This window comes from Nomascus leucogenys, chromosome 11 (assembly GCF_006542625.1).
Source record: "Nomascus leucogenys isolate Asia chromosome 11, Asia_NLE_v1, whole genome shotgun sequence".
Classification (NCBI taxonomy): domain Eukaryota; kingdom Metazoa; phylum Chordata; class Mammalia; order Primates; family Hylobatidae; genus Nomascus; species Nomascus leucogenys.
The window spans coordinates 1,188,089-1,260,177 of NC_044391.1; the positions used below are offsets into that span (position 1 = coordinate 1,188,089).

Genomic DNA, 72,089 nt, shown 5'->3' on the forward strand with positions numbered 1-72,089 from the left:
CTAGGTGGTCTAGTTCTAGAATCTGTGTACTGAACCACTAAGCTATGCTATTCTCTTCGATATGGCAGCCTCAGGTTAGTCAGACCTGTTGCATGAAGGCTCACAGCTCTACTAGTGAGCATTCTAGCAAGCAAGGTGGAAGCTGCCTGGTCTTGCATGATTTGGCCTCAGAAGTCACCTAGTGTAACTTGCACTGTAATCTCTTGGTCAAAGCAGTGATGAGCCCACTCAAAACTAGGATTGTGGGAATAGTGTCAAAGCATCAAAGAATTTGCAGCCATGCTTGAATCCATCACCCTGGGCAAAATACCAGAAACAATAACCACAATATACGATACCCAGAATGGTGTGTTGGTTTTTATTTGCTGAAATGACTTTATGGTTTCCTATATTTGGTCCTCATTTATCTACAGCAGGAAATGGAAGGAAATAGAGTCTTTCCTTTAGGCAGTTCTCTGTTCTAACTGGTATTCTTCTAACGCCTCCCTTAACTCTGACAACCTTCTAAATGGCATCGGACGAGACTTCCACGGACTCAAGTTTCATTGATGTAGTTGTACCCAAACAGAAAATGTTCTGTTGCCTGTATTCAAAACACATTGCTAAGCCAATTTTCTCTAAATTCTCCTGAATTTCCTCCCCTGGGAGGATTTTACAACTGCCAAGTTTGAATATTAAACCTTTAGGTACTTTTGAGTAATACTCAGCGGAGAGAAAAGAAAAAAAATATTTTAATAAGGTGATGTTGGAGAGAGAGAGAGAAAGTGTGTGTGTGTGTGTGTGTGTGTGTGTGTTACTCAGAGAAAAATGTAGGTATTTCTATTTTAACTGTAAACTACTGAACTAATTTAGCTCAATCTTTTGAACACAAGTTCAATTTATGAGGCCAGTGACTATCAAAAAATTTAAGCTGAAAAATAATGGGAAAACCACTCAACTCACCAAAATTCTGTTTTTCATTAAAATGTGAGTTTGTGACAAATGTGGCTTTGTAAAAAATAGCTCTTGTGAATGCTACTATTGATGTACTCAGTGACATTTCTTTATGATGTTTTCCCGAGGGAGCAATTTGATTGGTATAGAGAAAAATTTCAAAAGAAGGTTTCCTTCTGTGTCATGATCTAAGACACGAATTTCACGTGCAGACAAACAAATATTGGAGTGATCAGGCTGGTTGGTCTGTTGGGTTTTTATAGCCAAGGTTAATTCTAATTACATGACTGGCTGCAAATTTGTCCTTTCCTCTCCCACCAATACAGAAGCAGACAAAAGATGGCTGTTGGAACACAACAGTTCACAGTAAGATTCTCTGCCACAACCTCTAAATGTGCAGACAAAAATGTTAAAGGGGCTAGCAATTAAATTATTTTTATTAAGGATGGGTCAACATGAAATCAAATCACCCAATTAGTTCAGCAAGAACTTGAATAAACCCAGTCATCAGGAATATCCTACGTGGAATATCTGAATGATGGATGGAGTTGAAGGAGTTGACTTAATTAGAAAGCTTTTTCAGCCTTCCTAGGGCAACCAAACTTCTTTTAAAGTCTACACGTGCAATAAAGTAAGCTTAATGTAGCTTGGACTTAAGCTTAGACAGCATAAGAAAAGGGCTCCAACCACCATCTCTGGGACTGAACCACCAAGATGTGATTCCCATTTCTACTCCTTGGAGCTGGATGGCTTTGGATAAATTCTGTAACCCGCCTGTTCCTTTTGTCCTTCCTCTATAAAATGGGAATAATAAACATGTCTACTTTACAGTATTGTGAAGAGGACCAAATGAGTTAATTTTTGCTTAATCAGCACAGTATGTGCTCCATAAATGTGGTTATCATGTATGCTATAATCGGCTTCAGCTATTCTTAACAAGTCATCAACATAATTTCTCTAGCTACCACACGTGAGCAGTCCTACCCCCAGTATAATCATCTAGTGGCCTTGGGGAAGTCACTTATTGCCAGTGAACTTTGTGGGATTAAAAGACTATTCTCGCATGGTAACCTCTGCTTTTAAATCAAAGTAGCTAAAGCACATGGAATGTTGCCCGGTAAATAAATAGTAGATATGCACAGTCTGGAGCAGAATGGTAGAATAAAACATACTAATAAAAAATACTAATAATATTTTTAGTAATTTATTATTTTACTAATAATAGTGGTGGAATAAAACATACTAATAAAAAACAAAAATATAAGAAAAAAGGGAGAGAAAAAAAAATACCACTAGGGTTCAAATAAAGGAAAGGGCCCACTACTCAAATCAACATCTTTAAAAAGACGCAAGCTTGGAGATATTAGAGGCTCTGACCTCTTCCCCACCACCTCCTAAATGCACCCCTTGCCTCTATTCTACCCCTGTAACAGAGATTAGAGATTGTGAGTGAATGCCTATCTTCAATGGGAAGAAATGTGCACTTGGAGGGTATGAGGGCAATCTGGTGACTATGTGAAGTATCTTCATTATAAATCCTAACAAATGGAAGAGAGAAGATTAGAATATGTAATACAAGAAAATGTTACCTGAATAAAAGCATTTGAACTAGCCAGTTTATTGAATGTGTTATATAATATGTTCTAGAACAAATGAATACATGACAGCAAACACAGATATATCTTACGAAAATTGCAACTTCAAAGATCAAGATAATTTTCTTAGGAATACAAGTAGAAAAAGAAAATTGAGTATGAGGATCAAAATTAAGCTGGCCATGGACTTAGCTACAGTAACATCTATCACCAGTGGTGATATAGCAATGTCTTCAAGTTATTTGGGATGGAGGTGGGTAGGTAAGGTAGGGGTTCATGTAAAAATTCTAAACTAGGTCAAGAGGGCACACTTATTTGATGCCAACTGAATTATATGCAAACATTCACAAATTATAGCTTTTATGATTAAATTGCTTAATATTTTTAAATCACTTAGTGTGTGGCATATAGAAAGCATTATGTAACTGTTCGTTAATTCATTAAATAAGAAAAAGATGAATCTCATGAAGTCCATAAGCTCTTCTTAAAATCTACCTTAACAAGGGAAGCCCTGATAAGACTATAAATGTATGCGCTAAACCTATTTACATACAGAATTAAAATTAAATCAACGTGGGGCCAGGCACAGGGTCTCACACCTGTAATCCCAGCACTTTGGGAGGCTGATGCGGGGGATGCTTGAGCCCAGGAGTTTGAGACCATCCTGGGCAACATGGTGAAACCCCATCTCTACAAAAAATTTAAAAAACTAGCCAGGCATGGTGATGCATGCCTGTAGTCATAGCTACCCAGGAGGCTGAGGAGGGAGGATCACTTGAGCCCAAGGGGTTGAGGCTGCAGTGAGCTGTAATTCTGCCACTGCATTCCAGCCTGAGGACAGAGTGAGACCTTGTGTCAAAAATAAAATAAAATGGTAAAAAAAACTAAAAAATAATCATTGTGAGAAATATTATTTCAGAATGTATATGTTCTAATTCTCAAAAATGCCAAAATAATAATAGAGCAACAGGATATCAGGAAGTAAGGGTGCAGAGCTGGGAAGACATGTCAGTGTACTAATTTCCCCACTTTTGCGTGGAGAGTGAGTAGATTATATCTAAAGTAGACAAATCATGAAATAGAGCGTCCTCTTATCCATGTGTTCAACTAGTGTTTTTGAAGACCACCATGTGCCAGGCACTGTTTTAAGTGGTATGGATGTAACTACGGCAATTCTTCGTTTAATATCCTTGGTAGGTTCTTAGAAATGGTGACTTTAAGCCAAATGAGGTATGGCAGGTTCTGTAATAACATGGTTCCATTCAAAGTCATTTTATTATAATTTTATGAGAAAAAATGTTTTTCTTATACCTCTCTTCACTTACGATTGCAGTTTCCAATAACCTATTGACATGGTAAGTAAGGAAGGACTTTCTGTACAAACAAGACATGCAAGATCCCTGCTCCTTCACACTTTTTCCTGTAGTAGAAAAAGACTAGCCAATGCAACTAGTTAAGATAAAAAGAAATGGATGGACAGGTCAATGAAAGATTCTCAAACATAAGTGGGATAATATATGACAAATGTCATTTCAAAGTAGTAATAATAGATAGATAATTCAATAAATGTGATGGGAAACTGGCAAACGAAAATAAATTTCAGATGAGTCACAGATTTAAAGATAAATGATTAATCCATTAAAATAGTGTGAGAAAGCATTGGTAAATGTATAATCTTGGAGAATGAAAATACCTTTTAATTTAAGGCAGACAGCACAGAAATCACAAAGCTAAAGATGAGTACATTTAATTATATGAACATTTGAATTTTCTGTACAAAAAATATATAATAAGATCATAAGACAGTCAATAGACGGAAAAATATTTGTAACACATTTCTGAGACAGGACACATTCTTTAATAGATAAAATTCCTAAAAAAATAATTTTAAAAAGTAGATGTGATAACAGTAATATAACTTTTTTTGTTTGCTTGCTTTTTAAGTCAATGAGGAAAAGGCAAACAAGCCAGAAAAATGGGCAAAGAATCTGGTAAAAGCAAACTGAAATATAATGGCTAGTAAGTAGAAGGTAAGATTTTCAGCCCCATTCATAATTTTAAAAAATGCAAGTTAAAATAAGGCAGAATTGGCCAGGCATGGTGGCTCATGCCTGTAATCCCAGCACTTTGGAAGGCTGAGGTGGACAGATCACGAGGTCAGGAGATCGAGACCATCCTGGCTAACACAGTGAAACCCCGTCTCTACTAAAAATACAAAAAAATTAGCCAAATGTGGTGGCGGGCGCCTGTAGTCCCAGTTACTTGGGAGGCTGAGGCAGGAGAATGGCGTGAACCTGGAAGGCGGAGCTTGCAGTGAGCCCAGATCGTGCCACTGCACTCCAGCCTGGGTGACAAAAGGAGACTCCATCTCAAAAAAAATAAAAAATAAGGCAGAATTGTTACCTTACCATTTTACTAACATTTGATGGTGACTAAAGCTGATGTGAATTCCATTGAGGATAGAGTAAATCAGCACATAATTTTGTGCAATGCAATTCATGTACAATCTTTAAATTTTTTTTTAATGCACATTTTCTGACCCAGAAAATCTATTGTTAGAAATGTCCCCTCTGGGTATATTAGTAAAATTGTTTATAAATGTATTAATTAAAACATTCTTATAAGAGCAGAAAGAAAAAAAACTGGAAATAGCTAAATGTCCATCAGGAGGAGAAATTAAATTATGGCAATAATACTGCCCTTAAAAACAATGAAGTGGATCTGTATGAATAGATCTCCAAGATTTATTTATCTATTTATTTATTTATTTATTTATTTGAGACAGAGTCTTGCTTTGTCGCCCAGGCTGGAGTGCAGTAGCACGATCTCAGCTCACTACAACCTCCACCTCCTGGGTTCAAGTGATTCCAAGGCCTGAGCCTCCCAAGTAGCTGAGACTACAGGCGTGTGCCACCACGCCCGGCTAAGTTTTTGTATTTTAGTGGAGATGGGGTTTCACCATGTTGGCCAGGATGGTCTCAATCTCCTGACCTTGTGATCTGCTCGCCTCGGCCTCCCAAAGTGCTGGGATTACAGGCATGAGCCACCGTGCCTGGCCAAGATATATTTATTTTAAAAAAATAAAAAAACTAGGAAGATGTGGATATTAGTGACTGTGATGTCAGACCTTCGTGCAAAGGTTTATACACAAATATACACACATGTACATCTGTGCATTTGCCTTGATTCTCCTGTTTAAATAGGCACGTTAGCCCTGTTTACCTTTAGAAACAAAGTCTTTTATTAGTATTTATTATTTTATTTTAATTTTGTATATTTTGCCATTTAAAAAAATTTTTAACATGTGTATATCATTATTTTTTAAGTTAACAGAGGTCATCTGGGTAAGAGAACTATGGGTCATTATATTTTTCTTTCTTTACTTTTCTCAGTTAAAAATACTTTGGCTAACTATGGTTACTCACAGCTGTAATCCCAGCACTTTGGGAAGCTGATGCAGGAGGATTGCTTGAGCCCAGGAGTTCAAGGCTTCAGTGAGCTATGATCATGCCACTGCACTCCAGCCTGGGCAACCAAGTGAGACTCTGTCTTAAAAAAATACTTTAAAATATTATTTAAAATAAAATATGATGTCATTATTGTTTAATTTTTAATAGTTTATAAACTTCTCATGTTAAAATGAGAGTGAATTCCCTAAAATATTCAGCTGTTTTGTAAACTGGGAGCAACATATTTGGTTTACTATGTGAGACATGTCTTGGGGGCTAAAGAAGACTAGCATTTGCCATTTATCTTGGGGGTGGGGTCCAGTTGCATTCTCCTCCTTCCCTGATGGCAGCCCGGCCCACATAGTAAGACAGTGGCCTTCTTCTCCTAGATCTCCTTCTCGGACTCTGAACCTGCTTCTCCAAAGCAATGCCTTTCAAGTTTATTAAAAACAGAAATGTCAGCAAGTATTTTCTCCCATTATATAGGTTGCCTTTTCATTTTGTTGATCCTTTTTTTTCTGAGCAGAAGCTTAGTGGTTTGCTGTAGTCCTACTTGTTTATTTTTGCTTTTGTTGCCTATGCTTTCAGTGTCATATCAAAAAAATTATTGCCAAGACCAATGTCAATGAGCTTACCCCCCTGTGTTTTCCTCTAGGAGTTTCATGGTTTCAGACCTTACATTTAAGTCCTAATCTTATGGTATATGGTATAAGACAAGGATCCAATTTTATTCTTTTGTGTGTGTATGTTTGATTTCCCAACACCATTTATTGAAGATAATTTCCTCTCCCCATTGTTTATTCTTGGTGCCTTTGTCAAAGATCAGTTAACTATATGTGTGTGGATTTATTTCTGTGCTCTTTATTCTGTTCCATTGGTCTATGTGTCTGTTTTTATGTCAGTACCATATTGTTTTGATTACCATAGCTTTGCAATATAGTTTGAAGTAAGAGAATATGCTGCTCCCAGCTGTGTTCTTTTTTCTCAAAATTGCTTTGGCTATCCAGGTCTTTTGTTGTTCCATACGAATGTTAAGATTTTTTTCTATTTCTTTGAAAAATGACATTGGAATTTTGATAGATTACATTGAATATGTACATGGCTTTAGGTAGTATAAACTTTTTAACAATATTAATTCTTCCAATCCATAAACACAGGATAGCTTTACATTTAATGTTTTCTTCAATTTATTTCATCAATGTTTTACAGTTTAAAGTGTACGTATCTTTCACCTCCTTGGTTAAATTTCTTGCAGCATTTTTCACAACAGCCAAGATATGGAAACAAACTAAACACCCATCCAGGGATAAGTGGGTAAAGAAATTATGGTACATATAAGCAATGAAATATTACTCAGCCTTTAAAAAGAAGATCATGTCATTTGTGACAACATGGATGAAACTGGAGGATGTTATGTTAAGTGAAATAAGCTAGACACATAAAGACATATACTGTATGATCTCACTTATATGTGGAACCCAAAAAAATTAAACTCATGAAAGCAGAGAGTAGATTGATGGTTGCCAGGGATTGAGGGGTTGAAGAAGGTAATGGGAAGATGTTGGTCAAAGGTTACAAACTTTCAAATATAAGATGAACAAGTTCTGGGGATCTCATGGACAGCAGGAATGGTGATGGGTGTGTTAATATGACAGTGGTAATCACTATAAAATGTATATGCATATCAGGTCATCATGGTGTACACCTTAAATATATTTAAACTTTGTCAATTAAATACTAAATATATACAATATAAGTAAATATTTTTTAAAACAAGAAAAATCCCAGATATGCCTGGAGGCTTTCCTATTAGGGTGGACTTGGTGGGGAGACCATAGTGCTCAGAAAATAGTGTGGAGCACAGGAAGAAAAGTAATTCAGAATACAATTCTGAAAGTGTTCATTAAAGCACACTCAATGTAGAATTAATTAGTTGTTCATTTTATGGTTAATCCACCTCACTCAGGTTATTTCAAAAAGAGATAGACAATTAGAGAAAAGCTGTTCACATTCAGTTCCTTTTGTGGCTTAATTGAAGTAGAAGCCAAATCAGCAAAACAGGGAAATCGCCCAGTTTTGACTTTTAACTACTGATTGATATGGTTTGACTCTGTGTCTGGACCCAAGTTGTAAACCCCACATGTTGAGGGGGAGAGCTGGTGGGAGGTGATTGGATCATGGGGACAGTTTCACCCACGCTGTTCTTGTGATATTGAGTGAGTTCTCACGATATCTGGTTCTTTGATAAATGTGTGGTGCTTCCCCCCACAACCTCTCCTGCTGCCTTGTGAAGAATGTGCTTGCTTCTCCTTTGCCTTCCACCATGACTGTAAGTTTCCTGAGGCCTCCCCATCCGTGCAGAACTGTGAGTCAATTAAACCTCCTTTATAAATTACCCAGTCTCAGGCAGTTCTTGATAGCAGTGTGAGAACAGACTAATACACTGATGTAGGACGTGAAACAAGAGTCATTTGATCTAAAAGTTGCTTCCTATCTAAAAGTGCTTCATTTGTTTATTGCTGAAAATGAAAGAGGACATGTGGGAATGCAATTCAGACATCTCCTGGTAGCTCCATAATGAAAATCACTTAAAATATATGACCGAGGTAAATTTTGGCAAATACAACTATACTTAAAATAGCCAAATAGTTCTAGTTCTGTCTGATTCTATGTTTGGCACTTTGGGACACTGTATTTGCTCTCTAACTAAAGTGAGGTAAATCCAAATTTACTCTGAACTAGATAAGAACACTCAAATAATCAGAGATCTTTTCTCCCTATAACGCTTTCATGAGAAATGAACAAATAAGTAGATTTGATTTCTCTTTTTCTCTCCCTCCCTCACTCCCTCCTTCCCGCCCTGTCTTACTCCTTCCTTCCTTGATTTCTTCCTTCCTTCTTTGCAACAACCACTCCATAGTGTCTCAAATGGTAGAACAAATATAATACAATTTCTATATTTTTCCTGATTAACAGCTGGTACAAAGATAATACTTGGCCATAAATATGTCTCTGAGGTTTTCATTATAGGAAGCTAACCAAACTTAAAATTTCCAAAAAAAAAAACTAAATTGTATTCAGGGATATTTTATTATAATTGTGTATAAGGTACATATAAGTAAAACATAAAATTTAATTTGCATTTCACCTGTAAGCTGTTATGTATTTCATCAGCATTCATTCCTCAGTATATTAAAGTAACTAACTTCCCTGGAGCTCCATCTTTTCTGCCTACTTAGTAGTTTAGTTGTGTAATAAGACATTGAAACAGTAAGCTGCTGAATCAATACCAAGTCAGCAAAAGTCAGCTACAAGAAAAGCAGATCTATTGCCAACATTAATTTTTAAGGCATTTAATGAAATTGTAGCCGTTTTCCCCAATGGTCTTATAACTTATTCTACTCTGGATCAGACCAAATACTGCCCATTTGTTAGCCACTTTATACATGCAAATTGGTCTTTTATTAATGAATCATTTAAACCAAAAAAAATGGCTCCCTAATAACCTAAAAATGATTAGCCTCACTTTGTAAAAAGACAGCTTACCTATTTGATATACACCTACTGGCATGAATGATCTTAACGGACTAATTTTCAGGATATAATAATAATTGACAATTGTGGGAACTGACAATTTGGATTCTGAAACCTAAATGAGTTTTTTTTTTCAAGAATTTTCTCAATCTCCATGCATTTATAAGTAGAACATGTTCCTGCTTCTGTATTTTCTACGCTATCATTTCAACTCCTTTTTCATTCCTTATAGACCGTTAAGTTCCACCAGATCTTACCATTTCAATCTCTTACAGCCTTCTCCTTCACCCCATGCTTCTGCTGAGTGCAAGTACTCTCTATCTCTTGCTTAAACAATTGTAACAGCCTTTTAATTTATCCTTCTGCCTGTAATCTGGCTGTATTCCAAGCCATCATGCCCCTTTCTACCGAAGAGATTTTTCTCAAAAGCAAAGTAGAGCCTACAAGGAAAAGTCCAAATTCCTTTGCCCGGCAAAATATTGGCACCCCTTTCTCCTCTTCTGTGCAGTCATACTAAGCTGCTGATCATTTCTTTAATGCATCTTGATGTTTCATGCTTTTCTGCCTTTACCCCTGCTGTTCGTTCTGCCTGGAATTCCCCACCCCCCCACCTTGTCTATCTGCCCAACACCTGCTCAGTTTTCATGATCCAACTCAAGTGCTATGTCCTCCCAGGAAACATTTTCTGACCTTCAGCTGTAGGTGGTAACTCTATTCTTGGTTCAATTTCTGTACCTTGTATAAACTTCTGTTTGGTTGATTTGTATACATCACCATATTCATCTTTGTAGCTCCGGAAACAGCAGTGCTTGGAAAAGTGAAAGTCATTGAATGAATAAATGAAGCAAGTGCAGGAGGAAACAGGTCTCCAAAGCCAACAATTTTATTTCATTTGTGGCAAAGTGCCATTCAATTTAAATTCAAAGCCATTTTGACAGGCACTACCTCAGTCCAACAGAAACTCCAGTGTTCATTTTGGGTTCCTCCAGAAGCTCACTGGATGACAAGAGTTCAAGTACAAGTAAGTTAGAGGGAGGTGAAAACACAATTAGGGGAATGGGAAGGTGAGGTAGGGAAGGGAAGGCAGCCTATGAAGGATGCATTCTTAAGCCAGTTATCACTGTGGCTGACTGAGTCAGTTCAGATCATGCACCTCAGAATTACCCCTCCTAGAGGCAGATGGGGTATTCATATGCTAACTCCCATTGGTCATTGATCGAGGGTTGCTCCTGGGACATATTAATTCCCTAGAGCATCTGGCCAGCAGCACGTGGGCAGAATAAACTGCACCAAATGGGAAAAGCCCTTAGTTGGCAATCAGGTGTGCACTGGGGTGGTCAGGGCTGAGGGGGCTGCGGTAGATCTTGACATGGTAGCTACATCTGGTCTTTGGTGCCATTGAGTGGTCATTGTAAATATAAAAGGATAAAATGTGATATTTCTCATAATCTCTCAGCTTACATACACCTCAGACTATTTGCTCAGTTCAAGATTAATTAGGGAAAGGAGCAGAACCTTTTGTTTCCCATTACATTGAGACAATTTGTGAAATATGTCCAGGGTGAGAATATCCACTAAAAAACACTGTCGAAGTGATTCTCTTGGGTTGGTATTGTTCAATCTGAGTATGTTGTAATCATAATTCTAAAGTCATTGTGCTCAAACCCTTTTTGCCTTTGCCAAATTATCTCACCTGAATTAACAGGTAACCAAGATGAAAATAATTTACAATTTACAATTGGTCCCATCAAGGACCTACAGAGAGACGCACATGACTGACAGCTCAGATATAACTATGCCAGGCTGCTGGGCTTTGTGTGGCCCAACAAGCTGTGAAAGGCGCAGAAATATGCAAATCAGTAGATGATGAATCCCTAGGTATTAATTAGAACTTACAAATATATTATTCTCCTGGAATATTTTGTCTTGTAAAGAAGCAATGACCACACAGAAATTCTCCAGCAAAGCCAGTATATAAACTCTTCGTTGATTTTGTTGAAGTTCTCTAGATAACTTCAACTATTTAGTGAACTATTTGGAGACACTTTTCACCTACTGATAATGCCTTCTTTTTACTTTCTTTTTTGACTTGCATCACCTCCTCTGCTCTTGAATGTATTGCTTACTTATTGGAGATAAATATAAATCTGGGGAAATCACTCATAAAGAAGTAACTCCAACAGTTGTGTCAATAACCAAAGTTTCATTTGTCAACTGGTTATTTTTTTTTTCTGTGATACAATCAGATCTTTTCTGAATCCTGCACTTATTTTAAAAACTTGAGGGCACTTTGAATTAAACCAACAATTATTTTTACTTTTTTTAATAAACATTTCCGACCTCAAGCAGCTTACAATCAAGGAAAGGACCTATTTTATATGTACTTAGCCCCCTAGTAACTCTTAATTATTCAAATAAATGTTTTTGAAAATAATAAAGATAAAATATTTCAATGTACCAGTAAGTTAAATCAAACTTAAAAGCATTTATAAAAGTTTACTGAGATGTATCACTCTGATAGGCACTACCAATTCACACAAAGAAAGTTTAAGAAATTAAGACAATTACAAATAAATGCGGCGGGGGAAAGGAAGCTCAAGGCCACCATGAGATAGATAACAAATAGTGTTAAAAGTTGCATAGACAAAGTATGGAATGGGATTTCAGAGAAGAGAAAGAGCTGAGATCTGGGAATGTCAGATCCAGCTTTATGGAGTGACCACAGGTCCTGTGTGCCTGGGACAGTTCTTGTTGACCCCTGTTATTCCAGTGTATTCACATCTTCACATTTCACTCTTAAAAAAACCTATCTGTTTGTATGACAGATTATTGGGTCTCTTCATTCACAAAGCAAAATGGAAAGAAACAATAGGATTGGGACTGCTATGGAAAATGGTAGTGGCCCCAAGGGTAATAAAGGACATGAGTAGAAGTCACCAGGGTGCATATGAACGTCATGCGCAGGAGACAGAAAGAGCCTGTACTTGCTGTATTAGAAGTTCCTCTTGGGAGATAAATGAGATGAAGATACCTGGGTATGGAGGAGCAACATTGTGGGGGGGTATTCCTGAAGATCAGCTCAGACAGAAACAAGATCTTATTTTCCTATTTTCTAGTCACTAGAAATGCACTTGCCCATTCATGTTATTTTCTATTAGCTTTCCATTCAAAGTCCTACACATATACAATAACTGTTGTCCTGGATTGAAGAGAAAAGAATTTTCCAGGTATCTGTCATCTCCACAGAAATTCTTTGTCTTTGCAGTGCTTAGGTTTCCACTCCTGTCCTCTTTGAGAGTGAGCTCTGAAGAAGCTGTGTTCAGGAAGGGGAACATCACACACCGGGGCCTGTCGTGGGGTGGGGGCAGGGAGGAGGGATAGCATTAGGAGATACCTAATGTACATGATGAATTAATGGGTGCAGCACACCAACATGGCACATGTATACATATGTAACAAACCTGCATATTGTGCACATGTACCCTAGAACTTAAAGTATAATAAAAAAAAAAAGAAGAAGAAGTTGCGTTCTGGGTTGGAAGTGACGAGCTTCCAACAGATCACTGTTAAGTTCAAATGAAGAAGAACCCTCCAGCAAATGGTTACAGGTAAGACCTTAGGTCCGCCTCATTGACAAAGAGTCACCTCTGCATAGCTAGCTCTGTCCCAGGAACGGAGGGCCAGAAACCAGGAAACAGAAAGGCTGGGAGGCTCAGGTGATTTGCTGGGATGAAAGTTATCTTGAGAATAAGTTAATAAATAGGAAAAGTCTCAGGCATTTCCATATTTGAGCAAACATCTTCTAGGCAATAACTGGGCTTCTACCACAAGGGCTGATTTCAAAGATCCATTTGAGGATGAAGACTCCTTGCTTTCATATTGAAGAAACTGAGAACATTTGCCAGGTGAGCTCAAAGGGCCATATAGTGAGGAGTTGATCAAATTTATTGTTCAGGTAGAAACTTGAGTTCTTCTAAGTCAACTAGTTCCTACAAGTGTCAGTCATGTTCGTTCAATTTTTTAAAGTCTCTCTTTTGACCCTAGCTTCCCTCATTATTTGAATTTTTTTAAACAGCCAAATTACATATTCCCCAAAGTTACTCCCTACTCTGACTCAGCTTCCTTTCCTTCCACTCCCACATCAACCCCACTAGCCTTGCTCCACTTCATTCTTCTTCTATATCTGCAATCTAGAAACCTCACCAAGGAGCTGCAAACTCTTCATCTATTTGTTCCACACTCCTCACCATCATTTAAGACTACAGAGGAGCTTCTTCTTCTGAGAACTCCTCTCTTATGACTTCTAAGACAAATCACCATTGTCTGCTTTTTATTTTTCTGAACATCTTCTATGCACTTCCTTGGCAATTTTTCCTCCTCAAATGGTTAAGCCTTAGCTCAGAAATCTACAACTCAATTCCCTAATCCTTCTCCTGAACTCCAGGCCAGTGCCTAATTATCACTCCAGAAGAACTCTATGAGGATATTTAACCAGAATTTTCTAGGTACTTCCAGAAAGAATCATCCCTGAGTCTCTCATCAGGCTTTTGCTCATACTCCCCCATGTTAAGGGCCCCACTAGTCTTTGTTTTTGTTTTTTTCACCTGGCTCCAAACCCTACAGATACTGTTGATTCTTTCCCTCTGCAAAACTCTCCTACCTATCCACAAGCCACAATCTGCGCATCCCATCTCCATTATAGCTTTCACTTTGGCTTATTTTTCATGTGGACATTAGACCCCCGTTACCACTTCTGTGCATAGTTACAAAAGCTAGGAACTGGTTCTCTTACCTACAGTCTCTCACTGTACTTTCTACATTGCACTATTACACTCTACCAAATATGAGATTTGTTTTTGTAACTTGCATCTCCAACATGCCATTCCTTTAGTAAAAACATTTCACTTTGGAGTAGGAGGCAAGAGTCCTAAGATCCTGTAGTCTGCCACTTTTCAAATCTTACGAGGTTGGATATTCATTTTGTACCCGGAGATCCACAACATAAGGAGATCTACTCTTTTTCTTCCTCCGTGCCTGAGAGGCCGACTTCTATAGGCTGCAGTAACCAAGAGTCTGAGCATTTGGTGTGCAAGCTCTGAATACTCTCCTCCTCTTGAGTATGAGAAGTATCTACGAATATTATGAGATGTTACCCCTCTTATTGGGTTATGTTGTAAGGTAACAGTGAAGGGATTTTTGCAGATGTAATTAAGATTCCTAATCAGTTGACTTCGAGTTCATCAAAAGACAGCTTATCCTGGATAGGCTTAATATAATTATGTGACTTTTTAAAAGTAGGGTCTAGTAGTCAGAAAGATAGTCTCCTGCTGGCTTTGATGAAAAGAGCAACCAAGAATGAGTTCTACAGCTGCAAGGAAGTGAATTCTGCCAACAACCACCAGAGCATGGAAGAGCACCCTGAGGCTTATATGAAACTGCAGCCCCTGTCAAAACTGATTACAGACTTAGAAGACCCTGAGAAGAGAACTAAGTTCTTTCTGCATTCCTGACCCACAAAAACTCCAAGATAATAAAATGGGCATCAAGCCACAAAGTTTATGGTCATTTATCACACAGCAATAGGTAACTAATACACTTGCTCTTCTGGTCAAATTAGGCCAGTGAGAGATGTCCACAGATGTTCAGAGAGTAAGAGAAAAGGAAGGTCGAGATATTTATTTGCACTGCCAGCTCCCCGGCTCCTGTCAATGGCTTGCCTTCAACTGTGGCTTTCTCTGGGCTCTAGCAACTGCCCCTTCTGTGTTCCTGCTTTGGCTGCCCAGTGTGGGGCCACACTACTTCATGATCCCTTACCACTTTCTCTCAATTCTGCCCACAGTTTTGTATAATGTTCCTTTGTTCAACTCTTTTCAACTGCCCCTTTAGGATATGCCATCATTTCCCTACTGGGGCTCAGTCTAAAGAATAGTCTTAATTTCTAGTATAGTCTTATCCCTATCCAACCCCACCTCCAAATTTGAACTACCTCTTTGTACTCCTCAAAACAACATCCTACATTTTTTTCACCTGATGTCTTGGCTTCGAGTTGTTACCACTGTATAGAATTGAGAGACCATAAGCATAGTGGGGCAAAAAGCCCCAAACTCCCAAAATATGAGTCTAGTGTAAGCTATGCCGTTTGCTAGCCATGTGGCTTTGGAAAAATGACTTAACCTTTCTAAGCACAGTTTCTTCACCTGTAAAATAAGGGTAGTGACATTCTCTGAGCTAGGTTTTCGTTCCACATTTCAGAAGTGAGTTGCTCTTCATTAAACCTGAAGCAATTGTTCTCAGCTCTCTTAAAGTTGTTATCTCATATGCCATATATTTTATATTTATTTACCTGTAAACGTTGCATTTCTTCCATTGAATTTTAAATAAATTATATGCAGAGACTATGTATCTTTGTATTAACTGGAACCTAATAACATAGTGCCATGGGCTTTGTAGCTGCTCAATAAATATTTGTAGACTGTATGTAAAAGGAAATACTATAGTTGACTCTTCACAGTCTAATTAACAGAAAGTCAAAACATTTTAATATCATTGACAAGGTATGCAAATGTATTAGTATACGATAATTAAATAATATGTAGTGGATATTTAAAACAATCGTACTTGGCCAGTTTGGCCTGGCTTTGGCTTTGCATATAAATTACCCCACTCCACTCATCCTTCCTATTATGTCTAATCAAATGCAAAATAGGTAAACGTTTGAATGACTAAATGCTGCTCTTTTGCTGTGGCTCCCGGTTCCCATGAAAGAATTTCATGGAGGTAAAGTAATCAGAACTGGTATTGGGTGTTGCACTAGTAACAAAGTGTTACTCATGCTAAAAAGCCAACAGGCTTCTCAGGGGACCCTTATTTTGAAGACTATAATCATTTTCCAGAAGCATGTGTTCATTCAACCCATATTTTTGAAATCTACCAAGTGCAAAAGAAAATCACATAAGACAAACTCACATCTTTCGAGAACCAGAACCGATGGCCTTAATTTGCATGTCTATAGTAATACAAATTTGCAACTTTTTGTTGTCTTCACACATATCTTCTCATTTATTCTTCACAACCTCCATGAGAAGTCAACTGTTAGTCTCTACAGAGTATTCATGAGGGAGCTGAGGCTATGAGGATTTGTTACTGCCTTAGATCAGAGGTCCCCAACCCCTGGGCCATGAATGGTACTGGTCCATGGCCTGTTAGGAACCCCCAGGGGCAGGCAAGGGAGCATTACTGCCTGAGCTCCGCCTCCTGTCAGATCAGCAGCAGCATTCGATTCTCATAGGAGCTCAAACCCTATTGTGAACTGTGCGTATGAGGGATCTAGGTTGCCTGCTCCTTATGAGAATCTAACTAATGCCTGATGATCTGACGTGGAACAGTTTCATCGTGAAACCATCCTCCCTAACCTGGTCTGTAGAAAAATTTTCCTCCACAAAACTGGTCCCTGGTGCCAAAATGGTTGGGGACCTCTGCTTTAGACTGACTGACCCAAGTGGTGACCTTTCTGATGAAATATCCACTGTTTGGCAATATAATAAAAGCTGGGAGAAGAGAAGGAGAAGGAGGAGAAAGAGAAGGAGAAGAAAGGCATCCAAAGTCCTATTTCTTAAAACCAGGCCATATTACAGACAGAAGGCCAAAGAATACATTTGAAGATACATAGAGTGAGTGGCAATCAGAAACTAAGTTCACACATGTTATCTATTTGACCTTCATCATGTCAGGCTGAAGCAAGCAAACATATATTTATTTACCCCAATTAACAGATGAGATGACCATTTTAAAGTCAGTCAATCCATGACAGAACCAGGAATTAGAACCGAGGTCACCCAACTACATCTTAGGCTGTGATCAACATAGTTTACAGACATAACTTAAGGTGTACATCTTAAACTGTGTGACAGTCTAATCAACGCACAAAATTCATTCTTTTTAAGAAGATGTAGTTGGTACTTGCTGAAAGCAGTGATCCTGATTTGGCCAACTTGGCCTAGTTTCTGATATAAATCACTCCACTTCTCCCATCCTTTCTACCATGTCTAATCAAACACCAAAAAAGAAAACATTTGATTGACTAAATGCTTCTTTTTTTGCCTTGGCTCCAAGTTCGTGTAAAAAAAACTTCATCCAGGTAAAGTAAGTAGGGCTGGTTATGGGTGTCACACTTGTAACAAAGCGATATGTATGCTAAAAAGCAAAGAGGGTTTCTCAGGGCAGTTGCCACAGGTTTCCATGGAATGACAATTACAAGGTAGATGGACCATGTAATGCCTGCTGTGAACTTTACAATACATGAGGATCACTATTTTAATGTTAATTTGCATAATGTTTGGCCTAGCAAGAACAATGCTGAATGCTAATAGCTACAGAATGCAATAAAATGGAATATCATGTGAGCTGAAGTGCTAAAATTGCTAAAGTATGACTGTAAGCACTTAATTTCACCCCGAGTCTTGTCCACACACAATCAAATGCAAATTTCCACTATCTCCTGAGAAACTGCCAAGAGATGACTGAAATGGAATAGCAACAACCTCCTTTATGTGGAATCATTATCTGGTCATCTTTGTTTTTTTACATAACTTTTCTGTACCCTCTGACGCATTTGAATTTGCAACTTCTGCTATCCCTTTCTTAAACACCTCCCCACTCCCACCTCTGCCCCTTCCACATTTGCTGGCAGATGCACTAAATCTGATAAACTCAGCAAGAATGAATCTCACCCTCTGAACTGAAAAACTTTGAATGGACCTTTGAAAAAGGTAGAATTGACAATGGTTAGCAGCAAGTGATATTTTCAAGGCAAACAGACACTCTCCCAAAGTATTAAATAACCCAGCATTCTAAGTCGCAGGTGGAAGGTAGCCATTAGTGAAGAGAGGAAAAAAAAAATAGCTCGTCTATATTTAGATTTATCACTTCTGACTATTGCTCTTCCCTGGAAAACGGGTAGGTACAGTCATCCTATACTTCGATCCCAAATCAGTCGTTGGAGACTATCTATCTATTTATTTATTTATTTATTTATTTATTTATGGACTTCTTTCTTTCAAGCGTTCGAACTCATTTCCACCACAAGAGGGCAGCCATCTCTAAAAAAAAAAATAGGGCCAAAATTTATGTAAGTTGTGCCTGGGACAAGCATTCAGTAGTTCCTCAGAAATCACACACCCTACATAAAAGAGATTCTGCAATGGGCAACACCAACATGAAACAGTGTTCAGAAGTACCCATTTTCCCTCAGATTCCAAACTGACAAGGTTCCCACTTATCAAGTTATGAGGTTCTAAAGCCGCACGACATCCTTGATGCCATCACAGGATATTTATTTTTTATTTTTTCTTCGGGTGCATCCCTCTTTAAAAGCTACTTAAATCTCATTGAAGTTTTGTTTTGTTTTGTTTTTGAAATCTAAGCAATGAGAGAAACAATTGTTAATTTCTCAACTAAACTTGATAGGAAAGGAAATAATTTCAGAAGCCCTGTGTCTATGAGTAGGTTATGTTTTATTGCCTACCTGTTTGCGGTCCAATGACTCTGAGTAACAATCAACTTCTATAGCACCTTTTTTTTTTGTTGTTGTTGTTGTTTTTCAGGAAATAAAGTAGCATGTTCCTGAATAATTCCCCCCACCCCCTTTCATTTTCCTGGTAGTCAGGCTTCCTCCAAAATACCTTATTTGACCTTTATACCTTTAGAAACAGCAAGTGCCTAATTCGCCTCTGTGGGTTGCTAATCCGATTTACGTGAGCGGAACCTAGTATTATTTTAGCTCCCCTACCGAAAAAATAATACACATGGATAATAGTTTTATTACCAGCTCCTGCTTCTGACTTTTCTCTCTCTGTTTGGAAGGCCCGATAGCTCTGGGAAAGCAAAACCTGGCCTTCTCCAAAAATTGTCTGCCCTTGGTTTTGGGGATCATTTGGGCAAGTCCGAGGTGCTGTGCATGGGGGCTCCTGGAATCCTGGGAAGGGCAGAAAGCCTTGGCCCCAGACTCATCGTGCAGCAGCTCTGAGGAATATTTCGGCTGAGGAGTGACTTGAGTGAATATTCAGCTGAGGAGTGACTTGGCCACGTGTCACAGCCCTACTTCTTGGGGGCCTGGTGGAAGAGGGTGGAGTAGAAGGTTCCAAGGTCCCAAACTGGAATTGTCTTGTATGCTTGGTTCACACAGTGCGTTATTTTACCTTCCTCTGAGCTGCTAATCGCCTGCCTCTGAGCTGGGTAAGATAAATATCACAAGGCACAAAGTGATTGTACCATAAAAAGAAATCAAATCCCTCCCATCCATGCGTCAGGCTGCCACACACAGTCTGTGTTACACACATGTCACGTAAAGCAGGATGACATCCATGTCACATACATAGACATATATTTACCGAAATGTGGGCCTTCGGTTGCATATATTCTCACACATGAATATATTTATAGAAATATATGCACATATTTTTGTATATTGGATATATTTATATAGCTATAAATTTACATGCGTATGGATATGAAAATAAATGCATACAAATATTTATGTAAAAGGAAATTTGTACGTATGTATTTACATATGTAAATACATACTTCTCTATGTATTAATGTTTAAAAACACTCAATCTCCAGCCTGCTGTTTTCTTTTAATTTTCCTCCTATTCCGGGGAAACAGAAGCGTGGCTCCCACGTCTATGCTATGCCCAAATGCGCTGTAATTGAGGTGTTTTGTTTTGTTTTGTTTTTTGAAATCGTATATTACCGAAAAACTTCAAACTGAAAGTTGAATAACGGGCCCAGCGGGGAAATAAGAGGCCAGACCCTGACCCTGCATTTGTCCTGGATTTCGCCTCCAGAGTCCCCGCGAGGGTCCGGCGCGCCGGCTGATCTCTCCTTTGAGAGCAGGGAGTGGAGGCGCGAGCGTCCCCCTTGGCGGCCGCGCGCCCCCGCCCTCCGCCCTCCGCCCCACCCCGCCGCGGCTGCCCGGGCGCGCCGTCCACACCCCTGCGCGCAGCTCCCGCCCGCTCGGGGATCCCCGGCGAGCCGCGCCGCGAAGGGGGAGGTGTTCGGCCGCGGCCGGGAGGGAGCCGGCAGGCGGCGTCCCCTTTAAAAGCCGCGAGCGCCGCGCCACGGCGCCGCCGCCGCCGTCGTCGCCGCCGGAGTCCTCGCCCCGCCGCGCTGCGCCCGGCTCGCGCTGCGCTAGTCGCTCCGCTTCCCACACCCCGCCGGGGACTGGCAGCCGCCGCCACACATCTGCCGCCACAGCCTCCGCCGGCTACCCGAACGTTCTCGGGGCCAGCGCCGAGTGGATCACCGGGGACCGCGAGGCACCCGCGCGCCGCAGACCCCGCGCGGGCTGGAGCACCCGGCAGAGCGCGCCACAGCGCCGTGGCCTCTGCTGCCCGGAGTGGCTGCGCCAGAGCCGCGGACGGGCGCGCAGAGCGCCGGGGACTCCGGAGCCGATCCCTAGCGCCGCGATGCCGACCACCTACTACTGCAGGAGATCGGGGGCCTGGGGCGCGCCGGCCGAGGTGTGATCGGACCCCAGGCTGGCCACAAAGGGCACTTGGCCCCAGGGCTAGGAGAGCGAGGGGAGAGCACAGCCACCCGCCTCGGCGGCCCGGGACTCGGCTCGACTCGCCGGAGAATGCGCCCGAGGACGACGGGGCGCCAGAGCCGCGGTGCTTTCAACTGGCGAGCGCGAATGGGGGTGCACTGGAGTAAGGCAGAGTGATGCGGGGGGGCAACTCGCCTGGCACCGAGATCGCCGCCGTGCCCTTCCCCGGACCCGGCGTCGCCCAGGATGGCTGCCCCGAGCCATGGGCCGCGGCGGAGCTAGCGCGGAGCGCCCGACCCTCGACCCCCGAGTCCCGGAGCCGGCCGCGCGCGGGGCCACGCGTCCCTCGGGCGCTGGTTCCTAAGGAGGACTACAGCACCAGCTTCTCCTTTCTCCCTTCCTTCCCCTGCCCCGCACTCCTCCCCCTGCTCGCTGTTGTTGTGTGTCAGCACTTGGCTGGGGACTTCTTGAACTTGCAGGGAGAATAACTGGCGCACCCCACTTTGCGCCGGTGCCTTTACCCCAGCGGAGCCTGCTTCGCCACCTCCGAGCCCCACCGCCCCTCCACTCCTCGGCCTTGCCCGACACTGAGACGCTGTTCCCAGCGTGAAAAGAGAGACTGCGCGGCCGGCACCCGGGAGAAGGAGGAGGCAAAGAAAAGGAACGGACATTCGGTCCTTGCGCCAGGTCCTTTGACCAGAGTTTTTCCATGTGGACGCTCTTTCAATGGACGTGTCCCCGCGTGCTTCTTAGACGGACTGCGGTCTCCTAAAGGTAGAGGACGCGGGCCGGGGGCCGGGGTGGGTGGTGGGTGGGAGGGGGATTTGGGCAGCCACTGCGGCAGAGCCCTTCCTTACGTCCAGGCCAGAAGTAAACAGACCCCTCTCCAGTCCACGTGCAACGGAGCCCTGCAGGGGTGCCCCCTTCCAGCTGCCCCGGGCGACCATAAGCCTCACCCTCCCGGCCCGCACTCTTCCACCCCTCTTTCTTCCCCTCTCCCTGGAATACTTTTGGAGCTGTTAACACTTAGATGAGGTGTTTTATTTATTTATTTTTTAATTTAAAAAAAAATTTTTGGGGGGTCAAAGAAATCCCTTTGAGAGGGTAGCCCCTGGGTTTCACCCGTTAGCTGAGAACCTGTCCGCCCTGCCATGGTGATCTGCCTTCTTAAAGTGTTTCCGGGAGACTTGGTTTCTTTGCTCAGACCCATGTCCCATTTAGAAAAGTACTAGGAGTTTGGGGTTCTCCCTACTTGTTTCCAGAAATGCGAGGGGTCAGTACTGAAGGATCACTTGGTACTGTGTTTTTAACAGCTGACACGTGCATTAATAGATGTTCACCATTTACGTAATCCCAGGAAGATACATATGTATCTTGAGTGTACTATGGGGATGCGGGATGGAGTTGCCTCTCCAGACACCCCTGAGGGTAGGGGTCTGGGACGCAAGTTGTAAGTGGCTTCAGAAGTTGTGGCCTTGAGGTTACAGGGTCTGGAAGCTATAAGGGTGTGTGTGGTGTGTGTGTGTGGTGTGTGTGTGTCAGGAAGTTCTATACAGTGCCTCTAAGGAAGTCACATGCACCATTTATATGTGTTTATATGCCAGAGAGCGCTCAGCACTCTGCATTCGGGTTTGTATAGGGGACGCAGGGTGTCAGATCAAGCGGTGGTTTTCCCAGGTTCCCGGCATTGGCTGTCAGCGCTGTTGTCACACACAAAAAAGTGACAGTCATTGGCGCTGGTTTGGTTGGGGGGGAGGGCAAACCCCAAATCTGATGTCAGACGAGTTACGCGTTGGATGGGAGCGATAAATCATCTGGTTCTGGAACTTGGGACCCTTCATTATCCCAAACATTTGAGCTTCGGGCAGTCTTACCTAGACTCGTGAGTGTGCCAAGCCAGGAGGGCATCCTGGAGGAGGCACGCCAGCCAAATGGGAGCCCGGGCCGCGGGGGCGCGAGGGGGGAGGACTGGGCGGGGAACTCGGGTGACTCACGTCGGTCCTGTCCGCAGGTCGACCATGGTGGCCGGGACCCGCTGTCTTCTAGCGTTGCTGCTTCCCCAGGTCCTCCTGGGCGGCGCGGCTGGCCTCGTTCCGGAGCTGGGCCGCAGGAAGTTCGCGGCGTCGTCGTCGGGCCGCCCCTCATCCCAGCCCTCTGACGAGGTCCTGAGCGAGTTCGAGTTGCGGCTGCTCAGCATGTTCGGCCTGAAACAGAGACCCACCCCCAGCAGGGACGCCGTGGTGCCCCCCTACATGCTGGAGCTGTATCGCAGGCACTCGGGTCAGCCGGGCTCACCCGCCCCGGACCACCGGTTGGAGAGGGCGGCCAGCCGAGCCAACACTGTGCGCAGCTTCCACCATGAAGGTGAGGCGTGGAGCAGGGCGTGGGGGCGGGGAGTCACCCTGCAAAGCCCTCCACCGTGGGCAGACTGCAGCCGTCCCTGTAGAGGCAGCTTGGCCAGGGCACCAGCGGACGTTTCCACTCTTGCTCCTGTACTGTCGTTTCTGAATCTGATTTTAACTCACTGCTTGTGTGGTGGGGGAGCCAGGGATTCCCCTTTAGTAACTCCGCACCCTCTTCCTGGCTTGCAGCCAGAAGAGCTACTCCTCCCGGAAGAATTGGAGAGAAATCAAGTGATGGGGAAGATGAGGGCAAAAGGCATGCCCCTAGTCAGCTAAACGTGCAAGAATTCCACAGAGGGAAAAGGAGAAAAAGGGAGGCAGACTGAGATTTCTTTAAGTCTGTTTGGAAGCTTTTGCTCTATAAATCTGCTGCTTAAGCCAAGGTTTTAGGGTAGACAGAGCCAAGGGCAGAGTTTTCAGAGATAGTATTGAAAAATCAAAGCCCAGGGCCCCAAAGTCTTTCTAATTTATAGTTGATCTGGGCCTGGTTTGGAAGATTTTGAATCCCAATCTAATCCCCGTGGGAGATCAATTCTACAATCAATCTTATTGTTTCCACAATGACTTTCTTGTCCTGTGCTTAAATCTGACATAGGCTCTGAGTAGAGACAAGGCAAGCCTTCAGATGAAAGCGTTTGTAGCAGCTGCCTGTTTTTTTTCATGTGCACTGAAATGTGGATTTTTTTTTCTTTTATGATACTACATGTGGTTTTTCTAAGGTGGGATATTTCTGCTTGTTTCATCAGAAGGGCATTTAGTGGACTGGAAATGTCTTACAGCAGCTATTGAGATCTGCTGTACCTAAGTTCTTAGAGCAATTAGTCAAAAATATGTTCCACTTCAATTCCTTTTCTACACTTTTAAATGCTTCTTTGGCTTAATACATTTAAAATAGAGTATGGGTTTCTTCAATTCCTAGAAAAGAGTACAAAATTGTATATCACAGAGCAACCACTTGAAGGATATTTGAGGAGTTGGGAGTAAAGTTCTCTTTCTTGCCTTTCCCTGCTTAGGTGGTAAATTTCAAGTGGGAAATTTACACTGATAATAGACTAATCAGAAATGGCACAGCCAGATGTTTTCTCCCAGTGTGAAGGGTGACTTATACTTGTGAGAATATCTGTTGGTAATGGAAATAAGTCCCAAAGGCAGGCCACATAGCAGAAGATACGTTATCATCATTGAGGCAGTTACACATTACGACGGGGACACTGAATTGATCATCAGTTCAATTACAAGCATGTTTCTAAGTGAGGTGCTCTCTGCTAGCAGAAATCAGATTCGAAAGGCAGTAAGATCTCACTCCACTCTTTCAGAATTCATCCAATAAAAGCAGAAATCACCTGTTGTCATATGTAAAATTTGTGTGTATGTGTACATTCTGCCATCTTAACCCTGAAATGATTATAGATCCAGCTAATCATTCCCAGGTAATGCTGATTAGAATACTTTTTTTTTTGTATAGAAATGTAATAAGAACAACTGTTTTAGACGCCTCTTCTGGAAATTTAGCATGGAAGCTCTTAACTTTATTTTTAAGGCCAGGAAGATGCTGTGTCTCTGTTACCACCTAAAAGGAAGATCATTTAAGTTAGTTAACACCTAAAACATTACATTGTGTGAGGATTTTATCAGTGATGTCTGCATATTCTCATCATTCATCTAGAAGTGGTTTGATCAAAACTAAACAGGCTACGCATTATTCAACTGTGTTATTTTAACTTAAAAAGCATGCTCGAGTTTATAAAATCAGAATTTATATCTTTGTGAGTGTAAATGTTACCTGATAAACAGTACAGAAGTTACCAACTTGATTAAAATCAACTTGTATAACTTCAGGTCTTAATGCAGTTAGATAATGGAGAAAAGCTATGTAATTTTGCCCCAAATTTCAACAAATCCATTTCTTGTCTTATTATGACTAATATATCATCCTTAATCTGGATGGATATAGCACTTTTTTCAAGACTAGTCATTGTTGTATACACCCAGGATTTGCTTTTGATAAACATCCTTGTGCCATGCATGCCACAAAAAAAATTTTTGGTAAACCATGTGATGAAGATTGCTGGCTCAAGAACAGAATTCAGTTTCTACAGCATTAATGAGCATTTATTTGAAAAAAGACCATAAAGACCCAATCATAAGAATTACCTGTTGGGTTTTGTTTGTGGGTATGAGCGAATGGTTTGGTGGAATTACTCGACGAGATATCATGATAGCATTCTTTCAACCAATATGAGTATAATGCGACCATATCATAGGGGATCTGAGACAGAATTATCAGTTGTATTTTTCCTATTGAATTTTGTCTAGTCCTTTCTCCAATGGCTTTTATTTGGGAGAATATCAGCTTTGCTAAAATGTTACTGTTTTCAAGATCATTAAAACGTGCTTCAGCTACATAGGCCTTTGGCAACTGCCATTGAACATAGAAAAGTCAGTTCGGCAAGTGGAAAGAGTGTTTTGTGTATTGCCGTACGTAGTTGGAAACACATTGAAACTGGTTGACTGCGCTGGCCCTCCAAAAAGTCTTTATGCGTTTTTGTCAGATGGGAATAGAGAAAGACCAGGTGCTTGTTCTCCTCACTCTGAAGGACGCAATCTTCTTTCTACATGAAATAACTGGATTATTTGCCTCTATGACTGAAGCTTTCAAATAGAGATTAACCCTCTTTTCCACAAATGTCATTATTATGAAAATACCCATATAATAGAAAAGTTCAAGAAAACTATTGCCCTGCATTAGAGACTTTGTGGCACAAATTCCCGGTGCAAACAACAGATTTGGACACATAGATCCACCAAAACCAATACTTACCTGGTATGGTTCCCTAGTGGCCCCAGGTATTTCATTGTCATTACAGAGGCCACATTAAGTAGGAAAGTTACTCTATTTGGAGATGGGTGTTGAGATTGAGGCTTTGGTGTCCAATGATAATTCCACCTCTTTTTCAGTGGAATGGAAATTTAGGTTCCCCTAAATTTCTCTTGATCCCTTTGCAGTGAACTATTTTGTCTTCTTAGACTTGCCCTTTGTGTATTTTCACTGAGACAGTAAGAGAATACTTCATCATTCCAAAGGTGTTGGTGTTAAGGGTGGGCAGAGGCCAAATCAGGGTTGTTGATGACAACCATGCTCTCTATACTTTTATTTGCCATTCTCTTGTTGTATTTTTTTAAAATGGACTATTTTTAACCTTTCGTATTTGATATTTTTTTCTCCTTGATCAGTTGTCTGTTATTTTATTATCTGGAAAATCTTATCTTATACTCAGCCTCTTTCATTTTGTGTTAGGGCAGTGACTTCCAGCCTTACTGATTTGCCAGCACATCCCCAGGTTTTGTTGTTGTTGTTGTTGCTGTTTTACTGGAGATTTTTTAGCCCAAAGTGTGTTTTAAAATCCTCAAAGCATAATGGTAACTTACTTTTTTGATAAAACTTACCATACTTTATTTAGAACAAAAGGGCAGCCACAAAATAGCAGTGGCTCCATATAAAATAGACACGTTCCAGTGGGCCCCGTCACTTTTCTGCTCATTTCTGTCTGTTCTGTCCATCATGCCTAAGTCATATATTTCTGTTCATTTAGTTGGGACAGAACTCACCCAATGTTATCATTGTACTCAATATAAATGTGCCCCTAATGGTTTTGACTTTTGCTTAAGTTTTTGAGTCCTCGTGTATGTTAGGTAGTGCCATCTAGTAGCCAGAAATTTGGGAACTGGCCGGGCATGGTGGCTAATACCTGTAATCCCAGCACTTTGGGAGGCTTAGGTGGGTGAATCACTTGAGGTCAGGAGTTCCAGACCAGCCTGGCCAACATGGCGAAACCACATCTCTACTAAAATATAAAAAAAATAGCCAGGTATGACGGCCCATGCCTGTAATCCGAGCTAACTGGGAGGCTGAGGTGGGAGGACTGCTTGAACCTGGGAGGTGGAGGCTGCTGTGAACCGAGACTGTGCCACTGCACTCCAGCCTGGGCAACAGAGTGAGACTCTGTCTCACAAAAACAAAAAACAAAACAAAACAAAAGACAAGAAACCTGAGAACTGCAGTAGATTCAATTACATATATCTACTTTTAATTTGCTAGCTCTGTGACCTTAGGAAAGTTTCGTAACCTCTCTGAACTCCAACTGTTTCATTTACAAAATGGAGACAATGATAGTTTTCCTCTAATTAGTTTGTTGTGAGATAATTCATATAAAGCTGATAGTGCCACATTACACTCAAAAAAAGCATTCAGCTATCATTATCATTATGACTTTTATTAATGTTATAGCCTTCCCTTCTCTAGGGAAAAGGAGGCCAGAGTGGACCTAGGCTGACAGAATTCGGCTCAGTCTTTTGAATTATTTTAAGGTAGAGGAATGATTGATACAGTATAGATTGTTAAATTAGGACTTCACTTTTGGAGAAAAGGTCAAATATCATTGTTGTCTTATTTTTCTTCACTTTCCCACATTTTTGCAGCCATAGCTCCATCCATTTGGTTAAGAACTGAGGAGCTCACAAACTCGGGTCAAAGATAGGTCGTAATCCTCAAATCCCTTAAGAACTTCAGCTTATTCAGGAAAGGATATTTACAGAAAACTAGCAATTGTGTAAGTGTCCAAAAAAGCATACATTACTTGAGGATCCATATATTTTTGGCATCCTCAGGGTTGCTGTGATAATTTATAGAAGGTTTGTTTATTTAATTTACTTTATTTCAAATAGGTTTTAATTTTTGTACCCTTAAGAAAAGATTCGTACTCTTCCCTGGCAGATTAAAGAAAATGAGCGTATATTCCCTAACCTTGGCCGGTTACTTTCCTGGGTTTGAGGGTTTCTGTGAACGTCTAACTTACCTCTGTGACCTGTTTCTGCAACCAGGGGTGTTGCAATGGATGCTTTTGTATCGAGGATGGGATCTTTCAAGAAACAGATGCACTGAGGTGCAGTGTGAAGGTCAGAGAAAGATCTTCGTATCACCTATTATTATTTGCTCGTTTATTTTTTCTCCTTTCTTAAGGCCACTAAGTGATTCTCCTTTGCTAAGGCTACCTACTTCCACTGAGACCTTGAACCACACGAAATTGTTGTTGTTGTGTTTCTGGTCAAATACTGGCAATTTTATATGATTCAATCTTGTCATTTCATTTTTTGGGAGGTTATTATTCTATTTCATACCTTTGTTTATACCCATCTTCTTTACTTCATTTACCTGTCCCTCATCTTGCCTTGTAGCTTGTCCCTTCACTGTCATCGTCTGGCCATGTGGGTGTGTACGTGTGTGTGAGAGAGAGAATGCGTGAGAATGTATGTTTCTTTATGGATTGGGATTTAGGGTTTTTCTTGCAATTGTGATTTCTCTGGGCACTTTTGTTAATATAGCTAGTTGGCGAGTGCTCTAGATAATTTTCCTTGCTTCCCCCTCTTTGAAAGGAAAGAGGATGTTCTTATATGTATTCTTATCAGATAAGCCAGCAGCTCAGGTGCTGGTCTGGCCTTGGTGACATTGGGGTCTGAGGTTGCTGACTTTTACCTTCTCTGCTGAAAAATTAACTTCAGCAGAAACATCTGAATTGCAAGGAGAAGGAGAGAAAAACAGGCTAAACACAGTCCTTGGTACTCGTTGGGAGCCACTGAGAAGAGCTCAGGTTCAAATGGTCAGAAGGTAATTTTAATGATTGTGTCTGGCCTAAAGTACCATTAGCTTCCAGTGGAGTTTAGAATGTGGATGGATCCTGAAAGGTATTCCCTGGAGGTTTGGATTAATAGGCACAAGGGAGCCCTAAAGGACTCTATTGGCCTGATAGTCCCCATATCCACGTAGAAGAGCTTTAGAAGAAGAACCTTCTGGTCTGAAACGCTGGCTGGGCCCACCCAGAGCTGGCCCATTCAACTCTTACTCCTTTGCCACCACTAATGGTTCTTCTACTAATTTTTATATTATTTAATAAAAAGGCACTTTAAAAATGCACTCCTCTGGCAATGTACACTGGAATATGAAAAACATGCTGCGAAACCTTGACACTCCAAGTGTGGTCTTACAGTTCCCAGAATCCCCTCCTTGAGGAGCTGCTAGAAATGCTGAATCTCAAGCATCTCCCCAGACCTACTGAATCAGAGCCTGCATCTGAAGCTTTACGGTGTACAAGCTGTTTTATGTGAAGGCTGAAGTTTGAAAAGCACTGCATTAAAGCATTAGTTTGGTATAAACTGCCCTGATTGAACTTGGTGTGTCCACTTAGCTTGCATAATGACTGTTGCTTTGATGATGAAGGCTTCCACAGGTAGATGCTTTGAGTGAGTGATCTGACGTGATTCTCCTTTGCTAAGGCATCTAGATTCAGTGCACAACTTGTAGCTGTTTGTCTTTAGGGGAAATACAACTGTAAAATTAATAAAAACATAGTCTCTTCTTATGATAACACGGAACGATGGCAAAATAGATTTTGTTAGCACTTGGGTAGGAATTCTGAATGAGGCAGGCAAATTCTGTTGGCAGTGAAATGATAGGATGTGGTAAAGTTAGAATAAAATAAATTTAAATGTCTCAAACTCTCATGGTATATACTACCAGTTTAATAATAATGTTGTACCTTTGATGATTTGCAGACTGCAAGCATTCAAGGTGCTGTGTTATATATTACTTGCTTGGAGAACAATACTTCTTAAAAATTGAAATTCAGAAATTTTAAATCAGACAAAGCTTTTGTGCATGGCCCACTTAAATGGCTATTTTGAAATAATGATAGTGGGTATAGAAGGATTATTCTGTAATAGGATGAGACTGTTCCTTTTGTCATGGAGATCATGATCATATTTTGGTAAGTTTTTGTAATTTTTTTGGTTTTTGTGTCCATCCTGCAGCTTATTACTGGGTAGGTACATGGTTTTTTAACATGGTTTACCTTTCAAAACTATAAAGGCATTGCAAACAGAAGACAGGTCATTTATTTTTCTTCCAAAAGCATCTAAAATGAGATTTTGATATTTGAGGTCATAAAGAGGTGAGAGAACAGACAACAGTTGGGAAAGCTATTTCTCTTGAAATTGTTTGGCCTTAATTACTACAGTGTCCTAGTACCACCCATACGTTTCCAAAGAAGTAGATCCCTGTAAATGCCTTTGTCTCTGGACTTTTGAGTAAAATAGTAGGGTGTGCTTTGCAAAATGTCATCGTTGATGTTGAGTTTCAGAGTCTTTAATTAGGAAGCTGAAATCTGTATATCGAGATTTGTAAATCATCTAAATTGCAGAGTAATGTTTTAGAATACTGCTTAAGGGATTGACATTAAAGCCTTTTTAAAAAAAGAAATGCAATAATTTCCTCAAATCCTCACTCATTAGACCTCTACTAACTATAGTGCTGACTTTTTTTTTTTTTTACCCTAAAGTCTGGAATTCCAAAGAAATGCTTCACCATTTCCCCCATTATTATAGCCACCTGGAAGCAGTATTCATGTATTAGATCAAAAACACAACAAAGAATTATGAAAGGTTGTTTCCTGGTATGCAATGCATGATGACATGAACTTACAGAACAGAGAGAAGGGAGGCTCCATTTTTATTTAAAGAGGAAATTTTTATTTTCTGGTTACCTACTTTTACATGGGTTAAATCAAATCCCACGATGAGGTTTAAAAATTCTCATAGGTAATCAAATGTCATTACTTGGCTTACTGAAAGACTTTTATTTTTTCTTCCCTGTTTTTCTCTATCAAATTAGAATCTTTGGAAGAACTACCAGAAACGAGTGGGAAAACAACCCGGAGATTCTTCTTTAATTTAAGTTCTATCCCCACGGAGGAGTTTATCACCTCAGCAGAGCTTCAGGTTTTTCGAGAACAGATGCAAGATGCTTTAGGAAACAATAGCAGTTTCCATCACCGAATTAATATTTATGAAATCATAAAACCTGCAACAGCCAACTCGAAATTCCCCGTGACCAGACTTTTGGACACCAGGTTGGTGAATCAGAATGCAAGCAGGTGGGAAAGTTTTGATGTCACCCCCGCTGTGATGCGGTGGACTGCACAGGGACACGCCAACCATGGATTCGTGGTGGAAGTGACCCACTTGGAGGAGAAACAAGGTGTCTCCAAGAGACATGTTAGGATAAGCAGGTCTTTGCACCAAGATGAACACAGCTGGTCACAGATAAGGCCATTGCTAGTAACTTTTGGCCATGATGGAAAAGGGCATCCTCTCCACAAAAGAGAAAAACGTCAAGCCAAACACAAACAGCGGAAACGCCTTAAGTCCAGCTGTAAGAGACACCCTTTGTACGTGGACTTCAGTGACGTGGGGTGGAATGACTGGATTGTGGCTCCCCCAGGGTATCACGCCTTTTACTGCCACGGAGAATGCCCTTTTCCTCTGGCTGATCATCTGAACTCCACTAATCATGCCATTGTTCAGACGTTGGTCAACTCTGTTAACTCTAAGATTCCTAAGGCGTGCTGTGTCCCGACGGAACTCAGTGCTATCTCGATGCTGTACCTTGACGAAAATGAAAAGGTTGTATTAAAGAACTATCAGGACATGGTTGTGGAGGGTTGTGGGTGTCGCTAGTACAGCAAAATTAAATACATAAATATATATATATATATATTTTAGAAAAAAGAAAAAAACAAACAAAAAAACCCCACCCCAGTTGACACTTTAATATTTCCCAATGAAGACTTTATTTATGGAATGGAATGGAAAAAAAACAGCTATTTTGAAAATATATTTATATCTACGAAAAGAAGTTGGGAAAACAAATATTTTAATCAGAGAATTATTCCTTAAAGATTTAAAATGTATTTAGTTGTACATTTTATATGGGTTCAACCCCAGCACATGAAGTATAATGGTCAGATTTATTTTGTATTTATTTACTATTATAACCACTTTTTAGGAAAAAAATAGCTAATTTGTATTTATATGTAATCAAAAGAAGTATCGGGTTTGTACATAATTTTCCAAAAATTGTAGTTGTTTTCAGTTGTGTGTATTTAAGATGAAAAGTCTACATGGAAGGTTACTCTGGCAAAGTGCTTAGCACATTTGCTTTTTTGCAGCGCTACTGTTAAGTTCACAAGTTCAAGTCCAGAAAAAAAAAGTGGATAATCCACTCTGCTGACTTTCAAGATTATTATATTATTCAATTCTCAGGAATGTTGCAGAGCGGTTGTCCAATCCATGAGAATTTACATCCTTATTAGGTGGAATATTTGGATAAGAACCAGACATTGCTGATCTATTATAGAAACTCTCCTCCTGCCCCTTAATTTACAGAAAGAATAAAGCAGGATCGATAGAAATAATTAGGAAAACGATGAACCTGCAGGAAAGTGAATGACGGTTTGTTGTTCTTCTTTCCTAAATTAGTGATCCCTTCAAAGGGGCTGATGTGGCCAAAGTATTCAATAAAACATAAGATTTCTTCATTATTGATATTGTGGTCATGTATATTTAAAATTGATATCTCGTGGCCCTCATCAAGAGTTGGAAATTTATTTGTGTTTTACCTTTACCTCATCTGAGAGCTCTTTATTCTCCAAAGAACCCAGTTTTCTAACTTTTTGCCCAACACGCAGCAAAATTATGCACATCGTGTTTTCTGCCCACCCTCTGTTCTCTGACCTATCAGCTTGCTTTTCTTTCCAAGGTTGTGTGTTTGAACACATTTCTCCAAATGTTAAACCTATTTCAGATAATAAATATCAAATCTCTGGCATTTCATTCTATAAAGTCCAACCTGTAAGAGAAAATGGTGCATTTGTATAGCGCGTACAATGATGACCTTGTGTTTGCATTTTTGTTTCTGAAGTTATATATTTTAGAGGGGTGGGGGAAAGGTAATGAATGGCTGGAAAATTGCAGGCAAGTTATTTGATAAGTCATATTTGCACCAAAGGTGTTACCAGTGATTTAGTATTTTTCAAATGAACTTCTTCGGGGCAGAAAGATTTAAGGGGAAAACTAAAGCCTGCAAAACCTGGATAACCCGAGATAAAGTTTCAGAGATAATAGCCCATGCAACAGAGGCAACAGTGCCAGAAAATTAGAAAGGGAAAGTGTCGGAGATCAGCTTCTATAAGAACATCTGCCAGTTGGACTGACGCCCAAACAGAATGAAGTCAAATTAGGCTGCTCAGATTGAACACTTAACCAGTGTGTCAGGGCTTCTGTACCCTGGGTTAGAATCAGACCCAAGGAAGGGTTCAGCAGATGTTCGTAAGAGCAGGGCACCCACAACTACCCACTATTTTACTGGCAGTATTTTAGGTCAATTTCCAGGACTTTGCATCCCCTGTGATCCTGCCATGCATGATTGGTGAAACCTACTTCTAATCTCCTTGGAATTGGCTAAAAAACAGTGTGTTTATAATGGAACAGACTGTTATAATCAAATTCTTCCTAGGAATTAACTTTTGATGACTATGAGCTTAGTTACAGTTCGGAGGTTATGAGGTTATGTAAACCTTATCTTTAAATGTGCGTGACAGTTATCTTTTACTAATACTGGTTAACTTTTAAAATCTTTTAGCTTCTTTTTATCTCTAGTTCTATTGTTCTTGATTAGGTGAGAACCATTAGATTATACCCAACTAAGGGGACTGGGGTCCTGTTTTGTTCTCCAGTGTTCTTCATCCTCTATTGCCATGGACGTGAAGGACAGACTGCACAGTCTTAACACGTTAAAAGTAATGACCCATGTTTTCTCATATTCACATTCTCTAGATGACAGCATGAGAGTATAGCACAAGAATTTCATCCTTTGGCAGTTCCATCCACCGTTTTGATTTCTGTGCTTCATTGGTTCTAATATTCTTGGTTAAAACTGTTTTCAATGATATCAACTAAAATGTGTTATCTTGCATATGCGTATTTAATATATAAAACATAAAATACATAAATATACATCTAAAGATGTGTGTAATATATAGTACATATGTATAGATGCTGGCATTTTCAGTCTAGTTTCAGAGATTTTATAATCAGACACTCTGACCCTCTTGGAAGCTCACATGAGAAACAATATTTTTACAGACATTCTACATTGTTACATTTTAGCTCACATTCTTCATTCCGAGGAATAAAGAGTCAAAATGAACATAACACTGAATGTCTTTAATTTCAGTCACTATACTATAGGATCCTTTGAATCATTTCAGAGTTGGCTTTAAAAAGTCCACACATAGTCATTTCTGAATTTTTAGGGGCCCACCTTTCAAAATCGATTAAACTGATCATCTGTTTTTGCGCTTGACTGCATGTGCCTCTCTGGCATGGTTTTAACCTGTATGGCATGTCCAGGTTACCACGTTCATTATTCGCCTTCAAAAATTAGGAAGAGGGAGTGTGGGCAGATTACAGATCTATCTGTGCTTCCATCTTTTCATAATTTCTACTTAAATCGCAGCTTTGAATTGTACCTTAAGAGGTCAAGAATGGAGAGATGATCTGTAAACCTGATCTATATAAAAGCTGTGTAATCACTACATTACCTAAGCAATCCATATTTTTTCCCTCAATTTATTATTGGAGAGGGAAAATCATGTGCACAATTCAAAGGGCTTTCAAAAATGCCTATTTCTATTCTATGGCATATTAATGTTAAGATTCACTGAATGTTTACGTGCCACAGCCTCCTTATCTGTTCTAAGGCAAAAGGAACATAGCCTTGCAGTCATAAAGCCTATAGTAATTGTGGCGTAGATTCACAAGCCAAGAACATTTAAGAATGTCCTGGTGCCATTTCTTCTCTGTTTTATTTTTATTTATTTATTTATGTATTTATTTTTTGCAGGGAACAGGTAGGGTGAAATGGGGGATAAGACGCAGGTCTGCTCAGCTTGGGTAAATTGCTTTTCCTCTTTCCTCCACCCGGCTGACATAAATTACAGCCTTTTGGTATTCTCCAGGGCAGAATTTTCTGACCATTTCCCTGCCTTGCAGACTTCAAAACTTCTACCTAACTTAGGGGACCAAGGCTCTAAATAAAACTTCAATTTTAATGTGCATCCGAATTACCAGGAATTCTGTAAGGAGAATAAAACTTTAATGTGTGTACAGACCCCCGGGAATCATGTTCTATTAGAGATTCTGTTTCAGTGAGTCTGGGTGGGGCCTGAGATCCTGCATTTCTAACAAGCTCCCAGGTGAAGCCCTTACAGGCCAAAGGACCACAGATTGAGTACCAAGGCTATAATGAATAGCTTCGTTGTCACTGCAGAAGTTGGGCCAAGTTTAGGCCCCTCTCTAAGAAGCAGTACTTAAAGGAAAAAAAAAAAAAAACAAAACAGAAACCAAACCCGTATACAGGATGGCATCTTAATACTTTTCACCATATCTGAAATGATGCCCTACATATTTTTTTTCAAAGGCATTTTTCCCCCCACAAGATGACTGGCAATTTTGTGTTCTAGCCACCCTCAGACATGAAAACACTTGGTTGCTTATCTTGTAAAATCTGCTCTGCTTGCTTGCTTGGGCATGTATGTAGTTAGTTTAGTCAAATACGTGTCAGTACATCTATGTGGATGGGGAGCAGGTGCAAGCCCTTAAAAACGTACTTTAAAAAAGTTTAACACTTAAGTCAGTCCACTGAGCTGATCCTGTGTGATCTTAGTGCCAAGTGTCTGAGTTAAAAGTTTTCCCTTTGAAGGCAGCAAATACATGTCATACATTTGAAGCATTTGTTTATACTAAATATGATGCTTGATTTTTTTTTTAAGTTCTAAGACAGTTCACTGTTCAACACCATTGAGCCTGCAGGGTGGTATAAAGCTTCCAAAGCTGGTATTTGAGGTTTGATTTAATGGATATTGGAATTTTCAATGCTGCAGTTGGCTTCAAATAAGGTGTTTAACATGGGCTCAGGCTAGAAAAAACAGCAGGAATTGATTTCCTTCTGAGAAAGGGAGTCAGCAAAGAATAACTTTCTGCCTTTGCTTGGTGATAGCACCTCTTTGTAAAGTAAAATGTCCTGTGAGGCTCATCTGTGTAGCAGCCTCATTTTATTTTACGAAGCACTTGGAAGATTTCTCACAAGTAATTCAGATTTGAATATTTGTTGAAGACATGCTGGGATGAATGGATTCCTAATCTCAAATACACCCCTTGTTGTGTGTACATACATACGTATATGCATACATGTGTGTATATGTGTCTGTGAATGTATATGTACATACATAATGATTTGTTCCTGTCTGGAGTCCAAATGCCAAGCGTAAGGCATCTTCTTCTTTTTTATTGAGTTTCTCATTTCGCGTAGTCTCTGAATTTCGCATTGAGTCCCTCTGAGGTGCTTAAGCAGTACTAAGCAAGACACTGACTTTAACACCACTTAAAAGCTTGCGTTTGCCCGATGTCCTGGGCCCCACTCCAAGGCACTGCCAGGAGTACATTATTGTTGTAGTTCATTCTGATGAGGAGGTCTCTAAGCAAACCACCGATCTGCTTAAAGCCTCCCTCATAAGGAGCAGGATCTCATCTGGACTGCATTTACACTGGAACTGCTTGGCCACAACACTATGAGAGAATAATTATTGAACTATTTTACTGTACAACGATTTCCAAATTGTTGATTTTTTATTGATTTCAGGAGGCAAGCTAATTGCCCCATGGCAACTTGATGTTAACGTTTAATGAAGATCAGGAAACAGAGTTTATGAAAAGCTTTTGTATAGTAACTGCAAAGTTTCAAGAACTGTTTTATACTTCCTGACAGTGCTGGGCCTAGCTTAATGGTTTGTTTTTATTGCTTAAGAGTGTAAACCTTGCTTTAGCCCGGTGTGTGGAAACTATACCCTCATCCTGCATTACACATTTTCTCATTGCTTTTTACTCACTCCTGACTTCCTTTCCTGACATCTGCAATTGAGACTTTTTCTGTTTTAACTGTATCAAAATGAGTTGCTATCTTTGCATGTTGAGAATCTTACACACACACACACACACACACGCACACACACGTGCACGCATACACACTCATGAAGTTAAGTGTCTGTATTGTTTCACTTTGTTTTGGGTGGAGTCTCTTTTCGGCACTTGGTTGCTAAGGACAAGTAGAGGCGATTCTCCATCCCCATGGCCAATGACCATAATTAGTTATTACATGATGATGTGATAAATGGTGCGTTTCTTTTTGAGAAGTGTCTGTTCATGTCCTCTGCCCACTTTTTGATGGGGTTGTTTGTTTTTTTCTTGAAAATTTGTTTGAGTTTGTTATAGATTCTGGATATTAGCCCTTTGTCAGATGAGTAGGTTGCAAAAATTTTCTCCCATTCTGTAGGTTGCCTGTTCATTCTGATGATAGTTTCTTTTGCTGTGCAGAAGCTCTTTAGTTTAATGAGATCCCATTTGTCGATTTTGGCTTTTGTTGCCATTGCTTTTGGTGTTTTAGACATGAAGTCCTTGCCCACGCCTATGTCCTGAATGGTATTGCCTAGGTTTTCTTGTAGGATTTTAATGGTTTTGGGTCTAACATATAAGTCTTTAATCCATCTTGAATTAATTTTTGTATAAGGTGTAAGGAAGGGATCCAGTTTTACACTGTTGGTGGGATTGTAAACTAGTTCAACCATTGTGGAAGTCAGTGTGGCGATTCCTCAGGGATCTCGAACTAGAAATACCATTTGACCCAGCCATCCCATTACTGGGTATATACCCAAAGGACTATAAATCATGCTGCTATAAAGACACATGCACACGTATGTTTATTGCGGCACTATTCACAATAGCAAAGAGTTGGAACCAACCCAAATGTCCAACAACGATAGACTGGATTAAGAAAATGTGGCACATATACACCATGGAATACTATGCAGCCATAAAAAATGATGAGTTCGTGTCCTTTGTAGGGACATGGATGAAACTGGAAAACATCATTCTCAGTAAACTATCGCAAGGACAAAAAACCAAACACCGCATGTTCTCACTCATAGGTGGGAATTGAACAATGAGAACTCATGGACACAGGAAGGGGAACATCACACTCCGGGGACTGTTGTGGGGTGGGGGGAGGGGGGAGGGACAGCATTAGGAGATACACCTAATGCTAAATGACGAGTTAACGGGTGCAGGAAATCAACATGGCACATGGATACATATGTAACAAACCTGCACATTGTGCACATGTACCCTAAAACCCTAAAGTATAATAAAAAAAAAAAAAAAAAAAAAAAAAAAAAAAAAAAAAAAAAAAAAAAAAAAAAAAAAAAAAAAAAAAACAAAAAAAGAAAAGGCGTTTTTAAAGATGCCAAATCTTGGCGGCTGAATTATTTTATCTGTGTCTTTCTGTGGAAGGCTTAGTATTCCTACCAGGTTACCGTTGCTTTGGTCAGATAGATGGCTGGTAGAAGATGTTTTTGAAGTCTAGCTCTTAAGGCATTATCTGTTTGAGAACTTTGTTAAGTGTTGTTCCCATTTGAGGAGAACGCGTCCCACCTGGATTGACAAAAAAAAAAAAAAAAAAGCCAGCTAGTTTCCAAGGGTGTGTTTTAAATCACTAATAAAGTGGAGCTTCAGCTCCCAGCTGCTTCAATTGTTTCAAGGCAAGGAGGAAGAGAAAAGCTTTCTTTTGGAGGCACCATTCAGATATACAGGCTTTAGTGTGTGGAGAATACTGTTTCCAGGAAGCTACCTTTGCTTTTTTGGTAGATAGTACTGGAAAAGTTTTTTTTTTTTTAATTCTTTAAAGCCTAATTTTAAATCAAAGTCATTCGTTCATTTCGGTGAAATGTTTCAGGAGCATGTTATAAATACACAATCTTTATAGATCTGCCAAGTTGGACATGTGTTCACAAGTTCATCTTGCATGTGTACACAGTTTGTAGCTGACATGCGCTCCTGACTGAGGGCTTCTATTCTTTCTCATTCATTCTCTGAGATGCTGAATCTTTGGCTCTCCACTTTGTGGGGTCTGCTGTGCTGGAATTAAGTCACATCTATGGCAAACTTCAGCTACTTTCCTGGTTCATTTCCAGGCAGGGTTTCCTGGCATGGGGATCAATTAGGGAGCCCTGAGGTGTGCTCATCACAGACTCTCTTGAAAATTAGGATCTTCTGAAACCTGTCTGGCCTATATATGTAAACTTGACAAAATATTCTTCTGGAAAGAAATCTTACTGACTTAGAAATTGTTCAGTCACTTGGTTTAACTGGTAAACCTACAGTCCTCCAGGACATATCAGTCTTGTCAATATTATAATATTACAAACCATGAAAATAATTATGCTTAAACACTAAGGTCCTGAAGTGAACCAGACTATAAACTTAATAATACTCAATCGATAAGCTAAATAGAAATAGGAAAACAGATTCAGGAGAATATTTCAATACTTCCTTATCTAGTAGGATGTGGAGCGTGTTTGCCGCCACAGGATAGCTCAGCTGAATATTAGAAAATGGGGAGAAATGGAGACGTTAGGGGTGGTTTGTGGTTAAAAATATGCATATACATATATACAAATATATATACATACACATACAAACACACACAGACACGTATGTATATATAAAAGTGAGGTCAATGCTGCTTTCAATAGCAGAACAGTGATTGTTTCTTTCTTTTTTGAGACGGAGTCTCGCTGTGTCGTCCAGGCTGGAGTGCAGTGGCACAATCTCGGCTCACTGCAAGCTCCGCCTCCTGGGTTCACGCCATTCTCCTGCCTCAGCCCCCCAAGCAGCTGTAGCTGGGACTACAGGCGCCTGCCACCATGCCTGGCTAATTTTTTATATTTTTAGTAGAGTAGAGATGGGGTTTCACCGTGTTAGCCAGGATGGTCTCGATCTCCTGACCTCGTGATCTGCCCACCTCGGCCTCCCAAAGTGCTGGGATTACAGGCATAAGCCACAGCACCCGGCCCAGAACAGTGATTTTTAATACAATTAAACAGCACAATCATCCCTTTCTTGGTGATGGTATGAAACTTTTTACCTGTATAGAGCAGGGCCCAGAAACTCCTTTTGAAGGCTTCCTCTTTATTGAACTTTGGAGAAAGAACACTTCTCAGCTGAAAGAACCGAAGACTAAGAATTCTAGAATCCTCTTACCAACAGCTGCCCAAAGGAAAATCTTTCTGCCTGACACACAAGTATCAGATTTTGTACGAATATTATGTTTTGTGGAAATATATCTTTGGGAGGTTGTCATATTAGACATCTACATGTAAGCTCCAACTCTTCTCTCTCTTTCGTGCGTACCCTGATGCCTGAGCAGCCCTTTTGATGGCACAGGCAGGTGGAGGCCAGGTTGTTGTAAGGACACTGCTTTTGTGCCCTTGTTCAGCCTCACCCTTGGTGTGCTTTCGAGTGCACTAAGTTACTATTGAGGATTTGGTACAAGCAGCAGAGAGAGGGCTGCTTGAAATTCCTAAAACACAATCAGGTGCATTCTTATAACGTGGCAGGCAATGTTGCAAAGCACCCTCATTCCCAGAACCAAGAGGGAAAGGACACTGAAACTGTGACACTGCCATAAATCATGGGAAGATTAATTAAGGAACTTTTATAAGGGAGGGGCCAAGTTTGTGTTTTATGTACTATTTCTGGAAAATTCAAGGAGTGGCAATGATTCAGTCCCAGTGGTGTGAAAATAAGAACCTTCGTCCAATGGCAGCTGGTGCTGAAATGCAACTTTCTGGAAGTCTCCTGTTTGATGGGTCTGTGAGGTTTTGATCTCTGGGTCCCAACGGATCCCAGGACCCACAATGCTGTTCTGTGATAAGGTAAGTTACCTGGTGGTCCTTTTTTCGCAGGAGTAGAAATTGGTATCATTACTCTTGTCCCCATCACTTACCTAATCCTCAAAAAGTGTGAGTAGACTTGTCCTATACTTTTCATTTTACATTCAGTTCCTTTTCTTTTTTTTTTTTTTTTTTTTAATTTTTTTGAGACAGAGTCTTGCTCTATTGCCCAGGCTGGAGTGCAGTGGCGCGATCTTGGCTCACTGCAAACTCCACCTCCAGGCTTCACGCCATTCTCCTGCCTTGGCCTCCCAAGTAGCTGTAGCTGGGACTACAGGCATGTGCCACCGCGCCCGGCTAATTTTTTGTATTTTTAGTAGAGGCGGGGTTTCACCGTGTTAGCCAGAATGGTCTCAATCTCCTGACCTCGTGATCTGCCCGCCTCGCCCTCCCAAAGTGCTGGGATTACAGGCGTGAGCCACCACGGCCAGCCCAGTTCCCTTTTCTGTTTCTCTCTCCTTTTCTCCAGGTGTCAGGAACTTTTGTTGTAAGGACACTGCTTTTGTGCCTTGTTAGCTCACCTTGGTGTTTCGAGTGCATAATTCTATTGGATTTGTACAGGAGAGATACAGGAAATGTACTAGGGGAAGAGGAACTGAAAAAGTCAACCTCATTTGCTACAAAGTGAGAGCGATGTGGTCGTGTGTCATCACAAACCTGAGCGTTTGTTAAACCTGACTGAAGCTGTGCCTAAGATCTCCTGTGAGCGCCCAGTTTGGACACAGAACAGGATCCTATTGTGTCTGTCCTTTTCCATGGTAATGCAACTCGGCTTGGGAGGAAGAGTCATTTCACAGACTTCCCTCGTGGAAAATGCTGGTGGTGAGGGAGAAATGGCTCTCCTCCCATCCCTGGAACACCAGTTCTGGGATGCTGAGAAGGGCTGCTCCAGCGGGGGGTGGGGTAGTGGGGCGGGGAGGAAGCTGGAAATCCAGTGGCTTCAGCGGAGTGTAAGGACCAACGCGCTTCTCCTCTGCAGCCAGAAACAGTGACTCATTTGATTTTAATTTTTAACATTAGCATTTTTCTCATGACTCACTGATAATTTAATATGGAATTTAAAAGGTTGAAACAGGTATTTACTTTTTAGGAACTTAAAACATTCCCTAGGTGGATATATATTTTCCCTCTGAAACAGAAGATGTACTCATGGTTGATTTAAAAAAAAAAAGAAAGAAAAGGAGGAGTGGGCATTTCTCTCATCCTTCCCTTCCCAGCTCCCACCTGCACCCATACACCAGTTGATCTCGCTAATGTTGACCGACTGTCAGCCAGTCTGTTTCTTCTTATTCTTTCTCTTATATTGAATTGCTCAGAAAACTGGGTGAAAATGTCACCCCAGCAAATACTTCCCTACTATCATTGACCTCCTCTGGTCTTCGTGATATATATTTCACCTCCACAGACTTTTACCATCTAAAAGTCGATGACACAATTTGGATTATTCTCATCATATCTAACTAAATCAGCATCGAGGAACCAGGGGAAAAAAGCACTTGGGGCACATAGCACCCAATTCAAGAATTATCCTCAAACCCAGCTACTGAAAGGGGCTGCTATAACCTTAACACCAGTTTTACCTCACAGCTGTTGAAATGACCCACTATGACTCTAAGAGCAATTTTACCTAAAGCCATCACTCACTAATCAGAGCTCGCCAGCTCCCAGAAACTTGCTAATATCAATGAGCATTTTTTCAACATAATACAGAACGTTTCTCTTTTTAATAAAACTCCCAACCTTCTCTTTGTTCTTTGGACACAACAGAGACCACCATGATCTATGTGTATGCCCCAAATTGGAAGTCTATGATTCCCAAATAAAATATTGAGTTTAGAGATTTGTCTCCATATTTTATTTGATGTTGACAACCACATGTGAAAAAAGAAAAAAAAACCTGTTTCTGTAAGGGATTGAGCTCATGGCCTAGTTGTCTTCAGAGTAGAACAACCTTTTGGTTCTGTTGGAGTCTCTGAATAACAAAATCTCCAACTGAACTTCATATTCATTAGAACTAACAATTTGAATACTTTGCCCATCATTAACCATAATTCATTTTTTGAGATATAGCAGAATAGCCTCCTGGAGTTCTAACTCCTCTTCTCTCTCTTCCCAAGCAAAGGAGCTCCTGCAGAATCCAGGGATTCAGTAATAAGCACGAGAAGAACGATGTAATGGTGCTGCAGAAGTCAGGAGGCCATAGGAGCAGGTTGGGAATGACTGTGTTCTTGAGCCTTTCGCCTACCACTGCCCCTCCTTCATACCCTTAACCAGTCTTTCTTTTTTTATCAATGGAGATTTTAAGAAGAGGAGACTGCTTTCCTAGATTTGAGAATACATGTGGAAGCATTTTATATTTCCCTGCTCTACTGTCTTAGTGTATAGGGAATTTTACTGGTATCTGGATTAAGTCCTTGGTCTTCCTCGTCCCCTCTTTGTCCTAAAGCTGTCTCCCTAGCTAGAGAACATTTATTTTGGGAAAGCCTTTATGATATTAAAACTCATCCTATAGTACCTGTCTTATTTGCAGGTGGACAAAACATTTCCCTTGGCCCTTTGTGGAAGGTTGACTATTGGATGTCTGTTTCTTTCCTAGTAATTGTGGTTTTTTTCTGCTTTTTTGAGTTTTGATACTTCCCAGAGGAAAAGAAACTCATAATCTAATAACTACCACTCAGAATTCTCCCTATTCTAGAAAAATACAAAGTAAGATGGACGTTTCTCCCTATATTTCAGGGACATTTAAATGAATAACACCAACAACTTGATAGAAACTTCTTTCACTTGAGAGGAAACACAAGAAAAATGTAAATCAGCAGAATACTGATATGCATGTTAAAATTTTGGCGTCAAAAAGAAAAATAATCGTAGGCTGGGTTTATATTTTTGAAATATTTAGGTTCAAGATTTACCATGTCAGCAGGTGCGGTGCCAATCTAAACTACCTTTTGAAGTGAGCTTAAATACCAACTAATTAATTGTAAAACTAATATTCTTGAGAATCTACAAAAAAAAAAAACCAGAGTCTTTACCAATAAATAAGTAAACATATGATCAGTGAATAATTACGAAACACAATGTGCTGTAAAGGAATCAGGGCACTGAGCTAGAAAATACCAGGTACCTATTTAGGATGATCCCTCTGAGGAAGTCAGCAAGCTGGAAGTTCATGGAAGAGAAAGAGACCTGCTAAGCCAAGTGTCTGGATATGCGAAGGTAGGCAGAAGGGAGCATTCCAAGCCTCTGTGTGCCCCCAGAATGTTATGGAGTGGAATAGTTTGATGTCAGTGAGAAAGAGGGAGAAGGCCATGGTAGGAGGAGCATCTTGATCACGAAGAGAGGAGTAAAATAAGACCAGAAGGTAAACAGAGCTCATATCATATCACTCTGCTATTCTAAATCTGCTGGAAAGTTATTTAAGGCATATGAAACAAGGGTGAAATGAGATGTAATGAATTTTTTTTAAAAGGTACCATGACTGCTCGTGGAGAATAGATTGAATAGGCAAGGAGAAATGGAGAATGATTAGGAGGCTGCAGTAGGAATAATTTTGAGCTGGCCCTCAAGATTTCTGCTCTCTGATGTATGCACTCTGCAGAACCCTTCCCTTTGAGAGCAGCTGACCTGTAAATACAATGGGAGGCAATCAGTTGACTCTGAGTTAATCAGAAGGAGATTATCCTGCGTAGCCTCACCTCACGAGGTGAGATATTTAAAAGAGAGTGAACAGGCAGAGAGAGTACTCCTACTGGCCTGGGAGAAAGCAAAGAACCACTCTGTGAACTACCCATGTGGGCCATGTAACAAGGAACTGTGAGTAGCCTCTGGGAGCTGAGACTGGTCCCTAGCAAGGAGCTACCGAAGGAAGCAGGGACCTCAGCCACAAGGAAATAAATGTTAACAAGGAAGAGGACCTCGGTCCTCAGATAAAGCCGACAGCCCCGGTCAGCACCTTCGTTTCAGCCTGTGAGACCCTGAGCAGAAGTATCAGCTGCCACACCTAGACTTCTGTCCATGGAAACTGTGAGATAACAAATTTATGTTATTTTGGCGAGGTGCAATGGGTCATGACTGTAATCCCAGCACTTTGGGAGGCCAAGGTGGGTGGATCACTTGAGGTCAGGAGCTTGAGACCACCCTGCCCAACATGGCAAAAATGCGTCTCCACTAAAAATACAAAAAAAAAAATTAGCTGGGCGTGGTGCTGCACACCTGTAGTCCCAGCTACTCGGGAGACTGATGCAGAAGAATCGCTTGAACCTGGGAGGCAGAGGTTGCAGCGAGCCAAGATTGCTCCACTGCACTCCAGCTTGGGTGACAGAGTGAAACTCCATCTCAAAAAAAATTATGTTATTACATTTTAAGTCACTACACTTGTGGTAAATTGTTACTTAAGAAATAACTAATGCATAAGCTATCTGCAGCATTCCAGCTTAAAAAGATGGTGCTTGTATTAGATTTGTGGTAAGGAAGATGAAGAGAAGTGAGTGGATTTGAGATCTTCTTTAGAGGTATATTTGACATTACTGGCTGATGGGCTAGGCATGTCAAGGAAAGAAAAGGAAGAACTAAACGTAATTTTTAAGATTTTTTAAATTTGAGCTACTTAGTGACTGGTGATCACAATGAATGCTATCACAATTTCAGCTATCGTAATTTCAGGAGGGGAAGCATGGAGGAAGAACGTGATGCTGGGGAAACATCATGAGTTCAGCTTGGACATGTTGAATTTGAGATGTTTGTGAAATATGCAAACGGTATTGTCAAGTAGGCAGTGGGTATATGAGATGAACTCAGAGGAGACTCCTAGGTTGGAAATGGAAATTTGGAAGTTATCAGCATATCAGTACCAAAGCCATGGAAATGGAATAGGAAAGAAAAAGGAAAAGGGGCTTCAACCAAACACAGAGGAATTTTGACATTTAGAGGTCAATAGAGGAAGTAGAAGTGAAAAAAGGCTGAAAAGAGGTGGCCTGAAGAGCACAGGGAAAACTAGAGAGTGTGGTACCATGAAAACCAAGGAAGGTCATTGTTCACAAAGGAGGACAGGGTCACAATATCGAGTGCTACTGGCATCTCCAGGAAGAACAGGGGTTTGTGACCTTGACTTAAGTGAGCCATTAGAGCTTTGAGCAGGAGCCAGGCTATAAAAGGTGAAGAGTGAAAATATTGAGACAGTGAATATGGACAATTCTTTGAAGATGTTTGTCTGCAAATATAGCAAAGTGATAAGGCAGCGTTTTGAGGGAAGTTTGTGTATGACTGCATGTTTGTTTAATGTGAGATATTAATTCATAACTATATCCTAAAAAAGGGAAAGGTTGATAATAACAGGGGAAGAAAAATATTTCAAATAGATCCAAGTATCTGAGAAGTTTAGAGGAGATGGATTCAGAATACTTGGAGGAAAGACTGGCTTTTCTCAGGTGAAACTAGAAAAAAGAAGGTGGAAGTACAAGTAGGCAATTTTTCTTTTTAATTTTTAATCTTGAAGTCAGTAGAGATTCATGTGTACCTTTCATACAATTTCCCCCAATGGTTATATCTTGTATCATTATAGTACAATAGCAAACACTAGAATTTGACAGTGGTACGATTGTGTCTATTTCCATGGCATTAATCACGTGTTTAGATTTGTATAAGCATCACTGCAATCAAGGTGTTCCATTATCACAGAGATCTATTTTATGCTTTTGTGCTGCTCCCTAATAACCATTCCCACTCCCGTCTTCTCCAACATCCCTAACCCTCTGCAACCACTAATCTTTTCCCCAGGTCTATAATTTTGTCATTTAGAAAATATTATATAAATGAAATCATACAGTGTATGACCTTTTCAGATGAGCTTTTTTTTTCCCTCAGCATAATGCCCTTGAAATGTATCCAGGTTGTTGCACGTATCAGTAGTTCATTCCTTTTATTCTATGATATGGATGTATCATAGTTTATTCAGTCATTCACCTTGTGAAGAGCATCTATCTGATCTGATTCCAGTTTTTGGCTATTATGAATAAAGCTACGGTGAACAAACATGGTTCTAAAGCTGCTATGAACAATCAGGTTTTGGTGTGGATATAAGTTTTCATTTCTCTGAAATAAATGCTCACGTGTGCAATTGCTTGGTCATAAGGTAATATCATTTTTGGTTTTGTTAAGAAAACGTCACACACTTTCCCACAGTACCATTTTACTATCACCAGCAATGTGTGAGACTCAGTTTCTCTGTACCCTTGTCAGCATTTGGTGTTGTAACTATTTATTTTAATGATGCCAAAAGTTGTGTAGCTTATGTTCTTAATATCCATTTTCTTAATGCCTGATGATATTGAACATATTTCCTTGTGCTTTTTTGCCACTTCCTTCAATAAAAAATCTCCTCTTTTTTTTTGTCATTTTCTAATTGGATTGCTTATTTTTAACAATGAATTTTAAGACTTCTTTATATAATCTAGATATGAATCTATTCTCAGATATGTGGTTTGCAAATATTTTCTCTCTCAGTCTGTAGCTTGTCTTTTTTCATCTTGATAGGATCTTTTACAAATTTTTTTCAATTTTTTTATTTTTGATGAGATCAAATTATCAATTTTTCATTTATGGATTCTGCTTTTGGTGTCATGTCTAACAACTCTTCACCAAGTTCTAAGTCTTGAAGGCTTTTTTCTATGTTTTTCCTAAAAATTTTATTAATTTACATTTAAATCTATGATCCTGATCCATTTTGAGTTAATATCTATATAACATGTAAGGTTTAGGGGTTTTTTTGCCTGTGGATATCCAATTACTCCAGCACCATTGGTTGGAAAAAACAGGTTCTTCCTTCATTGAATTGTACCATCATCAAAAATCAGTTTTTCATATCGAAGTGGGGCTGTTTTGGGGTTCTTTATTCTCTTCTATTGATCTATATGTCAATCTGTTTGCTAATACTATACATTTTCAGCCAGGTGCAGTGGCTCACACCTGTAGCCCCAGCATGCTGGGAGACCCAGGCAGGAGGATTGTTTAAACCCAGGAGTTTGAAACCAGCCTGGGCAACAAAGTGAGACCCTGTCTTTACAATCAATCAATCGATCAATCAATCAATCAATCAATACAATAGTATCATACATGTTCACAATTATAGCTATGTAAGTCTTGAAATAAGGTACAGTGATTCCCCTCACTTTCTTCTTTCATAGAATAGTTTTAGTTATTCCAGTTCTTTTGCTTTTCCATATACATTTCAGAATAATCTTACCTGTATCTACAAAAATACCATACTAGGTTTTTGTTGGAGTTCTGTTAAACCTGTTTATCAGTCTGGGGAGAACTGATATTTTTACTCCACTGAGTGTTTGAATACGTGAACACTTTGTCTCTCCATTTATTTCTAATTTTTAAATTTCTTTCATTAGCATTTTGTAGTCTTCAGTATCAGAATCCTGTCCGTATTTTTTCTTAGATTTGTAACTAAGTATTTTATCTCTCTCTTTTAATGATTTTTACATAGTATTGTATTTTAAATTTGTTTCAACGTGTTAATTGCTAATGTATAGAAATACAATTGATTTTTGGATGTCGACCTTGTATCTTGTGACCTTGCTGAATTTATTTATTAGGTCTAGAAGTGATTTTGTAGATTTTTACATCATAATGTCATCTGCAAATAGGACAGTTTTATTTCTTCCTTTCCAATCTGTATTCCTTTTATTTCCTTTTCTTGTCAATTGCACTGGCTAGAAATCCCAGTAGGTTGAACAGCAGTGGTGAAAGTAGACATCCTTGCCTCGTTCTTAATCCTACGTGGAAATCATTTAGTCTTTCATCACTACATATGATGTTAGCCGGAGGTACTTTTTAAAAGATGTTAGATATTCTTCATTGGGAACTGGGTATAGGATTCTCAGGTGATTATTATTTTCTCAAAGAATTTTAAAAATATTGTGCCACTTCCTTCTGGCTTCCATGGTTTCTGATGAGAAATACACTGTGATTTGAATTGTTTTACCCCTCTCTGGCTGCTTTCAAGATTTTCTTTGTCCTTAGTTTTGAGAAGTTTGGCCACGGTGTGTCTTGGAATTTGTTTCTTTGCCCTATTTTTGCCCACATTCTTGAGTCTATAGGCTATTTTTTTCACCATATTTAGAATATCTTTTGCCATTTCATTTTTGATACTTTTTAAGCCTCATCTTTTTTTTTTCTCCTTTCCTTCTGGGACTCTGATGCCAAGATCTTTTGTGATAGTCCCACATATACCTGAAACGGTTCACTTTTTTTTTCACTCTGCTTTCTCTCTCATCTTTGAATTGGGTAATTTATATTGTTTTATTCTAGTTCACGGATTCTTTCCTCTGTCTTCTTCATTCTGTTGTTGAGCCCATCATTGAGTTATTTATGTTAATTATTTTGATTTTTAGTTCTAAAATTTCCATTTGATTCTTCTTTGGATCTTCTATTCTTTTGCTGACATTTCCTATTCTTTCTTTTATTTCAAGCCTGGGTGAGACTGCACATGGAAGCAAATTTATGGTGTCTGCTTTAAAATTCTTCTCATCTTAGGGCAGCATCTGATGATTGCCTTTTATCCATTAGTTTGAGTTTTTGCTGGTTCTTGGTATAACCAGTGATTTGTTATGGAAACCTGGTCAGTTTGGATATTACAAGATTTTAGATCTTATTTAAATCTTGTGTTTTAGGAGGCCTGCTGGATGAAGGGGGAGAAGTGCCACCTTCACTCTGCCGGGTGGGGATAGAAGTCCAAGTTTTCCACTCTGCCTCCAGTGACACTCAGGGGATGAGGGGCTCTTTGTTACTGCCATGTGGAGATGGAATTTCGGGATCTGAATCTGGCTTGCACTGACTTTGTGGATAGGGGGTATCATTATCCCAAGAGAGAAGGTGTGGAGTACCTATTCCTGCCATGAAGCCTGGGCTGTCACTTGGCTTTTGCTATCAGAGGTGTGGATAGGACTGAAGTTTCTTTCTGTGGTATTTGGCTGAGTAGAGTGGTTATTATCTAAATGTTTTGTGTCTTGCTGGACTATTCTTTACCTGGTCTTTTGGCCAGAGTGCAGGCTTTTCTGTGGGCTTTATTTTTTTGTCTGTGTCCACTGGTGTTTTTAAGATGTCACTTCTCTATTATTCAGTCTGGGATGTATGAAGTAAAAAGAAATCCCGGGGAACTTACCACCTGTGTTCTTCAAGTCCTAATGTCCCTAGCTAGCCTGCCTTTCTCTCTCTCCCTTTCAGATATTCTTAATTTATTTAATATAGAATGCCCAGGGTTTTTAGTTGAACTTAGAGGAATAGGGAAAAGTATGTCTACTTCATCTTCCTGGAAACAGAAGTCTCAGCAGATAGTTTTTGTTTATTCTTCAAATGTCCTTATAAATCTGCAGAGTAAAAGGTGATGAATGATTTCAATTTTCCAAAGGGAAAAATTGAGACACTTAAAGACAATTTACCTGATCAAAGTTACCTAGAAATACAGTCTTAGCTTCAAGTAAAACCTTACAATTTTAAATAGCTATTATTTTGCTTTTCTTTTTTTCTCTCTCTGTTTGCTAAAAGGAAAAAAATTACTGATTGGTAGAGGGAAAGGAAGAAATAGTTACCCTCAAAAAGACTAAAAGGACTATTTTTTGGCTTGGGAGCAGTAACTGTTTAAAATTACTAAAGGAGGACTTTTCAGAAGTGATTACATAATCTTCTCAGTTACTCCCTTATATTTTATCTTATAAATGAATGACTTCAATTATTTATACTATGTCCTGAAACTTAAGTGTCAAGGTGCACATTTAATAATCATTGTCACTCTCTTGATTAAAGACTCACACAAAAACAGGAAAAAGGATGAAAATGTTTCGTTACTATATTAGGCCATTCTTATGTTGCTATAAATACCTGAGGCTGGATAATTCATAAAGAAAAGAGGTTTAATTAGCTGATGGGTCTGCAAACAGTGCAAGAAATGAGGTGCCAGCATCTGCTACTGGTGACAGCCTCAGGAAGGTTACAATCATGGTGGAAGGTGAAGGAGGAGCAGCCATCTCACATGGTGAGAGTGGAAGCAAGAGAGCAAGGGGGCAGTGCCACACTCTTTTAAGCAACCAGATCTCATGTGAACTCAAAGTGAGAAGTCACGGTTGCAAGGACAGCACCAAGTCTTTCATTAGGGATCCATGCCCATGACCCAAACACCTCCCACCCGACTCCCTGCAACATTGTGGATTACTTTTCAACATGAGATTTGGAGGGGACAAACATCCAAACTATATCAATTACTTTGCGGGGCGTTCATCTTTCATCAGAACACCTTTGGTCCTAGGATTTCTCTAGGTTGCTTAGCATTTCAAGAAAGACTTTAGACTGCTCCCTTAAAACCCATTACCTGAAGTTCTTGAAAGGTTTCCAGTATTGCAGAGGCAATGATAAGCTCAGGGAATTAACTTCCCTGAGCAAATTTTCCCAATTCTAATGTATTTCCTAATAGAGCATTCATAGGCCCTCTTTCCCTATTTTAGTTTTGATCATTTAGCACCACACTTTAAAATTTACTGAGTCTAAAATCCAAACACTGGGGAAGATGGGAAAGACCTTTCAGGGACAAGTGAACTGGCCTACAGTTTGCTCCTATCATGGCCATTTTGATTCACCTAGTTCATATGAGTTTAGATATGGCATATATTGCAGGAATAAGGGTGGCAAATGGCATGATTTCTTCAAAAGAACATAGAAACCAGCAGAGGATGGTTGGCAGAGCAGAGGGAGATCAAGGTGTCATCATTCCAATGGAAGTTTCTCTTTGCTTCCATGGAGAGTCAAGAGTTATAACTTTCCTGGATTTACTGAGGGATGTGGGGTTCCATCCCAGCTACCTATGGCTCAGGAATCCAGTGAATTGCATCTGTCCTGTATTCTGCCCCCTGGTCTTCCCACACAGCTCAGCACAAGAAAAATGTTTCTTTGAAGGAAGCAGCCTCTAGGACCTATGACAATTTTCAAGATTTTTTGTTTCTGAGTTGCATTCTCTCAGCTACAGAAGTGGCTCAGTTGATGCTTTGGAAGTTGTCTCAGCTGGTTCAAGAAGCTCCTATGTTACCTCATTTTCAGGGACAGCAATGAGCCTGGCTCTCCTGCGTCTCCTTTGTCTAAGACATCGGCCATTGACTGCTTAGGGAAAAGAACAGATAATGGTATCCATCCCCTGCTTCCACCCACCACTCAATGTAACTTTCTGCCGGGAACATAACCAGCCACACATGAACTGTCTGCAGAAAAGGAAGTTCCATCCTATAAGCTTGGCAGGAGGGTATTTAGGATCAACAAAGAAATCTCTGCTACTAGTTGGCAGTCATTTCCATGAGGCTAATTGTCACCTCCAGAAATCAGCCCAGAAGGAATAAATGCATTTTCCCCTGATAAAAGAAAGGACCTAAGGAAATGGGGACTGGAGATTAGCCCTTTCACAGGAACTGACTGGGCCTGTAACAGGCATCCGAGTCCTGCTAACCAGCAGATAAACTAGGTAAGAGTTTACATTGTCTTTGGCTGTTGTGAGGATGCCTCTGCTCTCTTGGACTCCAGAACAGTTGGTTCATTAAAGTACCAGGGTTGGCAAGTGCCAGGGGTCATAAGTCTGAGAGTTTATGTTTTATAATCCTCCATTTGATGTTCTTTTTTGTGTGTGTCTAGAGATAACAGTTTCTCTCTAGATCCATCTTTCTAGGTAACCGTATGGCATTCAGGAAGGCGTCTGTACAATTTCTTCTCTCTTCAGAAATCAAAACTACTGCTGACTGCAGCAAAGAGTAAGGAACACTTAGAGAGATGGAGCAATATTTCAAAAATACTTCTTAGAAAAGAATTGGAAGTCTTTGCAATTCTAAATCCTACGCTTTTATGTTTTCAAATGAATCAGATGATATTTTGTCAACAAAAGCATATCTTATTTCAACACTTATTTCTATATCTCAGTTGGAATTTAGATACCCTTTCTGTCATTTTCATTTTCTTCTCATGCCATGTAACCTTGTTCCGTTTGAGAAGGCATGCTAAAAAGTTTGCAAAGAATAATGCAGTTTACTTCTATGTTCAAACATTCAGTACTCTTTCTATATAATACTTCTAATTGCAAAATTTTGTGCACCTAGAAAGAAGATCTCACTATCTAAATATTGACATCTTAGTAAGTTCATTGTACTGATGTCTTACTAATAATCTCAAGGAGAGAATTTATTTGTAATGTTGCTATTTCAAAGTGCAGGTGTTGTATCATTTATTCATGTTTAGCTTTCAGAATCCATTGAGTGTTTTAAGTGGTAATGAAAAGGCTCAAAGGTTGATAGCTGTGCCTGGAGAGGGATAGTGAATTAGAAAGATCTGCTACCTGACTATGCATTCATTTTCCAGTTTTTTGGAATATATTTTTCAAAATTCAACAAATATTTATAGGATGCCTATTATATAGTGAGTGGTATTATAGGCCATGGGAATTCAGTAGTAAATAAAAATAAAGTCACCAATTGCATGAAGCTTACAGGGCTTCCATATCTATTCCAGATCCCCCCTGTTCTCTTGTACTCAAACTGCAGAGCATCCACGTTGCCTGGGATGTTATAATAGAATTGCATGATTTCAGACTCCTCTCCAAATCTCCTGAACCAGAATCTACAATCTACTAAGATTCCTAGAGGATTCATGTGAATATAAAACTCTGAGAAGTTTGCCAAATGTCAGTTTAAGAACCTAGGCTGTAGCCAATCATATATGGTATTCCTTTGACCACAGAAATTGGCTCAAAAGGGTATGCTGTCAACGTGATTCTAGTTAAGGAAGATTTTTTTTTTCTCTAAAGAAAGACCCAGAGGATGAAATAATCCCTTTATTCCTCTGTCTGGTGTGCTCCTTAGGGATGATTCCTTAAACTGCTGCAGTCTGATGATAAAGGTGAGGACGGACAGAGGCAAGGGAGACACAGGAACACAAAGCAGAAGCCTGATTGAACTGTACTTGATCCCCACTCTCTCTCTGGACCTTGTCAGTTACAGAAGCCAATAATACGTCCCTAATCACCCCAACTGATGCACTTGCATAGGCTGTTTCCTAGATACGTGGTGGAAAAGCCCATATGTCAAAATACAACATACACCAAAGTGGGTAAATGTGATCAGATCAGGCAACCTGTCAGCCTAGGGACCATCCTTACCACCGCCTGCAAATGGGGATAAATGAGGTGCAGTTTTGGAAAATCTCTGGGCTTGCGACCAATTTGGGCGGCAAGGTGGAGGAGTGAAACAGCATATTTTGCTGATAGAGAAGAGATAGTGGTGAGTCATACAGATACACAGATGCTTGGGGTTGTTGTGAAAGAGAAGGGAGAAGCCCTTGGATGACTGAAATGGGATCTATGCAAGGTGGCCTTAGGCAGAATCCGTACTCCCTGCATGCCTCTTGCCACCCTCACTTACTCTCACTTTGTTTCTTCCAACACCCCAAGCAAATCAGTAGTTCTCTGTGGCCTTCTGTTCAGTGCCCACTCCTTTCTCATCTTTTCTCCTTCCCCATCTTTTCTCCTTCCCCTCCCACCTCATCCCACTGCACTTTCCCATCAGTCTCACGTGATGGGGTTGTGAGGAAATAATGGGTACTAATATTTGCTTCAAGAAGGAATATTTGCTTCAAGAAGGAGTTTTTCTCCTCCCCCTCCTCCCCCTCCTCCTCCCCTCCTCCTCCCCTCCTCCCCTCCTCCCCCTCCTCCCCCTCCTCCCCCTCCTCCCCTCCTCCTCCCCCTCCTCCCCTCCTCCTCCCCCTCCTCCCCCTCCTCCTCCCCCTCCTCCCCCTCCTCCTCCTCTTCCTTCTCCTCCTCCTCCTCTTCTTCTTCTTTTTTTTGTCGAGATTGAGTCTCACTCTGTTGCCTAGGCTGGGGTGCAATGGCATGATCTCAACTCACTACAACCTCCGCCTCTTGGGTTCAAGCTATTCTCCTGCCTCAGCCTCCCAAATAGCTGGGACTACAGGCATGCGCCACCACACCCAGCTAATTTTTGAATTTTTAGTGGAGATGGGGTTTCACCATGTTGGCCAGGCTGGTCTCAAACTCCTGACCTCAAGTGATCTGCTGGCCTCGGCCTCCCAAAGAGCTAGGATTACAGGCGTGAGCCACTGCGCCCAGCCAAGAAGGAGTTTCTTATGTGACTTATCCTAGCACTGACCTAATAAAGGGGAGAGAGATCTGGTGTGGACTCCCATCTTCCATGCAACAGCTGCCTCCACTGCCATCACACAGTACCATCCTGGAGATATAAAATAATTGTAACTACTACCATTTCTGGAGCACTTATGTATCATACTCTGCATACTATCTACTTGAAATGCCACATTTGTTTTAATCCTTTTAGCTGTCAAGAGAATAAATGATTTTACATACATTTTCCAGTTGAGGAGCTTGAGGTCTAGAATGGTTAAAAATTCTTGCCCACCCGGGCGTGGTGGCTCACGCCTGTAATCCCAGCATTTTGGGAGGCTGAGGCAGGTGGATCACCTGAGGTTGGGAGTTTGAAGCCAGCCTGACCAAAGTGGAGAAACTCCGTCTCTACTAAAAATACAAAATTAGCCAGGCATGGTGGTGCATGCCTGTAATCCCAGCTACTCGGGAGGCTGAGGCAGGAGAATAGCTTGAACCCAGGAGGCGGAGGTTGCGATGAGCCAAGATCATGCCACTGCACTCCAGCCTGGGCAACAGGGGCGAAACTTCGTCTCAAAAAAAAATTCTCGCCCAGAGTGATTAAGTGAGAAGGAGAGATTTGAAACTTTGTCCTTAAAAGGACAAATGCCTATTATACTACTCATTTGTGGTACTTAGGCCTTTGTTATCTAGTTGTAATTTATATTCTCAAGCAGACCATTTGTTGAAAGTTTTGACTATAAGAGCCTGTCAAAGGGCTGTGGGTGCCTGGGTCTGATGACACATTCACGTTCTCTGACTATGTGCTGAGCCAAGTCCATGTTCACCTGTGGCTTTTACCAAGATGGTGCTCTAAGTGTTTTAGTGCAGCAGTCTCACTTATACTTGCACTGTTACTGTGATGCTTTAAACATCACTTAGCTATGTTTTGCTATTTTAAGTACAGCTATTCATCCTATAAAGACCCTTGTAAAGAATTTAATTCCAGCTGCTTTTGCTGATAGCTGAGGAATACAACACTCAGCTAGATAAACCAATATACTGGGATTTGTGGTTCATGAGCATCAGTGGCAGGACCAGAACAAGAACCCAGGTATCTTAATTCCTAGGTTTTCCAAACTCCAGGGTAACTGTTGATTTTTATTTTATTTTGTAATAAAGTGATATTTCGTAGATTTATTCCCCTCAAGAGACCCTTGGCTGGAGTTTCAAAGATATGCAATTTTATTTTAGAGGCAGATTCTTCCAGATAGAAGGAGTGAGAAACAGGGTAAATCCTGTCAACAAAAATGATTAAAATTGTGGAAAACAATCATTTCAGAATTCTGAAATCCACCAAAGGTATAAAATACATATAGAAGCATTTGTTCAAAAAATCCTGCCAAACCTTAGTTAAGAACTATGAAAATCTAAGGTCTTTTAGCCTGGGATGCTCCTGTTCAACCCATCCACATGACCATTTCTTCAGGTAGTGAAGAAGTTCTACTAGCGCATGGCAAGTTGAGAAAACCAGTAACTGCACTGCTGGAAGAGGATGGCTTGATTTGAAACAGAGTGCACAAGAAAAACCTCATCCATAAATGTTGTTGAAAAGAATATGATCTCATGGCAAACAAATAAGAAAGGCTATCATGACAACTAGCTTGAAGCTGTAATCCTGATAAGGCATAATAATAATAATAATAACAGAGACAGGGAATGATACGGCTGTAGTGCTCTTTGTTAAGCTCCAAGATATCTCTAGGCTTCTGAAAGGGTAAGTGTCTGTGCAAAGCTATGCACTCAGGAGAGACTGGAAAAGTCTCCAGCTATATACTCATTCTGGCTGATTATAAGGCTTTGCATACCCAGAAAGTAAAAGCCAGGAACTAAATGCATTTCCAAATTCTCACACAGTTCTACTACCAAATGGTGGAGGCATTACTGGCTCAAGGTGTTGAGTACAACCTCTGACCAATAACTGACTGATGACTAGACTATGCTAACACAAGGAAAATCTCTAGGAAGCCAGACTCAACAAATAAGAGCAAGAACAACAACAACAAAAATCTAAGCAAAGACATTAGAGGCTATGTACCATGGGGGAGGCAGACTCCACAGAATTAGTTCAGGTAAATTATTAAACCAAGAGCAGCAACAAAAATAACCCCCCTCACGGGGAGGGAATAGAAATCCTGAATTGCTAAAATATATTATCTAAAATATACAGTTTTCAACAAAAACATTGCAAGACATACAAAGAAAAAATGTGACCTATGTTTAAAAAAATAAGTCATTATCTACCATTTTTGAGGAGTCCAGTTGTTGGACTCAGCCAATAAAGACTTCAAAACAGATATTAAAAATAACATTTGAACAATTAAATGTAACATTTAAGGAACAAAAGAATAGTAAAGACAATGACTAATCAAATAGAGCATCTTGATAAGGAGATAGAAATTATACAAAATAGGCCGGGCGTAGTGGCTCATGCCTGTAACCCCAACACTTTGGGAGGTCAAGACAGGAGGATAACTTGAGGTTGGGAGGAGACCAGCCTGCCCAACATGGCAAAACCCCGTCTCTACTAAAAGTACGAAAACTAGCTGGGCATGGTGGCATGCACCTGTAATCCCAGCTAATTGGGAGGCTGAGGCAGGAGAATCACTTGAACCTGGGAGGCAGAGGTTGCAGTTAGTCGAGATTGTGCCACTGCACTCCAGTGAGACTCCATCTCAAAAAAAAAAAGAATAGAAAGGAAAAGAAATTATATAAAATAACTAAGTGGAAATTCTTCAGTTGAAAAGTAGAATAACTGAAGTGAAAAATTATTATAGGAGCTGAACAGCAGATCTGGGGTCACAGAAGAAAAATCTATAAACTTGAAGATAGATAAATAGAAATTGTTCAAACTAAAGAACAGAAAGAAAAAATAAAGAAAAATCAAGAAAGCCTCAGAAACTATCTCCAGCATAGTCCATCAATCACATGGAGTACTATCAATCATGCCAACTATCAATCATACCAACATGAGATACTCTCAGTAATACCAACATATGCATGTTGGTAGTCTCAGAAAAAGAGAAAGAGATAAAAGGTCAGAAAAAATATGAAGAAATATTGTCTAAATATTTCCAAATTTGATGAAAATCTAACCTACAGATCCAGTAAACTTGATGACTCCAAGTAGGATAGACACAAATAGAACCACACCTAGACACATCATAGTCAAACTGTTGAAAAACAAAGTTAAAGAAAATCTTGAAAAAACAAGAGAAAAGTGACTCATCATATACAGGGAAACAACAACATGATTGACAGCTGACTTCTCATTCAAAACAAGGGAGACCAGAGGCACTGGGATGACATACTGAAAAATGCTGTAAGAATATGCCTGTCAACTAAGAATTCTGCATCCATTAACACTAGCCTTCATAACTGAAGGTGAAATAAAGACATTCCCAGGTAAATGAAAGATGTGTGGATTTGTTGCTAGCAGACCTGTTTTACAACAAATACTTAAGGAAGGCCTTCAGGCTGAAAGTAAATTATTCTAAAATGGTAATCCACATGAAGAAATAAAAGCATGGCAAAAGATAAATATACCAATAAATGCGTAAGACTTTATGTATATATACATATTTCCGCTTTTTTTCTCTTAACTGACTTAAAATACGTAAGATTGCATAAAACAATACTTATCAAACTGCATTTCTGGGCTTCTAAAACATAAAGTTGTAATATATAAATAATAGTGCACCATTTTAATTTCTTATTTTTTCATATATATATGAGGTGTGCATGTATATATATATGTGTGGTTATGTGTGTATGCATGTGTGTGTGTGTGTATATATATATATATATATATAAAATGGTTGATTTAAGACTTTCGAGACAGACCTTAGTTCATTATAATCTACTTCAGATTAATACTAATTTACTTCTTGGAAAACATAGAAACATATTCCAATACAACTCTATTTTTTCCTCCCACCTTTTTGCTGTTCTCTCCAAATTGATCTATAGGTTCAACACAATCCCTATTAGAATCCCAGCAGGCTTTTTTTAAAAAAAGTGACAAGCTAAATTATGTATGAAAATGCAAAGGACCCAAAATAGCCCGAACAACTTTGGGGGAAAAAGGTTGAGAGATATATATTTTTCAATTATAAACTTACGGTAACTGCAGTAATCAGGACAGCATGGCAGTGTAATAAGGGTAGACATAGATTAAAGGAGTAGCATTGAAAGTAAAAAAATTAAGTCTCATATTTATGGTAAGTTTATTTTTAACAAAGTTACTCTAATAATTCAGTGGGGAAAAGGATTGTGTTTTCAACAAATGGTATGGGGAGAATTGTCTATCCATTTGCAAAAAGAATAATTCAGACTTCTGCCTCATATCATGCATAAAATTAACTTAAAATTTATCATCTGCCTGAAAGAAAAATACAAAACTCTAAAACTTCTGGGAGAAGAAACACAGTAGAAACTCTTTATGGCATTGTGATAAGCGAGGAGTTCTTAGATACAGCACTAAAAGTAAGATCCATAAAATAAAAATTTTGTGAAGTGGGCTTCATTTAAATTAAAACCTTTTGTACTTCAAAAAAAACACGATTAAGAAATGAAAAGATAAACCACAAGCTGGGTAAAAATATTTGCAAATCGTGTATCTGATAGTGGATTTACATCCATAATATAAAAAAAACTTTTACAAGTCAATATCAAGAAAAGGAATAACCTAATTAAATAATGAACAAGCCAAGGTGGGCAGATCACCTGAAGTCAGGAGTTTGAGACCAGCCTGCCCAACATGGCAAAACCCTGTCTCTACTAAAAATAAAAATAAAAAAATTAAAATAAAATTAGCTGGGTGTGGTGGTGGGTGTCTGTAATCCCGGCTACTTGGGAGGCTGAGGCAGGAGAATTGCTTGAACTCGGGAGGCGGAGGTTGCAGTGAGCCTAGATCATGCCACTGCATTCCAGCCTGGGTGACAAGAGCAAAATTCCGTCTCAAAAAAGAAAGAAATAATAATTAACAAACTATCTGAATAGATATTTTACCAAGAAGATATACAAATAGCCAATAAGCACATGAATAGATGCTCACCATCATTAATTATTTTTTAAAAAGTCCAATTTATACCGCAATGAGATACCACTGAAAAGGCCATAATCAAAAAAGCAGACTATAGCAAATGTAGGAAAAGATGTAGACAAACTGGAATATTCATACCTAACTGATGAGAACTTAAACGGGAAAACACTTTGGAAAACAATTTGACAATTTCTTTAAAACTTAAACATAAATTTACGGCACAGTCAAGTAGTTTCCCTAAGTATGTACCCAAGACAGGTGAAAACAAGTTCTCCTAAAGACTTCAAAGGTTATTTCGTATTTATTTTTAAATTCATGGCATTGCCATTATTTTAAAACTGTAAAAAAGATAAATATTGCCCAAATACATAATGGTCCCCAAAATTGTCTCTCCTAAAAACTTTTTTAGCATTGTTTTATAGTGGTAAAACACACATAATATACAATTTATCATCTTAACCATTTTAAAGTGTATAGTTCAGTGGTATTAAATACATTCATAATGTGCAACCATTACTGCCATCCATTTACATAACTCTTTTCATCTTGTAAAACTGAAACTCTATATTCATTAAACAACTCCCCATATTCCCCTACCCCTAGCCCCTAGCAATCACCATTCTCCTTTTGTCACTCTAATTTTGATGACTGTAAGTACCTCATATATGTGGAATCATACAGCAATTATCTTTTTGTTACTGAATTATATAATTTAGCATAATGACCTCAAGTTTCAACCATATTGTAGCATATGTCAGAATTTCCATTTTTAAAATGGCTGAATAATATTTCATTGTGTGTATATACCTCCTTTTGTGTAGCCATTCATCCACAGGTGGACAGTTATATTGCTTCCACATTTTAGCTATTGTGAAATATGCTGCTACAAACATGGGTGTCCAATATCTCTTCAAGACCCTGCTTTCAATTATTTTCGGTAGATAGCCAGAATTGCATTTTCTGGATCATATAGTAACTCTGGTTGTTTTTTTTTTTTTATTTTGAGACAGAGTCTCGCTCTGTCGCCCAGGCTGGAGTGCAGTGGCACAATCTCCACTCACTGCAAGCTCCGCCTCCCGGGTTCACGCCATTCTCCTGCCTCAGCCTCCTGAGTAGCTGGGACTACAGGCGCCCACCACCACGCCCAGCTAATTTTTTTTGTATTTTTAGTAGAGACGGGGTTTCACCGTGTTAGCCAGGATGGTCTCGATCTCCTGACCTCGTGATCCGGCCGCTTCGGCTTCCCAAAGTGCTGGGATTACAGGCGTGAGCCACCGCACCAGGCCCAGTAACTCTGTTTTTTAACAAGGAAGTCCCATTCGGTTTTTTGCAGTAGATGCACCATTTTACATTTCCATCAACAGTGTGCAGGGTTCTAATTTCCCCACATCCTCACTAATACTTGTTACTTTCTGGTTTTTTTGATAGTAGCCATCTAATAGGTATAAGGTGGTATCTCACTGTAGTTTCGATTTGCATTTCCCTAATGATTAGTAATGTCGACCATCTTTTTATGTGCTTCTTGGCCATTTGTATATCTTCTTTGGAGAAATGTCTATTCAAATTCTTTGACAATGTTTGAATTGGATTATTTGGTTTTTGTTGTTAATTTTTAGGAGTTCTCTATATATTCTTGATATCAATCCCTTATCTGATATTTGATTTGCAAATATTTTCTCCCGTTCTTTGAGTTGCCTTTTAACTTTGTTGGTGGTGTCTTTTGATGCACAAATGTTAAGGAAATTTTCATGAAGTACAATTTGCTTTTTCTTTTGTTGCCTGCACCTTTGGTGTTGTATCTAAGAAATCCCTGCCAAATCCAATGTCATGAAGCTTTTGCCCTATGTTTTCTTCTAACAGTTATGATAGCTTTAGATCTTTAATCCATTTTGAGTTAATTTTTGTATTTGCTATTAGTTATGGGTCCAGTTTCCTTCTTCTCTGAAATAAAATTTTATATGAATATTTATAGCAGCATTATGCATAATAGTCCAAAAGTAGAAATTATCCAAGTGCCCATCAACTATTGAACAAATGAAATGTAGTATATTCATACAATGGAATATTATGCACCAATAAAACAAACTGCTGATACATGCTACAATATGGATGAATTAAAAGAAAAACATTAAATGAAAGAAATCAGAGGCAAAAGGGCACATATATGTGATTCTTTTCATATGAAAGCTCAGCAAAGGGAAATCCCTAAGATCAAAAAATAGATCAGTGGGTGTCTGGGGTAAAGGCCGACTGCAAATGGGCATGAGGGATCTTCCTAGGGGGATAGAAACCTCCTAACACTGGGTTGTGGTGATGGCTGCACAATTCTGTAATGGAAATGGACTGAAACTTTCTGAATTTCTTAAAGTGAGAAAGTATAGTATGTAAGTTAGACCTCAAGAAAACTCTTAAAATTGTTTAAAAGCTCTAGGTAAATTCCACCAATCAAAAAAACAGGCAAATCATATACAAAAAAATTATATTGTAACAAAAATTTGTGTGTGTGTGTGTGTGTGTGTGTATGCCAGTCTTGCCATGAACCTCTTGGTCAATATTGAAATAATGTTCCAGAAACAAGGCTACTTTTGTTGAGTAAAAAATCAACACAAATGCCCTGCCCTTTGAAAATGTTAGATGCATCATATACTGTGTATTCCTAAACAGTTGCAAGCTCCTTTAGGTACTTGTTTCTGCCATTTATTTGCTATCACCTTCTAATGGTTTCCCTCAGGAATCCACAGTCGAAGCTGCGTCAACATTGACTGACAGCCCTGAAAGACCCTGTTGTCCACTCCCAGTGTGGGGAGAACTGTATGTAATCCTTTTTCAACCTAAATTCTTGTGGGAGGAGAAAGAGGGCACAGAGCCACGTATCTGATCAGGATTGAACTTCTCACAGGGGCCGTCAGAGACCATTACAGTCTGTAACTACAATTGTCACACATTCTTACCCCAAAAGGGGCTTTCAGAGGTCACCTGGCTGAGCGCACCGCTTTCCAGCTGGCGACCACCTGTCTTAGTGACTTTAACACTCTGGATTCAAAATAGTAAAAATGTGTGCTCTTACTTCTCTGGCTCAAGGCAAGGTTTAAACATTTAAAGGTCCCTGGGTTCTTTGAGTAAGGATTTCTCATTGTGAATATAAAGGGATTCTTATCATTACCGAAACATTCTGAAAACAATGCTGTTCCTGGCATTTAACCCAATTTCGTATCTGCACACAAGATAACTATGCACTGAAATCTTACTATCTAATGTTTTCAAGGTTTCGAAAAGCAAGAGAGTGGTAAATAAGGGGGATATTGAAAATGGAATTTCTCTGCAGCCTCACAATTAAGCTTCTGAAAACACCATAAAAAAACACTAAGTGAATTAAGCCTATAAAATCTGCATTGTCCCCACTTTTTTCCTCCTTGATTCCTCAAAGTCCTCAGGCTTAAAGACCCCAGGGAACTGGCAGGTGTAGATTTCCATGGAAACCAACCCTAAAAGAATGAAAACCCAAGGAGAGAATTGTGTGAAGTGCCCTCACTCCTGTGTCATTTCCTTGCCAACAGTTTTCGAGGTCAACCTGGCTTATTTCATGAAATTAGAGGCCCTGCTGTCAGGATTTCCCCAGGCAAAAAGGGTTTGCTCAGCTCCATTGGTTGTAAATCCACAGACTCTGGTTGTTCTCTGCTTCTAGAAGAACAGCCTTCACGATTCTGCCTGACTTTCAAACGCCTTTTATACTGGCCTCATTCTGATTAAACAGAGCCGTGCTTTTTTCCACAGTTAGATTGGGTGTGCTTACTTTAAAATATTCATTGAAAAATAAGATATTACTTAATATGATTTTATTGAATACAATATTCAGAAATAATGTATTTAAAAATATTTTTTTAAAACCACATGAAAGAGTAATATGTGTATATAGAGTATATGTATGTATGCGTGTGGTTAAAAAACTTCCAACGGTACAGAAAGTAAAAAAAGAAAAAAGGAAAACTTCTATCTCTTTCTCTCTTTCCAAAGGCAAAATGGATAAAAAGTCTTAGGAGCCACCATGATTTCTCTAACACTGGCCTAAGGAACACCATCATTAATGTCTGCCTGGATGGCGAAATAAGCCTCAATTTTGGAAAATCTCTAGGCTTGAAACCTTGCTTTTGTAATTTAATAAAAATATCGCTTAGAAGGCATTCCTTTTTTTTTTCTTTTTTCGTTTTCCTCCTCTCCCCTCAAAGATGTTCTTTATCTGTTCACAGACCCAACTCATGTAGTAGAGCAATGGTTCTTAAACTTGAGAGCACATCGAATTCCCTGGAGGACTCCGTGCCCTTCAGATGATCAGGTGCTGTCCACAGAGCTCCTGATTTAGTAGGTCTGGGGTGGGGTCTGTGAATTTGCATTCCTAAGCAGCTCTCAGGTGCTGCTGTGCTCTGGGGTGGTGTACTATCTTTAGGTAGTGCTGTCACTGATTGCTTCAAGCAATTGTAATATGCCATTGTTTGAACTTACCCTGTTTTTATCTAATCTCATATTGTTGGACACTTAAGTTCTTTCCATTGTCTTACTGTTATTCTCAAAACAACCTTAAGATGAGATAATAAGAATAGCTACTATTTTTGAGTACTTAGAATGGGCCAAGCACTGTGAATTGCTTTATCTGCATAGTACTTCTATCCTGAAGGTACTACATTATTCTTGTTTTACAGGTGAGCAAACTAAGTCTTGGAGAAATTAAGTAGTGTGATTAAAATAAGAAGTGGGAGAGGCCGGGAATCTGAGAAAGACTCATCTGGTTGCAGAGTCCATGTTCTTTCCAGAGTCTCCACCCACAACAGTTTACAGGCTAGTTGGACAATTAAGGATGAAACACAATGAATAAGAATAACAGAAGTAGTGATTGCCATAAGCAGGGCAGAGAGGGGAAGTTGGCTTAATCAAAGCAAGAATCGAACTGTGACTTTGCATCCTGCAGGGCCCTGTGTTTAGAAATGCTCCTGTTTGCTTTCCTGCTGCAGTGTCACCATCTTGAAATTATTAACAATTGTTTAACAATTGTCCCATATTTTCATTTTGCATTGGTCTCCACAAATTATGTAGACACTCCTGGAAGGGTTAATTTAGTCTTCAAACTTCAGCCAACCAAGAGCTTTAGGAATGACTTAGTAACCACATTTTACAGATGCTTTTTTCAATGTTTTTCCTACCATGCTTTGTTTTTACCCTCCAAATGGACACACTCTTGGGCTGATGTTTTCTACCTGGAATTTGTTCAGGAAGGTATTTGCTTGACAAGAAGAAACATCATTAGGATGGTAAGTATGAAGGGAGATAATACTATACACAGCTTTCCAAAATCAGTCAGAAATGTTGTCTTTGGCGGGGGAGGGGGGGGAAGAAATCATTTGTTAATGCTGCATCTCTTGCCCCTCATTGGTTTGCTAATATATTGCTATTTAGCTGTAGTTGACAGCCTCTGAAATTTATTATTTTTATATAAAGCAAAGTAGAGATTCTTTTTAAATTTTATTTATTTTTATTTTTTATTTATTTATTTTTTTGAGATGGAGTCTCACTCTGTCACCCAGGCTGAAGTGCACTGGCACGATCTTGGCTCACTGCAAACTCCACCTCCCAGGTTCAAGTGATTCTCCTGCCTCAGCCTCCCAAGTAGCTGGGGTTACAGACTCCTGCCACCACGCCTGGCTAATTTTTGTATTTTTAGTAGACACAGGTTTCTCCATGTTGGCCAGGCTGGTCTTGAACTCCTGGGCTCAAGTGATCCGCCCACCTTGGCCTCCCAAAGTATTGGGATTACAGGCGTGAGCCACCGTGCCAGGCCAGCAAAGTAAAGATTCTGAAGTTTTGCTACATTAGCTAATTTTCATATATTTCCCAGGGAGAAAGAATTATTTTCACTTTTATACACTAAAGCTGGGAGAATTCCATTGTGAACACAGCGCGCATCAACTATGCCCCAGGGGAGTGTTGCCTTGTGTATTACATATTTCACACTATAACAATGTTATCCGATTTTATAATTAACATTAAACTTTTATAGGAAAAAGTACCTTGTTATACTAGTTGTTAACCTTTGGATATATTTAAAGCTCATTTCATAAGGAGCCATGTGCTGCTTCATCACCATCCTAAGTGGGCTGTGTTGCTAAGTGTTATGGGATCTGGTAATAAAAGATACAAACACAATGTGTATGCCCAACAACAGGGGCTGAATTAAGGGAGCAATGGGAGCCTTAACTCTTGAATTTCCTGACTTCTGTGGGTTTCATTTGCAATTTCAACATTCCAGTAATACTTTGCTTTCTCACACCACTTTTTTATTCTTTCTTCTTCAACATCCCCACCTCCTCTCCAAACTCGATAATAACTGTTTAAACATTCATACTCACTTTGCTACTGCATTGAGTTATATGATTAGTTTGTAACCTTTTAGTGCCATCATGATGGGGACTGATTATTGAGTCAATGTTTCTAAACTATGGCTCTCTGACACAAATCAATCTAGCAAAACGTGTCAGAAGAAAGCACTAGTGAACCTAACAAGTATTTAGACCGTTTTTAAAAAATGTAAGCAGTTTATGTGGGGATACATTCTCAAGTGTATGTTTAGAGTAAAAATAGAGAATGGTAAAAAATGGCCATTGAAAAATCTCTTACGTCATTTCTAAAGAATATGTGTGTGTGTGTATTTAATATAACAATGATCTTCACAAAAGCTTAAAGAACGGTTACACCAGACCAAAAGAAGGAATCAAAGAATTAACCTTCATGCAGACACCGGGAAACCATCTGTGTCCTAGCATTTTCCCAGGGGTGAAAAGGGAACGGGTGGGTGAGGCTAATGTGTGTCTTCTTATCTTTCTGGGGTTTACTTACTTTTTAAAATAGTAAGCATTCAAATATTAATTTATGTTAATTGATTGCTTGTTCATGAGGATTAAGAGAAATTGTGGAGTCTCATTGGATGGAGGGTGACGTTTTAAAGTCAGCACCTGAGTTAAATTTGATGCAAATGTATATTTCTGGCATTAACTTGAATTTCTGTAATATTTCTATTCAGAGAGTTGAGACATTTTGATTGCATTATTCTCCAACTTCTAGGAAAATGCAGTAATTCAGTTAGATTGTGTGGAGCGTAAAGCAGTGCTTCTCAAACTCCAATCAGCCTATGAATCCCCTGGTGAATTTTTTAAAATATGGATTTGGTAGGTTTGAGATAGGACCTCAGATTACATGTTTTCAACAAGTTCCCGAGACATGTTGCTGCTGTTGGTCTGCAGGCTACATGCTGGATAGAGAGAGTCTAATGGAGTAAGTACTGCGACCTGGGAAAATGCTAGTCATGATACCTATCTTTACTTATGCCTTTTTGTGCAAAATGTCTTCATTTTAGCTTCTTCACTCGAAAACAAAGTGAGGGAGAGGAGGTTACCTTGCTAAGTTTCTCCCACAGATGAGTGTTTAATCCTAGTTGGGGCATATATACACAATACCTTTAATATGAAAATATTTATGTTACTATTTATAATGTATGCATGCATATTTTCTGCTTAACATTAGAAAAACACAGTACTGAAACTGTTACTAGCTACTATCCAGATATGAATTTTGAGTTGCAGACTAAATGTACACAGGTGAAAGCATCTCTAGGGGTGAAATCAGCTACTGGTTGGCTGTCTCCTGTGACTGATGCTTTTTGTTTTACTTTAAAACAGCCCAACCTGAAATGTTAGAACCTTATTTAACATAGCCTGCTCAGTATTTAATTATCTTTTAAATTAAAAACCAATTCTCTATATTTAATTTAAACTCTGCAATTTAAAAGACTGTGTCCTTTTATAGGACCTCAGCTAAATGTGAGACTATATATCCACTGTCTATTTAAAGAAATCACAGTAGGATATGATTTATTTCTCACAAGCTGTGAAATTTCCTTTCAATGTAACAAGACATTTGAGGGTTAAAAATTAGATTTTTTGTCTTGTACATTTGTTTAAGTTCTTTGTAGATTCTGGATATTAGCCCTTTGTCAGATGGGTAGATTGCAAAAATTTTCTCCCATTCTGTAGGTTGCCTGTTCACTCTGATGACAGTTTCTTTTGCTGTGCAGAAGCTCTTTAGTTTAATTAGATCACATTTGTCTATCTTGGCTTTTGTTGCCATTGCTTTTAGTGTTTTAGTCATGAGGTCTTTTCCCATGCCTATGTCCTGAATGGTATTGCCTAGGTTTTCTTCTAGGGTTGTTATGGTTTTAGGTCTTACAAACAAACCCATAAAAAAGTAGGCAAAGGATATGAACAGACACTTCTCAAGAGAAGACATTTATGCAGCCAACAGACACATGAAAAAATGCTCATTATCACTGGTCATCAGAGAAATGCAAATCAAAACCACAATGAGATACCATCTCACACCAGTTAGAATGGCAATTATTAAAAAGTCAGGAAACAACAGATGCTGGAGAGGATGTGGAGAAATAGGAATGCTTTTACACTGTTGGTGGGAGTGTAAATTAGTTCAACCATTGTGGAAGACAGTGTGGCGATTCTTCAAGGATCTAGAACTAGAAATATCATTTGACCCAGCAATCCCATTACTGGGTATACACCCAAAGAATTATAAATCATGCCTCTATGAAGTCACATGCACATGTATGTTTATTGTGGCACTATTCACAATAGCAAAGACTTGGAACCAACCCAAATGTCCATCAATGATAGACTGGATTAAGAAAATGTGGCACATATACACCATGGAATACTATGCAGCCATAAAAAAGGATGAGTTCATGTCCTTTGCAGGAACACAGATGAAGCTGGAAACCATCATTCTCAGCAAACTAACACAGGAACAGAAAACCAAACACTGCATGTTCTCACTCATAGGTGGGAGTTGAACAATGAGAACACATGGACACATGGCGGGGAACATCAGACACTGGGGCCTATTGGAGGGTGGAGGGCTGGGGGAGGGATAGCATTAGGTAAAATACGTAATGTAAATGACGAGTTAATGGGTGAGCAAACCAACATGGCACATATATACCTATGTAACAAACCTGCACGTTGTACACACGTACCCTAGAACTTAAAGTATAATTTAAAAAAAGAAAAAAATTAGTTTTTTAATGATGCAAATTCTGTATAAAATATATTACAGGCTGGGTGCAGTGGCTCATGCTGGTAATCCCAACCAGCACTTTCAGAGGCTGAGGTGGATGGATTGCTTGAACTCAGGAGTTTGAGACCAGCCTGTGCAATATGGCAAAACTCTGTCTCTACAAATAAGTTCAAAAAATTAGCTAGGTGTGGTGGCGCACACCTGTGGTCCCAGCTACTCAGGAAACTGAGACTAGAGGATCACTTGAGTCTGGGAAGTCGAGGCTGCAGTGAGCCGAGATTGCACCTCTGCACTCCAGCCTGGCCAGCAGAGTGAGACTCTGTTTAAAAAAAAAAAAAAAAACGGACCTGTAATGCCAGGCACTGTCATTTTCTTGTAGAATAGGGCATTCCATCAGAAGTTATCTAAGAGTTGGAGCCTCATCCTCCTGATTATTCTGTAAACCAATGACTAACATTTCACAGTGATAATGTCTTTTTATTGGATTCCCAAAAACACATTACCAAATTTTGATAATTTAAAGATTCACACTTAAAAAATGTTTACATTCATTTTCCTTTTGATATGGTTTGGCTGTGTCCCCACCCAGATCTTATCTTTAATTCCCACATGTTGTGGGAAGGACTTGGTGGGAGGTAATTGAATCATGCGGTCAGTTCTTTCTCATGCTGTTCTCGTGATAGTGAATAAGTCTCACGAGATCTGATGGTTTTAAAAAGGGGAATTTCCCTGCACAAACTCTCTTCTCTTGTCTGCTGCCACGTGAGACATGCCTTTCACATTGAGCCACGATTGTGAGGCTTCCCCAACCATGTGGAAGTGTAAGTCCATTAAACCTCTTTCTTTTGCAAATTGCCCAGTCTTGGGTATGTCTTTATCAGCAGTGTGAAAACAGACCAATACACTTTTTGTGATAGATTAAATTTTCCATGTACTAAGAAAACATAAAAAAGAATAGTGCAGGCTGGGCACGGTGGCTCACGCTTGTAATCCCAGCACTTTGTGAGGCTGAGGCGGGCAGATCACGAGGTCAGGAGATCGAGACCATGGTGAAACCCCGTCTCTACTAAAAATACAAAAAATTAGCCGGGCGTGGTGGCGGGCGCCTGTAGTCCCAGCTACTAGGAGAGGCTGAGGCAGGAGAATGGCGTGAACCCGGGAGACGGAGCTTGCAGTGAGCCGAGATTGCGCCACTGCACTCCAGCCTGGGCAACAGAGCCAGACTCCATCTCAAAAAAAAAAAAAAAAAAAAAAAAGAATAGTGCAAATTGTAAGGAAATTTAAAATATAAGTTAACCAATGTGATGAAAATAAACAGAAGCCTAGATCTCCCCATAGAAGAAGGTGCTTTGGGATTGCTGGTTTCTGTAGTCTTCTTTTACCAGCAGGATGGAGACAGGGTCCCTGATGAGAATGGGGTGAGAGCTAAGGGTGTTGGTATAGTGAGAATTCAGGGTGAGGCTGCTGACCAGGGTACTGAGAGGGGAAATTCTTAGAAGCGCAGCTGCCTGCCCATTCCGGTGAAGAGTGAAGATGAACAGAGCTTTGCACTGACCCTGCTGCTCTTCCCGTTGGAGTGGCCAGTGTGGAATCCAATGAGCTACTAACAAGGACAGTTACCTTTGCAGATAAAACAGCAGTAATTTAGAGGAGAATTGCAATTTACTGAGATTCACTAAAAGACTACCCAGGAGGGAACGTTACTTGCTATGTGATATTTGTCCAATCAAATTTAAAAGATGTTTATTAGCTCATGCCTTTCTACAGTAATGCATCATCTTTCATGGGGTTGCAGAGAAACTCAGTGCAATAATTTCTTTGTTTCAATTCTTTTGCTACATATAATTAATCTGCATTGATAACTATGGTATTTTGGGGCTGTATCATTTGGGAATTGCATTCTCAAATACCTTTATTGTGATGCTAAAGAGTCCCAAATCATAGTATATTAAACCAGATATATATGTTTCCTTTCATATAACAAGAAGCTTGAAAGGAGGTAGTGCAGAGCTGAAATCAAAGTCCATAGCCCCACCACGGTCTTAGCGGGTTCTTTCCCTCTGTTTTACCATCATTAGCATATGGTTGCCTGAAGGTTGTTTCAGAATTAAAAGATGGCTGCTACAACAACCAGCCATAGCATCCATTTCATAAGCAGAAAGAATGAGCAAGGGAGAAAAGATTCCTACTAGTTCAGCAGTCCCCCTTTGGATAACTCTCTTAAATGACCCAGACAAAGACTTCCTCTTCCATCTTATTACCCAGCATGATCTTCTAGAGAGGTGGGGAAACGTAGTTGTACCTGCCCTCAACAACATAAGGATTCTGTTAGTAAAAAGGAAGGGTAATATGAATATTGGGTAGGCAACTGGTAGACTCTGGCTACCACTGTGTGCATTTTAGTGAATGAAAGATGACGATGTGGCGTGTATATTCTTAGAAAGGCCATGTAAGATGATGTTATCTGTGGGTCAAATGAATTTCCCTTCAGGTGACCAAAGTAGCTACACACATTCC

At 39.9% G+C, this 72,089-nt stretch overlaps 1 protein-coding gene across 1 annotated transcript; it reads left to right on the forward strand.

The window, feature by feature from the left end:
* Positions 1-20,633: 20,633 nt before the first annotated feature.
* Positions 20,634-33,193, forward strand: BMP2 (bone morphogenetic protein 2). The gene is made up of 3 exons (XM_003252488.3): positions 20,634-21,830; positions 23,068-23,420; positions 31,182-33,193. Exons 2-3 carry the CDS (start codon positions 23,075-23,077, stop codon positions 32,024-32,026), a joined length of 1,191 nt encoding a protein of 396 aa, XP_003252536.1. The 5' UTR covers positions 20,634-21,830; positions 23,068-23,074; the 3' UTR covers positions 32,027-33,193.
* Positions 33,194-72,089: the final 38,896 nt, after the last annotated feature.

Coding starts and splice junctions, on each gene's coding strand:
- BMP2 (XM_003252488.3), top strand. CDS start 23,075: ATGGTGGCCGGGACCCGCTGTCTTCTAGCGTTGCTGCTTCCCCAGGTC. Junction 23,421..31,181: donor GCGCAGCTTCCACCATGAAG/GTGAGGCGTGGA, acceptor CTATCAAATTAG/AATCTTTGGAAGAACTACCA.